General features: G+C 47.8%; 2 protein-coding genes across 3 annotated transcripts; both read right to left on the bottom strand.

Moving 5' to 3' along the window:
• Positions 1–6,106: 6,106 nt before the first annotated feature.
• On the bottom strand, positions 6,107–19,060 carry CX3CL1 (C-X3-C motif chemokine ligand 1). Of its 2 annotated transcripts, none has more exons than XM_055233194.2 (3): positions 18,852–19,060; positions 11,429–11,549; positions 6,107–9,123 (listed from the first exon to the last, which is right to left on the bottom strand). In XM_055233194.2, the coding sequence occupies exons 1-3, from the start codon at positions 18,919–18,921 to the stop codon at positions 8,121–8,123; spliced, it is 1,194 nt and encodes a 397-aa protein (XP_055089169.1). In that variant the 5' UTR covers positions 18,922–19,060; the 3' UTR covers positions 6,107–8,120. The 2 variants fall into 2 exon arrangements, with proteins under 2 accessions (XP_055089169.1, XP_055089170.1); XM_055233195.2 differs by having other exon boundaries at positions 11,429–11,567; positions 18,852–19,035.
• Positions 19,061–25,363: 6,303 nt separating this feature from the next.
• CCL22 (C-C motif chemokine ligand 22) lies at positions 25,364–32,824 on the bottom strand. The gene is made up of 3 exons (XM_055233217.2): positions 32,645–32,824; positions 30,969–31,092; positions 25,364–28,012 (listed from the first exon to the last, which is right to left on the bottom strand). Exons 1-3 carry the CDS (start codon positions 32,715–32,717, stop codon positions 27,928–27,930), a joined length of 282 nt encoding a protein of 93 aa, XP_055089192.1. The 5' UTR covers positions 32,718–32,824; the 3' UTR covers positions 25,364–27,927.
• Positions 32,825–58,936: the final 26,112 nt, after the last annotated feature.

A 58,936-nucleotide genomic window follows, 5' to 3' on the forward strand; every position in this document is an offset into this window, starting at 1 on the left:
AGAAATATTCAGGAAACTGAGTACTCCAGTCACCAAGTTCTTGAAAGCAAACAGACTTTCCTTTCTGTCCCAAGTCAGCCTGCTAGCCAACAATTAATTAGCTGAGATTTGTGCATTTTGACTTTACCAAGTATCTCAGCCTATTTTCTTTTGCTTAACTGAATACCACAGACTGGGCAATTTATGGCGAAAGGAAATTTGTTTCTTACAGTTCTGCACGCTAGAGAGCACAAGGTTGAAGGGCTGCATCTGGTGAGAACCATCCTGCTGATGGGGCCTCTACAGAGTCCCAAGGTGGGGCAGGGTATCACATGGTGAGGGGCCTCACAAGAGAGAGTGAAACCGGTTTTTATAACAGACACAATCTTGTGATAACTAACCCCCTGCCAATAACCCATTAATCCATGAATGGATTAATTCATTCATGAGGGCAGAGTTCTCATGACCCAATCACCTTCAAAAGATCCCACCTCTCAACACTGCCGCCATTGGAGACCAAGTTTCCAACACACAAACTTTTGGGAGTCATATTCAAGCAATAGCACCAAGTTCAAAAGTAATTTAGAAAAGTTACATCAACTTGAACAGCATCTAGGAGCTTAGGGAAAAATTATGCAAATTAAGATGATTATTTTTTAATTAATCAATTTATTTATTTATTTTTAGAAACAGGGTCTCACTGTGCCACCTAGGCTGAAGTGCAGTGGTGCAATCATAGCTCACTGTAACCTCGGACTCCTGGCTCAAGCAATCCTCCTGCCTCAGCATCCTGAATAGTTGGAAATACAGATATGTGTCACCATGCCTGGCTAATTTTTTATTTTTTGTATATATAGGGTATCACTATGCTGCCCAGGCTGATCTCAAACTCCCGACCTCAAGCAATCCTCCTGCCTTGGCCTCCCAAAGTGCTAGGATTACAGGTGTGAGACACTGCACTCGGTCACAAATTATTCTGCTCTCGTTAATGACACTATAATGTTTCTTCACCCTACTTTGCTGAAAACCAAGAAGACTGCATTTATTTATAGATATCTTATAATTCTATAGTCTTGTTTGGGTACCCAATAACAAAAGCAAATATAAATAGGTTACTTCAAACCCTTTGAAAACATCTATTGCATGATCATACGTCTATTTACTGAGAGCTCACTATGGGAATGTCATTTGTCTACGTGTTTAAGGGTTATCTCATGATATCTTCACCCCTGAGATGAGTTGTTATTATTCCCATTTTACAACAGAGAAAACCAAGACCCAGAGAGGTTAAGTAACCTGCCCAAAGTCACGCAGCCAGGGAGTCCCATGTTATGTTTTGCTCCTGCATTGCTAGAAATTGCTCATTGCAAATAATACTATTCTGGCCTCTGGGGATAACAGGATCCCCTGAAGGTAAGAGAGGGGCATCTCTTCAAAACAAGTGCTGCTCTGGAATTCTCCTGGGTTCAGAGGCACACTCCTCACCTCAGTTTGGCACGATTAAAGAGATCCTGCATGGGTTTCAGCCATTGAACTTTGCTGCCAGTTCAGGAAAGCCAGCCTGGCAGTAGATCTTTTCTTAAGTCTTTGCACTAAATCATTATTTATCCAGGAAAGCACATGACTGAGCAGAAGTGAACAGGGCACAGGTGGTCTCCTGAGCGCTTATGTACATCTGGGAGGAGCTGGGCATGTGCGCACACACAAAGACACACATGTGCAGAGCACAGACACATATACACACAGAACACACATATACACACATATGCATAAACAGACGCATATGCAAACTACACACACTCATATAAACATACACTACACATAACGTACAATGCGCACACATGCACAGTATACACATATGCATGCATACACACACATAACACATGCATACATACACTACATGAATACACACATATACACTACACATACACAAAATGCACACATATGCACAGTACACACATACACATGCATACACATAAACACATGCATACACACATGCACACAATGCACACATATTCATAGTACACACATACACACATACATACACTACACACATTTATTCACTACACATATGTACAATGCACACATATGTGCAGCACACACATACACATATACACATATGCATAAACACATGCATACATGCACTACACACATACAGACAATACACATACATACATATATACATGCTACACACATACACACGGTGCACAGACACACTACACACATTCACACAATACACATACACACATATACAAACATACCACACACACACACTACACATACATATACACACATACTACACACATACACACAATGAACACACACATATACACACACATACTACACAATACACTATACACATATACACACATACTACACACATACACACAATACACATACACACATACTACACATGTACACATAATGCTCACACACACACACACTACACACATACACACAATACACACACATACACCATGCCTTCCGGGCGCCTGTTATTCAACCTCAAGCAGGAAATTCCCAGCCATTCATTTCTGTGTTTTTCTGTCTGGCCTCACCCTTTTGAGGAATGTACAGAGGACACAGGGGACTCAACGCCAAAGATCAGAGGGTGAGAAGCTCAGCGCCTGAGAACCTTGGGGGGTGGGGGCCGGTGGTCCGGTGCAGTGAGCTCCAAAACTTTGGCCAGGCATCAAATCCCCTAATTTGGAGGCAGTGCAGGGTGAACTGAGGAAGAGGAGAGAGAAGGAGGCTGAGGCAGGGGTCGGAGAATGGTGCAGCCTGAAGGGGCAACCCCCACGCCTGAAGCCTGAACTCAGCAGGTCAGAAGTGGGGCTCAGGAGCCTGCAGTTTTGAGACTCTGTGTCTCACACTTTTCTCTGTAATGCTCAGGCTGAGTTCTGGAGAAAGACCTTGAGTTCTATCCCTGCTCTGCTGCTTACAAGCTGCGTCACCCTGAGCAAGTCACGTGTCCTTTGAGAGCCTTTCTCTCTCTTTTTTCTTTCTTTCTTTTTCTTTCTTTCTTTTGTCTTTCCTTCTTTCTTTCTTTCTTTTTTCTTTCTTTCTTTCTATCCTTCTTTCTTTCTTTCCTTTCTCTTTCTTTCTTTCCTTTTTTTCTTTCTTTCCTCTTTCTCTCTCTTTCTTCTTTCTTTCTTTCTTTCCTCTTTCTCTTTCTTCTTTCTTTCTTTCTCTTTCTTTCTTCTCTCTTTCTCTCTCCTTCCTTCTTTTCCCTCCCTTCCCTCCCTCCCTCCCTCCCTTCTTTCCTTCCTTCCTCTCTCTTGCTCCCTTTCTCTCTCTCTCTCCCCTGTTTCTTTTTTTCGTTTTTTTGAGGCAGGGTCTTGGTCTTTTGTCCAGGCTGGAATGCACATGCATGATCATGGCTCACTGCAGCCTCTACCTCCCTGGGCTCAGGTGATTCTCCCATCTCGGCCTCCCAAGTAACAGGCACTACAGGCACACGCCACTGGGCCCAGCTAATTTTGTATTTTTATAGAGATGCGGTTTCACCATGTTGCCCAGGCTGGTCTCTAATTGCTGGGCTCAGGTGATCTGCCCGCCTCTGCCTCCCGAAGGGCTGGGACCACAGGCTTGAGCCACCACGCCCAACCTGAGAGCCTTGCTTTCATCATTAGTAAGATGAGGATCATTGTACATAAAGAATTTCACACATTGCCTGGCACATGGTAAACATTACATGAACAATGTCTGCTATTATTTTATAACTAATGTTATATAATAACACCCGTACTCCCCCAGGGTGACAGTGGGCAGGTCCAGGCAGCAGCTGCCATTTGAGATAGAGCAGGCTTGGGTCAGCTCTCCCGTTTCCTACCATCCCCTCTACCTGCTGGATCCCCCAGACCTTGTGCCCACATCAGTTACCATTTATCACTGCCTTTCTCTTGTTTTTCTTATAGTGAGGATATTTATCTCTGAGCCCAAGTCTCCATCAAAAGTAGGTCAAGGGCCAGGAGTGGTGGCTCATGCCTGTAATCCTAGAACTTTGGGAGGCCGAGGGGGGCGGATCACAAGGTCAGGAGATGGAGACCATCCTGGTTAACATGGTGAAACCCCATCTCTACTAAAAATACAAAAAAAAAAAAAAAAATTAGCTGGGCATGGTCGCACGCGCCTGTAGTCCCAGCTACTCAGGAGGCTGAGGCAGGAGAATCCCTTGAACCTGGGAGGTGGAGGCTGCAGTGAGCCAAGATCGCCCACTGCACTCCAGCCTGGGTGGCAGAGTGAGACTCTGTCTCAAAAAAAAAAATGGTCCCATCCAAACTGTGCATTAATTGTGGGAATGGCTTCAGCCAACATTTAGCTCTGAAACTGAAAGAAAATGAAACGACACAAACACTCCAGGATCCCTGGGGAATTGCTCTGGACTGAGCCAGAATACAAGTCTCTCCCACTCCTGCTTCTCATCCTGAGCCTGCTGAGAAGGCTGCAATCTTACCTAAGAATGTGATGAAAAGACAGAGACACATCTTTTCATTTCAAAGCCTCTGTTGGTGTCTTGTGTTGCTGCTGGGTGGTGGGCAGGGAGAGTTTGGGGGCTGGAACGAGGCCTGCGGTGGACTTCCTTCCTGGGGGTGGGAAGGGGCAAAAGCTACACAAGCTTGGGTTTGGGGCAGAGCAGGGGGAGCTCACTGAAGAGGGGAGAGCCGGAATTTACAGCATTGCACAGAGGCAGAGTGATTCCTACAAGCCCGAATCTATGAGGTTTAGCAGGTAGTGAAACAAGGGAAGCCAGCAGGGTATGCGAGAAGCCATGTGCCCATCATGGTCTGGCTTTCCTTGACCTACTTTTTTTTTTTAGACGGAGTCTTGCTGTCACCTGGCCTGCAGTGAGTGCAGTGGTGGGATCTCAGCTCACTGCAGCCTCTGCCTCACAGGTTCAAGCCATTCTCCTGTCTCAGCCTCCCAAGCAGGCGGGATTACTGGGGTGTGCCACGACACCTGGTTAATTTTTGTAGTTTTAGTAGAGACAGGGTTTCACCATGTTGGCCAGGCTGGTCTTGAACTCCTGACTTCAAGTGCTCTGCCCACCTCGGCCTCTCAAAGTGCTGGGATTATAGGTGTGAGGCACTGCGCCAGCCCTTGACCTACTTTTGATGGAGACGTGGCTCAGAGAAAAATATCCTCACTACAAGAAAAACAAGAGAAAAGCAATGATAAATGGTAACTGATGTGGCCACAAGGTCCAGGAGATCCAGGAGGTGGAGGGGATGGTAGGAAACCGGATTCCTGACCCAAGCCTGCTCTATCTCAAATGGCAGCTGCTGCCTGGACCTGCCTACTAAAAAACACCATTCATGTAGACATTGAATCTAAGATATGATTGATGGTAAGATGTTCTGATATTTAACAAATTACTAATAAAGAAAAAAGCCTGCCAATTAAGCTGTGACAAGCCATTGATTACAAAACAAGTCTCAATTCCACACATGTCACAATGTGAAAAGGATGCATCCTAACATTCATGAAATATTGGATACCAGTAGGCTGGACTTGGTCTGTGGCAGCCTTGTGCAGTTTCCAACCTGCACAACGGTACACAGCAGCTCTTATGAAGCCTCCCAGAACACTGAAGAGCTTAGGGGCCACCACAAGGCTCACGCTTGGGGCACATCTATGAACTCCCAGGTCCCTTAAGAAGTAATCCCTCTTTGATCTTCATCTGAACAGGAAGGCTGCAAAGAGGAAACTATGGGCCAGTTTCCTCCCATGGGGCACTAGTTCACTGAGAGTGGTCCCAGGGCCCCTGGGATGGTGGTTCAGCAGGCATGGGGTAGGGCTTCATGAGGGATTCTGAGTCCTGCCAGACTAGGAGAGGCCTCACACTCACATGTATAAGACCCAGAGAGGTGAGGGCCCTGGCCCAACATCACACAGCCGGGCAGAACAGAGCTGGGCTGAGGGCTCAGCACTCCTCACTCCAATCCCTGGTGCTTCTTCTCTTGCTGACTGTAAAAATGTCTGCTCTTCTGCCCCAGGTGAACTGGAGATAGGGGTCTCCAGGGCTGAAAGGGGTCTTGCCGCCACCCCCCGACCCCTCCGCTCCTGCCCCACTCCTTCCCCTCTGAAGCCCTGGTTGCTGGACTTGTCCCCAGAGGAATCACCCATATTGATTCACAAGACTTTTAAATTTTATTAGTAAAATACAAAATGGCACAGACATTGGTGATGAGGGTTGGAAAAGTAAAAGAATCAACCTACTCTTTCCAAAGTCTTCCTAGATCATCCTTGTCCATGTCCTGCTTGGAGAAATGAACAAAGTCCATGGAAGGGGGACCAGCTGGCCCCAGCAGCTTCCTCACAAAGGAGGCAGGGCCCTATCACAGGGTGTCCCACCCCTGGAAGGCTCTCCCAGCCTGGAAGAGCCAGAACAAAGTGCATCGGACCCACTCCCACCCTCTCTGAGCTGTTAGAGTGACCCCACCTGAGCCAGGCCTGAGCTTCCTGAATATACTGCGCCACGCCCAGCACGGGAGTGCAGAGGCTGGGTGGGCAGGGCGGCACAGCGTCTTGCTCTCTGTGGAGCAGAGCTGGGTTTCCTTCCCCCAAGCACCCATCTGTGAAGGAGTGTTCCTAGCACCTGGGTAGAACCCAGCCCATAAGAGGCCCCTCAGGTAGAGGGCAAGGGTCGGGGACAATCCAAGGGAGAGGTGAGCTGCCACCAGGGACCCTGAGGGGCCAGGCCAGCTGGTGCGGCCCCATCCAGGCATGCTCAAGCCTTCAGCAGGCAAAAAAGGGAACCCCTGACTTTATGCCTACAACTTCCCCTTTCCCATGTCCCAGCCCCCTTCCCAGGTAGTGTCCCTTTCAGAAACAAACAAGGGACTCATGGAAAACATCATGGAAATCCCTGGTCTTGTCTGCGGTGGGGACAAAGATGAAGGAGAAGGTCTTGGAGGGCAGAGAACAGTGTTTTCAAGGAGTGAGAGAGGTGGGAGGGGAATCCAGCCTCAGGAAAGAGTCTGGCGTGTGTGGGGTGGGACCACAAGGGTCTTGTGGCCTGGCTGCCTTCAGGAGTCTCTGAAGAAGCGTCAGGAATGTGGCTGCTCCTGGAGCCTTTCCTGGGCTTCTTAGACAGGTGTCTGGAGCCCTCCCTCCTCCCTCTTAGGGGGTGATGGGAGGCAGAGCCCAGGCTGTGTCAGTGGCTAAGCCTGGGCGGGGCCTTCAGGGATGGTCTCTGCTCTGCCCACTTCCATTTGGGGGCCCACAGGGCAGGATCTGTGCTATCAACTCACTCCCTTGCAGGCCCTCTGGGCCTCGGGGTCCAAAGACAAGTTAGTCCATTGGCAGCGACTGTCTAAGGTGCTCTGCTGATAAGGACTGTGAGCTGCATCCAGGGGCTGGAGAGAAGGGCCTCAGGTCAATGAGTGATGCCAGGGGGACAGGTATTCCTTACCTCCCTCTTTCCTTTCACAGATGGGAGTATGTTGGTGGGTTGATGGTGGAACTAGGATCAGAACCCAGCCTTCAGACTTAGCACAGTGTAGACCAAAGAGGAAAGCCACCAGATACCCTTATCTCCCCTTCCCACAATGCCTAACCAAGGGCAGAGCCTCACTGGAAGCAGTGCCAAGAAAGACCACACTAGCCTCATGCAAGAAAAGACATGTCACCAGTGGGGGCGTGGGCTCTGTACAGAAGACGGGGCTGGGGGAGATAGCACCGCAGGTGGCCGGGGTGACTGGCAACTGCAGCAGGACCAAGAGACACAATGAGGTTGTGGGGAGTGGGCAGAGGGCCTGGCCTGATGCTCATGTGTGAGATGGGAGGACTGTAGTACTCACAGGGCAGCGTGGGTCAGAGGGGGCTGGGCATTTAATAAATAATTGTTCATTGGGGCTGGGATGGTGTCAAAGGGAACCTCTAACCAGCCAGCAGCAGAGGAGAGTTTTGGGGCTGGGGTGAGCTGGGAGGCTACCCCCTCTGTCCCTGGCAGGTGGAGAATGGTCAAGGCTGGCCTCCTGCGGTGTGCTTGGGAGCTTGGAGCTTGTGCACCTGGAGGATCCCACCTCCCTGCTCCAATCATCCCAGCTCAGGCCAGGCCCTTGGGTGGGGGTGGGTATGAGGATGAGGGATCCCAGGCAGCTGTCTGAATCAAACAACTAGACACAGGCCGGAGGAGTTCACACGGGCACCAGGACATATGAGTTACTACCACAGCTCCGGGGGATGTAGCGAAGGCCCTCCGCCATCTCTCCCGCCATCTTTCGAGGGCAGCCCTGGAGGCTCTGGTAGGTGAACATGGCCACCCCCAGGCAGAAGAGGAGGCCAAGGAAGGCCAGCAGCCCCACCGCCTGCCTCCGGGTGGCAGCCTGGGCGTCAGGGACAGGAGTGATAAGGACGCCCAGCCTCTGGGGGTCCATGGTGGCATGGATGGGTTCCTCAGCCTTAGGGGTCCAGCTGCCTGAAGCCACTGGCTCCCTGCTGGGGGTCCTTTCTGAGGAGACAGGGACCACAGAGACGTGGGCCATGCTGCCAGGCCCCCAGTCCTGGAAGGCATCCGTGTGCGCTGGCACGGGACCCATCTCCTCCCGCTCCAGAGAGTTCTCTGGCCTGGGGCTCTGTCCCTGACCCCACACACGCTGGCCTTCAGACGGAGCATTCTCCTCTGGGGCTGGGGAGGACGTAGTGGAGGCCTGGGTGGAGGGGTCCTGGGTGGACAGGGCCTCAGAGGTCTTTCCCTCAGCCCAGAGGCCGGGCCCAGGTTGGTGGGGAGCAGAACTCTGCCACGTGGCGGCAGTGGAGGCGGGAGGCACTTGGAAAAGCTCCGTGCCCACAGGCCCTCCATCCTGAGCCTTTGGTGTCAGGGGGAGCCCGGTCCCTGAGGAACCAGTCACGCCTGTCGGCAGCTCTGGGGAGGTCCCCAGGGCCCTCTGTGCCTCCTGGGAAGAAGGAGTCGGCTCCAGGCTACTGCTTTCGCCTGTGGCTTTGGGCTCCAGGACCACAGACTCGTCCATTCCCCTGGTGGCAGGGGTGGTCCTGGGCTTCACCTCGCCGATCTGCTTCTCGAAGGTGCCGCCATTTCGAGTTAGGGCAGCAGCCTGGCGGTCCAGATGCTGCATCGCGTCCTTGACCCATTGCTCCTTCGGGTCGGCACAGAACAGCCTGTGCTGTCTCGTCTCCAAGCTACAAGGGAGAAAGACAGGGATCCAGTGATGCCCAGATACCAGAAACCCAGGCCAGCGTGGTGTGGGGGCACAGCACCAATGCTCTGCAGGTGAACACACCCGGCTGGAAACCCTGCCCTCCCACTTAGCGGCTGTGAGGCAACTGACCAGCTGGGGCAACCTGCCCTTCTGAGCTCCCAGGTCCTCATCTGAGAAATGGAGATAGGAAAGCCTCCCACCTGTAGGGTGACCAGCCATCCCAGAAAAATTGGGATGGAGGGGGTGCTCAGGATGGGGGACTTTCCATTTTAAAACTGGGGAAGTCCCCAGGCAAACAGGGATGAGTTGATCACCCTACTTCTGTGTTACTGTAAAAAAAGGTAAATTATGTGAAGTACCCGGCTCAGAATAGACCAGTAGTAGCTGAAAATAATCACAATGTCGATAACATTGTTACCATTAAGGCTGGGCTTTGAGTCTTCTGCTGGGGGGGACTTCAGGTGAGCTCTGTATGGGGCCTCCTCACTCTGGAACAGGCCTTATGAGACTTCTTGAGTCTTGTTGCTCCTCTCCTTCGGTTTCACAGCTACAGGCTGTGCTCTGGGCCCCTCTCCTCCCCTCCTGATGTATGTTCATGGGCAGAAGGGGCTAGAGCCAAATATGTGGCAGCCTCACCGGGATCCCGAGTGCCCTCCAAATCTTGAACTTCCTCTGAAGCCCTGTGTGGCTGGTTCACCACCAAGCCACACAGCTCAGAGCTGACAGAGGCCCTGGCTCCATGCCACAGCCTGTGCTTGGCATTTTGCCCATGTTTAAACCTTACATCCATTCCACAAGGTGGCTACCAGGCTCATCCCCATTTTACAGATGAGGAAACCAAGGCTCAGAGAGGTGAAGTAAGGGCACCTGGCTCCAGGATGCCGGGAAGCCAGAGAAGTCCAGGAAGCAAGTATGACCCTGCAGGCCCCCTGGGCACAGTGATCCCCTCCGCCACTTCCTTCTTCCCCTTCATCTAGAAAACAAAAAATACTTGGGGGTGTCTTGGGGAAGTAAGCCTTGACCGATCAGCAAAGAGGTCTGGCAGGAGCACGCTCAGTACCTTGCTCACCTTAGAAACTGCATAATTGAGGAGAGGAAGTGCCAGACTTCCTTTAGCTGAGCCTAGAAAGCAAAGGGCCATTGGCCATTTCCTGCTGCCCGGCCCCTAGGTCTGGCTGAGGCTGCTTTAGGTCCCAAAAGTCAGTCCTGGGGAAAGGCCTCAGGGCTGGCTGGTTAGACAAGACCCAAGAGAGCCCCCAGGAGGAGCAAGTGACCAAGATGGCCAGGGTCCTCAACAGCCAGGGGGACAATGGCTCAATCCCTCCCCCAAGTCTCGAAATGGCCCTGTTTCCTGTCTGTCAAATGGAGATAGTGATCTCTGCAACTCCTACTGACAGCACCCTGCCAGGCACTTTATTTATTTCTCTTTGTCTTTTTCTCTTTTTCTTTTTTTCTTTTCTTTTTCTTTCTTTCTTTTTTTTTGAGATGGAGTCTCACAGTGTTGCCCAGGCCAGAGTGCAGTGGTGCCATCTTGGCTCACTGCAACCTCCGCCTCTCCGGTTCAAGCGATTCTCCTGCCTCAACCTCCCGAGTAGCTGGGATTACAGGCGCCCACCACCATGCCCGGCTAGTTTTTGGATTTTTAGTAGAGATGGGGTTTCACCATGTTGGCCAGCCTGGTCTTGAACTCCTGGCCTCAAGTGATCCACCAGCCTCGGCCTTCAAAAGTGCTGGTATTACAGGCATTAGCCACTGCGCCCTTGCCAAGCACTTTAGTTACATCCTGTCCTAGCTACCCATTTTACAGACAAGGAAACCAAGGTGCAAAAAGTAAGCAATGGAAGCAGGGCCACCCGGCCAGTAAGAGGGAAGGCAGGATTTGCAACAGGTCTGTTAGAGTCTAGAAACTGCATTTTAAGTAAGACCGTCATGCTTTACGCCTACCCACACCGCCCCATGAAATATAGTGGGTTCGAGCATGGGGTAACATGTGCTTTAGCCCAAGAGGAATTACCACCCTTCATGGCTGCTACAGGCCACAAGCCAGGGTGGCTGCCACCCAGCCACACTGGGCCATTCAGGAAGCCACTCTCCACCTTAGCCATGTGGCACAGAAATTAAGGTCACTGAGGTGGCCTGCAGGCCAGGGGCAAGAGAATCGTGTGCTGAGGCCTTTGCCTGGGAGCCCAGGTCTGGGAGCAGAGGTGTGGACGTAGATTCTCAGAGGTCTGGGAATATTCCAAGGGCCCGTACGGGATTTCAGAGGCCTTGAGGGCAGTACCTACACGATTGCACGTTTGCCGCACGATGCCTGGTTCTGTTGATAGTGGATGAGCAAAGCTACAGGTATCTTTGACGTCATCTTGCTGCACGTGATTTTGCATTTCGTCACACCGTGGTGCTGTCCTGAGTCCAAAGAGGTTCCTGGTCAGCAGGGATGTCTGTGGGCATCTGGCTTCCCAACCCCGTGCCAGATTGTCCCAGCCACACCACCCAAGCCAAAGCTGATCCCCTGTACGCCCTGGCCTTCAAGGCCTTTGACTCAGCCTCCCTCCCCCACCAAACTTCTGTATGCCTCAGTTTCCCCACCTGTAAAATAGGAACAAAAATAGTATCTACCTCATAGTCTTATTGTAAGAATAAGAAACGTGAATTCTTATTTATAGAGTTCTTTTTGCCTGGCACATATTAGGAGTTTAATTTTTTTTTTTTTTTTGAGGTGGAGTTTTGCTCTTGTTGCCCAGGCTGGAGTGCAAAGGCATGATCTCAGCTCACTGCAACCTCCACCTCCTGGGTTCAAGTGATTCTCCTGCCGCAGCTGCCTGAGTAGCTAGGATTACAGGCATGTGCCATGACCCCTGGTTAATTGTGTATTTTTAGTAGAGACGGGGTTTCTCCATGTTGGTCAGGCTGGTCTCAAACTCCTGACCTCAGGTGATCTGCCCTCCTTGGCCTCCCAAAGTGCTGGGATTACAGGCATGAGCCACCATGCCTGGGTTAATTTTTAAAATTAAGTGGTCCATTGTGCAGCATGGGGGATGAATCTGAGAGTGACAGGGACCTGCTAAGATCACACAGCCAGCAAGTGATGGAACAGGTTATCCTACCAGGCTGGCTCTAGTTCCCACCGGGCCTGTGGCCTTGCCTATCCCCTCACCTCTGCCTTATTTCTTCCCGCTGTCTTTTTTTTTTTTTTTTTTTTTTAAGAGATAGGGTCTTGTTCTGTTGCCCAGGCTGGAGTGCAGTGGTATAATCCTAGCTCACTGCAACCTCAAAATCCTGCACTCAAGAGATCCTCCTGGCCAAGCGTGGTGGCTCACACCTGTAATCCCAGCACTTTGGGAGGCCGAGGCAGATAGATCATCTGAGGTCAGGAGTTTGAGACCAGCCTGATCAATGTGGTGAAACCTTGTCTCTACTAAAAATACAAAAATTAGCCTGTCATGATGGTGTGCACCTTTAGTCCCAGCTACTTGGGAAACTGAGACAGGAGAATTGCTTGAATCCGGGAGGCAGAGGTTGCAGTGAGCCGAGATCATACCACTGCACTAAAGCCTGGGTGACAGAACAAGACTCCGTCTCAAAAAAAAAAAAAGAGATCTCTTGCCTCAGCCTCCCAAGTAGCTGGGACTACAGGTGCATGGTACCATGCCTGGCTAATTGTTTTAAGAGACAGGGTCTTGCTATGTTGCCCAGGCTGGTCTTGAACCCCTGATCTCAAGCGATTCTCCCACTTCAACCTCCGGAATAGCTGGGATTACAGATGCAAGCCACCATGCCCAGCAATAAACTTTTTTAAAAAAATATAAGTACAACTGCTTTCTAAGGAAGGTGGGGTCTGCTGAATAGATGATCCTTTGTTCTGCTGCTAAGAGCCAGAATAAGCCTGAGAGCAGTTGCTGAAAGGTACTGAGTCATCCTGCCTAGGAGGGAAGAGGCATTTGAAATTCCTGGAGCAAGAAGAGTAAGGAGGAGGGTTGGAGATGGACGGTATGAATAGGGTGGGGGCAGAGCGGGGCGGAAGGGGCAGGCAGTAGCTGAGTGTCACGTGGAACCAGAGAGAAACCCCGGGACAGGACAAATAAACCCAACTATTTGATATAAACATTTGAAGTTGTTTACATTGCATTTCCACCTTTTCTCTTCCCCTATAATCTCCAGCAAATTTTTTTCTGCTTAGTATGAGCTCAAGGAGGATAAGTATAAAAAACAAGGAAGAGGCCAGGCGCAGTGGCTCACGCCTGTAATCCCAGCACTTTGGGAGGCCGAGGTGGGTGGATCACGAGGTCAGGAGATCAACACCACGGTGAAACCCCGTCTCTACTAAAAATACAGAAAAAAAAAAAAAAAATTAGCTGGGCGCGGTCGCGGGCGCCTGTAGTCCCAGCTACTCGGGAGGCTGAGGCAGGGGAATGGTGTGAACCCGGGAGGCGGAGCTTGCAGTGAGCCGAGATGGCGCCACTGCACTCCAGCCTGGGCGACAGCGGGACTCTGTCTCAAAAACAAACAAACAAACAAACAAACAAACAAAAAAACAAGGAAGAGCTTGAGTTTCAGATCTGGGTCAAGGTTATGTGCAGCAAAAGCAAGACCCCAGAGGGTTTTGCAAACATCTGGAGGCCAGGGCAGTCAAGAGAGCAAGCTGATCTTATCTAGCCCTTCAGAGCCTGGGAAACCCCCAGCGCATCCCTGGGCTCCACCAGAACATGAACTGCTCATGCATAAATACTTACATATATGTGGCCATGCAAACATACTCCACTTTCCCAAATACAGGCGCATGCACGCGTGCGCACACACAGAGACTTTGTAGAGTCTGCTGCTTCCTCTCTCCATCGCTCCCCCTTAGCTTTGGCCCACCCTGCTTTGTGGGAAGGTGGTTTAGGGCTGACAGGTCTGGGTTGAGTCACCAAGGAGCAGCACTAGTAGCTTCAGGGGGTTGGGGGCTGTGTGCAGGAGGGGCTCCCCAGGTCACAGGGCTGTCCTTTCTCTCTGAGTAACCAGGATATAAAAGTCACTGTGTGGGCTGGCCACCCTCCTTCTGCAATGGGACCTCAGACTGACTCACCTGCAGCCTCCCCAGGCCCTATTGAGTGAAGCCAGGTAGCAGTCCCCTAAAATGGCCTGCAGGTGTCTTCTTTGGGAAGCCCCAGAAAATACGGTGCCCCTGAGTGACCAGAGACAGGAGGAGGCAAGGGAGGCTGCCCAATGGATAGGAAAGAAGGTCCATTCTGTGCGCCCCAAATCCAAGATGGGGAAAGCCATTGCCCACCTCCAGGGCTTTAAAGAGCCACAGAGTCATCCTGTCTCCAAAGTCCCCACCCTCTGCCACGGTCCCTGAGTGGTCCTGGCCCGGCTCAGTTCTTGGTTCTGCCAGGAAGATTGTTTAACTAACCTGGGGAGCCTGTCCCTTCTCAAAGCTGTTTTCCTTTCTGTAAATGGAGACAATGCCTCATCCAGCCAGTCATATATTATCTGTCATAGGAGTGTCAGGAAGGCAGGGACCTCGTCTGTCTTGGTATCACAGTTTCCCAGCGTCAATCACAAGGTGGATACTCAATCAATATTCATTGAATGAAATTAGTCTCAATTTACTTATCTCTCTTTAATGCATCTATCTACCTATCCATCCATCAGTCCACCCACTCTTATCAATCTTCTACCCATTCCTCACCCATCTGCCACCTCCTGCCCATCCCCTATTCATCTCCATTCATCCATCTACCCACTCCCTCTCCCCTGCCTACCACCTGTCAATCTTCCACGCCCTTTTATCTCACCCACTCATCCATCCCTCATCATCCCCTCCCCATCCCTTCTTCCATCCATTCATCCATCCATCCATCCATCCATCCATCCATCCATCCATCCACTTCCTGATTCAGCCAACACTGGCTGGAATTACTTTTGAGTATATACAAAAATCTCAGGCCCTCTTATCCTTAACCTTGAGCTCTTTCTCCCATAGGCACTGATGCTGAGTTTGGAGAGAGTGCTTCCATCCCAATAAATGCCATCAGATCACTCTGTTTATTCAGTCAACCAACAAATGCCTGTTGCTCTTGCCAGGCCCTGTGCTGGGTGCTGTGAGGTACAGTAAGATGAACAAGGAATGCCTCTGGCCTCAGAAGGCTCCCAGCCTGATGGACAGGTAAAACAGGCACACAAAGTATCAGAGCTTTTATTTATTTATTTTTAATTGAGCACCTACTGTGTATCGGACCCTGTGTCCAGCATGTACACATCTGCTCTCTTTAATTCCCAAAATCCCTGCAAAGGGAGTATTATTATCCCCACTTTACAGATGCAGAAGCTGGGAATAAGAGAGGTTAAATGTGCCCAGTGCCACACAGCTGCGTGGTGACAGAGCTAGTTTTCTACCCAGTCCCTAAACACCCCACTGTTCCAGGCTACCCTAGATGCCAGGTAGAAACACGGTGTTCCAGAACATACCACAAACATACTGGGGTTTACATGAGGGAGAGGCCACTTCCAACTTCAAATGATCAGGGGAGGCTTCTTGGAGGAAGTCTCCTTTAGGCTGGACCTCAAGGACTTCTAAGAGTCTTCCAGGGTCTTAGAAGGAGACTCAGGGAATGTCCTGGGTTGCTGGATGAGGTGATAAAGAGAGAGCTTGAGCCATTGCCCAGCTGTGTGTCCTGAGCAAGTCACTCGGACTCTCTGAGCCTCAGTTTCCTTACTTGTAAAATGGACGTGACAATACCTGCTTCACAGTGTGGTTGTGAGAATAAGCATTTTTTAACATCTGGAGCATTTTTCCCTTAGGGCAGGGTTTCTCAACAGTGACACTACTGACATTTTGGACCAGACAATTCTTTGTTTTGGGGGCTGTCTCGTGCACTGTAGGAGGTTTAGCAGCATCTCTGGCCTCTACACACTAGAGGCGAGTAGCTCAACTGAACCAAAAACTTTGGGACATTTGTAACAAGTAAAAAATGTCTCTAGAAATTGCCAAATGGCCCATGGGGGAGCAAAATTACTCACTGAAGACCATTGCTCTAGAGATATCCACATGGCTCCCTCCGTCACCCCCCTCCAAACTGTGCAAAGCCACCTACTCAGTGGGCCACCCTAACCCCCTATTTAAAATGTCAACACCTCTCTTCTCCCCTCTCTATTTTTCTTTTCCTTTTCTTTTCTTTCTTTTTTTTTTTTTTTGAAATGGAGTCTCACTCTGTCACCCAGGCTGGGGTGCACTGGCACGATCTGGGCTCACTCCAACCTCTGCCTCCCAGGTTCAAGCAATTCTCCTGCCTCAGCCTCCCAAGCAGCTGGGACTACAGGCATGCACCACCATACCCAGCTAATTTTGTATTTTTAGTAGAGACAGTGTTTCACGATGTTGGCCAGGTTGGTCTTGAACTCCTGACCTCAGGTGATCTGTCCACCTTGGCCTCCCAATGTGCTGGGATTACAGGCATGAGCCCCTGCGCCCAGCCACCCCTCTCTATTGTTTGATCACAGTGCCTTTTCTCCTTCCAACAGACCACACTGTTTACTGATTTACTTTGTGTATTATCTGTCCTCTGCAGTTGAATTACAGCACCCCGAGGGCTGAGGTCCTTGGCTGTTTTATTTATTGATGCCGCCCCAGTACCTAGAACCAGGCTTGTCACAGAGTAGGTGTCCAATAACTATTTGTTGAATGAATGGACAAAATGCCTAAGGAAGCGCTTTGTGACATAATACCTTAATCAACAGAAAAATGGAGGAATTTTTATTTAAATTCGACAGGGGCCTGGATCTGACACTCTTGAATTTATCCTCCCATGCCCTCCCCATCCACCCCCACTGCTAATGAGGCGGGTAGGCTATGGGAGCTTAAAACAGATTCGTTTTTTTCTCTTTCTTGCCAGGACTTGAGTGGGAGTGAATGCGTCAGCTCTTGGAGTGGGGTGGGGGGGGGGGGGGCAATGCTCTGCACTGACTCGTAGCTGCAGGTTTGTTATATAAAGCACAGAAGCCTCCTGCTTGACACAGCCCCACAAACCCACATTTGGGGACTGACGCAGCTGCCCCACACTAGTCAGGGCAGCAGCTACGAACCCCCAGCCTCCTCTTGGGGTCTCTCTGGCTTCCAAACCACCTCCTCGTCCTGTAGGGGCTCCCGAGGGCCTCTCAGAGCCATACATGTCAGCGCGGGAGAGGACTTCCATGGTGAGCCTGGTCAAATGCCCAGTTTTACAGGAGGAGAAACTGAGGCTGAGAAAGGTTCCAATAATGCCCAGGATCTTCCAGTAAAGCCAATGACCAAGATGAGGGCAGAAGCCTGGTTCTAAAGCCTCAGGCTGCTAGTCTGAGCACCCAGGGTCCCCCAGGGTCCCCTTTCCATCCTAGCCTAGGACCCTTCCCCCTCTCAGCTTAGTAAAAGTAATCCTCCTCCTCCACCCTCTTCAAAACACCCCCATAGGCATTGGAACCTCATCACCCTCCCCCAATCCACCGGAGAGGTAATAGCTATATTTAAAGATGCAGCAACTGGGACCAGAGGAGGCAAGACCCTGCTCAGGGTCACACAGCAAGACTGTGGCAAAGCAGCCACCATCTGACTCCCCACTTTCCAGATCTCACTGTCCCCAGACACCTCAGGCTTCAGGGCCCAAGCCCAGAAAGCAGGAAGCCAGCAGGAATTCACCTCCACCACCCTCACGTGCCCACCCACCCACGCACCTGCTCCCTGCCCCAGGGTGAGTTTGCTCCATGGAAATATCTGGATGCTGGGGACTACTTCTCATTCTCCCAGACTTGCTGTGTTCCCACAGGCAAAGTCTCACCTTCTCTGAATGTCACCCTGCCAGATGGTGGGGTCACTCCCTGAGGAGGGGGCTGGCTAGCGGTTCATACAGATGATGTGGCCCACAGAGGTGGTGAGTGTGCATCTGTGCTCTCTCCTGCATTCAGTCCCATGAGTCTTACCCTCTCCTGCCCTACTTGCTGGCTGTGCATCCTCGGGCCAGTTTCTAAACCTCTCTGGGCCTCCATCTTATCCATATCAGGTAGGATGGTTAATTATGTACCCCTACCAGGTCCTGGGCTTCATTCAGTAAGCAAGTGACTAGAGGCAAAAGCATTTTCTACACTGTGCTTGGAGGAGGAAGACAGCATGATGGGTAGACACAGGCAGAGCAACTGGGGCTATAGACTAGCACAGCAGCGGCAAGCCCCAACCATGAGCTGCAGTGACCTTGACCTTCACTCGTCCTGGGCCCCCTAATCCTGGGGGCTTTGAAAACAGGACAGGAGAAAGTTCCAACTGTGGCCTGGCCCAGGGCCAGGGCTGCGGGTTACATATTAACGCCTGATGGAAAGAGCCAGCCACTGTCAGCCAGGGCCTCCCACCCCGGTGCCCACCAGGAGCCTCTGCAGGCTCCCTCCACCCCCACCCTCCTGGCACACCCACATCTGGCTCCCTTATGCCACCCACACCACCTCTCCGTGCTTCCAGGCACAGCCACTTTGTTCGCTGGGCCAGGCAGGGCAGTCGCTGGCAACTGGAAATCTGTCCAGCGCTGCATCTGGGGGAAGGGAGGCGCCCAGCCCCCTCCCGCACATCCCTGGGGAAGGGGCTGCCACCAGCCTTGAGCTTTACCCAGGCAGGGTCTAGGGCCCCTGATGTCAGGCTTGAGGGATAGACAAGGGGCTGGGGGCTCCCTACCCTGTTCGTGCCCAAGTCCAGGACCCACTTACCGGCCAGCAGGACGGTCAGATGGCAGAGGGTGGCCAAGCGGAGCAGCCACGAGAGAGATATCGGAGCCATGGCTGAGGGTGGGCAAGAGTCCCGGCGGGGGCCAGGCAGGCGGCTAGAGCCAGGCGGCAGAGCTCAGTGCTGTCCCCTCGCCGCCGCCAGAGCTCTGTGGCTTTTTATAATGGGGTTGGCTGCCTCCGCCTCCAGCCCCCGCAGGCAGGAGGGTGGGAGGGGAGAGGAAGGGAGCCAGTGTGCAGCCGCTGGATTCCTCAGGATGTTGCCAAGGAACCAAGCCGGCTTTGTGGCCCTGGGCTTCTCACCATCCTAGGCTCGTCATACTGGGACCTTCCCCGGGAGGCTGGACCAGGCCTGCCTGGGTACAAAGGCCTCCTCTCCTGCCATGAGCTGGGAACACGCCCTAGGATCTGGCCTGGGGCCCTTGCTCCTAAGTGGGCAACACACAAAAGGCCAGCAGGCCACGGAATAGAGAGTGGGGTGCCAAGGGGCTGGGAGGGACTCAGGTCCCCTCCATCCTGGGTCTGACAAACTCTTCTTTGATCCAGGGAATGCCTCGCCCACATCAAGATGGACCCCCAAATTTCCCCTCTTAGAATCCCAAGCTCCTGGGGGACCTTGTTGATCTATGCATCTCCAGAGCCCAGCAGGGAGCCTGAAGTCAGCAGGGGCTCAGTGCAGGGTCTGCTGAAAGAAGGGTTGAGTCCAACTTCATATGGATAGATGGGGAAACTGAGACCCGGAGCCACCCCAGGTTATCCACAGCATCAGAGTGGAGGACCCCCCTCCCACCACCATGATGAGCAGAATGGGGACAGCTCAGGACCCAGGAGAGAGCCCTGGCCTCCCTGCCTCCACCTCCCGGCCTCCTGCTCCCTGCTTTGCACCCACTCCCACCTCTGCTGTGGCCCCTGTTAGCCCAAAGAACAAGGTGGCTGCCAACCCATCCCTGATAACTCTGTGGCTCTTGGCTCCTCAACTCTGCAGCCATGCCCTGGATAAGCCTTGCCTCTCGTGGGGCCTGAGTTCTCTATCTGCCCAAGGAGAGCATTGGGCTAGTGCACTGGGGAGGGGGCTTCTCAGCACCGGCCCTCCCAGGTCATTCTCCATGAGAGGTGGCGACAGGACCACACAGGGCCAGCCAACACGCTCTCACCGAAGGGTGCAGAGGCTTACCAGCCTTGGGAGCACATTAAAACACAGTCTGCCTTCATGGCAGCCTTCCCTAAAGGCAGTGGCAACAATCCCTGAGACTCCAGAAGAGTCTGCAGCTCCGCCTTGGTCTAGGACTGAGCTGCACTGGTATCTCCGGGCTGCCAATCTGAGGGAAACCAGTTGTGGAGCCAACATCCCACGCTATGAGCCAGTTGGGCTGGGCAGAGGGGCCACAGATCCCAAGGCCAGGGACCTCTCTCTCCTCAACCACCGCCCCCCACCCCCCACCCAATGGGCTGCCTGGGGCATGGGGTTAGGGTTTAGCAGGCTAGATACTTCTTGAAGTAGTGGAGCACCCTTGTCAAGAGCCAAGGTCCACTCATGCTCAGAGAATCTGTCCTGGCCTGTGGACATGGGAAGCTAGTAGCCTTCTCATTCCCAATGTCCAATCCCTCTTTTTATAACTGGGGAAACTGAGGCCCAGAGAGGGACAAGGAGGGATAAAAACGAGGTCATGTTTTTTCTGCTCTGTTCATGTAAGAACAGAGGAGGAGGCCGGGTGCGATGGCTCACGCCTGTAATCCCAGCACTTTGGGAGGCCGAGATGGGTGGATCACCTGAGGTCAGGAGTTCGAGATCAACCTGGCCAACACGGTGAAACCTCGTCTCTACTAAAAATACAAAAATTAGCTGGGCGTGGTGCACACCTGTAATCCCAGCTACTTGGGGGGCTGAGGCAGGAGAATCGCTTGAGCCTGGGAGGCAGAGGTTGCAGTGAGCCAAGATCACGCCACCGCACTCTAGCCTGGGTGACAGAGTGAGACTCTGTCTAAAAAAAAAAAAAAAAAAAAAAAAAAAAGACATTTTCTTAGGTTCACCAGCCAGGAAATGAGGGATCCTGGATTCGTCCCAGCCAGCTGGCTCTGAGGTCTGAGCTCAAGACCAGTAGGGTCCACCACCTGCCTCCACCCCCACTGCGAGGACCAATGTGAAGACTAAGTGAGTTTATGTCCATAGGGTGCGGGTCAGAACCTGGCATAAAATAGAATACAGAATGCAAAGCACAGCTCTGCTTTTCCTCATTCGACCCTTTGGGCACCCTCTACCTTTCCCAGGTCCAGCTTCTACCCCCATAAAATGGGAATGATCACCCCCATCTATCTCATTAGGATGTTAAGTACTGAATTTAGATTTAATTTGGACACAATAACCAGGCTTTCAGGCTAGCCAGACCTGAGGCTAAACAGGACTCCAGGCTGGATGCGGTGGCTCACACCTGTAATCCCAGCACTTTGGGAGGCCGAGGCAGGAGGATGACTTGAGCCCAGGAATCTGAGACCAGCCTGGCGAAACCCCCTCTCTACAAACATGGCGAAACCTCCTCCCTACAAAAAATATACGAAAATTAGTGTGGTGGCCTGTGCCTGCAGTCCCAGCTGCTCAGGAGGCTAAAGTGGAAGGATCAAGTGAGCCCGGGGAGGTTGAGGCTGCACTGAGCCGTGATCACGCCACTGCACTCCAGCTTGGGCATGGAGTGGGACCCTGTCTGAAAAAAATAAATAAATACATCAGCAGGACTCCACCCCGGATAAGGGGTGTTCCCTTAGGCAAGTGACTTAACCCCTCTCTGCATTTCAGCTTCCCTATATGTAAAATGGGATGCAAACAGCCACCTCATCAAGCCACCATGACAGTGAATAAAACTAAGGACTTTCACAGTGCCTGGCAAGCAGGAGACATTAGTATCTGTTATTGAGCCCGGTGCGTGCCGGGCAATGTGGTGGGATGGGGTACACAAAGGCAAGTGAGCTGAAGTCCTTGCCCCCAGGAGCTGTAGCTCAGTAGGAGATAGAAGTTGCCAGCCCTACCAGAGGGCTAGAGTCTGTGGGCTCGGGGAGGAAGGGAGAACTGCATGCTTGTTGGGGAAACAAGAAAGGTGGGTGAGAGAGATGATCTTTCCATCTGAAGATGGGCAGAATTTTGCTTTGTCTCTTTAAAATTTCTGTTTTGGAAAATATTCAACAATACAAAAGACAAAATCGTACAGACTTTCAAATCTCCACCAATGGCTGGGCGCAGTGGCTCACGCCTATAATCCCAGCACTTTGGGAGGCCGAGGTGGATGGATCACCTGAGCTCAGGAGTTGGAGACCAGCCTGGCCAACATGGTGAAACCCTGTCTCTACTAGAAATACAAAAAATTAGCCGAGTGTGGCGGCGGGTGCCTGTAATCTCAGCTACTTGGGAGGCTGGGAGAGGAGAATTGCTTGAACTTGGGAGGCAGAGGTTGCAGTGAGCCGAGATTGCACCACTGCACTTCAGCCTGGGCAACAAGAGAGAAACTCTGCCTCAAACAAACAAACAAACAAACAAAACCCCTACCACCAATGATTAGCATTTTTTTTATATTTGTTTTATCTTTTTTATTTTTATTTTTTAGCCAAACCATTACAAAGTAAATTATAGATGCTTGACACTTTGCCCCTAAATATTCCAGCATGCATCTCCTTAGAATAAAGCTATTGTCTTACATAAATATAATATCATCCCATCTAACAAAATTAACAATAATTCCTATATGTCATCTAACACCCAGTTCATATCCAAATTTCTCCAGTTGTCCCAAAAATGTATTTTGTAGTTTCTCCTCTGTTTCCTTCTTCCTGCCTCCTTTCTTCTCTCCCTCACTCCCTTTCTTTTTTATTTATTTTTATTTTATCTTACTTTATTATTTTATTTTATTTTATTTTTTATTTTATTTTTTGAGACGGAGTCTCGCTCTGTCGCCCAGGCTGGAGTGCAGTGGTGCCGTCTCGGCTCACCGCAAGCTCCGTTTCCCAGGTTCACGCCATTCTCCTGCCTCAGCCTCCCAAATAGCTGGGACTACAGGCGCAAGCCGCCACGACCTGCTAATTTTTTTTTTTTTTTGTATTTTTTTTTTAGTAGAGACGGGGTTTCACTGTGTTAGCCAGGATGGTCTCTATCTCCTGACCTTGTGATCCGCCCGCCTTGGCATCCCAAAGTGGTGGGATTACAGGCGTGAGCCACCACACCCGGCCATTTATTTATTTTTTTGAGACAGGGTCCCTCTGTGTCACCCAGGCGGGAGTGCAATGGTGTAATCTCAGCTCACTGCAGCCTTGACTTCCCAGGCACAAGCGATCCTCCCAGCTCAACCTCCCAAGTAGCTGGGACCACAGGCTTATGCCACCATGCCTGGCTAATTACTGTATTTTTTTTTTTTGTAGAGATGGGGTTTTCCCATGTTGCCCAGGCTGGTCTCAAACTCCTGGGCTCCAGCAGTCTGCCCACCTTGGCCTCCCAAAGTGCTGGAATTATAGGCGTGAGGTACCACACCTGGTACCTCCCTCCCTCCCTTCCTTCTTTCTATCCTTTATTCCCTCCTTTCTTTTATTTTTTGAAGGAGGATCCGATCTAGGTTTATGTGCTGCATATGGGTATTTTTGAGTCTACATAGACCACTTGCACATTTTTTAATGACTTCAACTTTCTTAAGAGTCAAGTCGGCCGGGTGTAGTGGCTCATGCCTGTAATCCCAGCACTTTGGGAGGCCAAGGCAGGCAGATTACTTGAGGTCAGGAATTTGAGACCAGCCTGGCCAACATGGTGAAACCCTGTCTCTACTAAAAATACAAAAATTAGGTGGGCATGGTGGCATGTGCCTATAATCCCAGCTACTTGGGAGGCTGAGGCTAGGGAATTGCTTGAACCCCGGAGGTGGAGGTTGCAGTGAGCTGAGATCACGCCACTGCAATCCAGCCTGGGCGGCAGAGTGAGACTCTGTCTCAAAAAAAAAAAAAAAAAAAAAAAAGAGCAAAGTCAAGTCCATTGTCTTATATGGTGTTCTCATTCTTAATTTAGTTATTTAGTTATTTCCTTGTGATGTCACCTAATTTGTTCCTCTATCCTATTTATTTCCTGTAAACTGAGAGTTAGATCTAAAGGCTTGATTAGACCCAGGCTACATACTGTTGGCAAGAATCTATTATGAGTAATACTGTACACTTCACATGGACCAGTTGCTCCACTTTTCCTTGGATGGGTGGGATTGATGGATCGATGGGTGATTGCTAGACATCTTTATTGTAGAAGAATTAGTCCCCTGGTGATTTGCAAGTCAGCTGTGGCATGCTGGGCTGGCACCCTGCCGCATGCACCTAGGCAAGATTTTGACAGACCATTCCAGGCAGAGGTGAAAGCCTCACCAAGGTGGAAGGCACAGTATGTATTCAGGGGTGAGGAATGGCCAGATGCCATTGGCTCCAATGGAGGCTGTGGCTGGGCCCAACTGCAGAGAATTATGAAGCGGGAGTGAAGAATGAGGATGCTGTTCACAGGCCTGAGAGCTGGGAAGGTCTTGGACTGAGGGATAACTAGAGTAATGATGAGAAAAAAAAAATGGGTAGCACTGGACAGCAAAAAGTTTCCTCTGGGGTGGGGTAGGGTTGGTGAGAACGGGGGTGTCCTTGTCCCCACCTTCCACAAGCCCTCAGGTGGCCAGGACCCTGTGCCCCAGAGAGCAGGGAGCCTGTGCTGTTCTTGAGGGACATGAGGGACTCCCCCAGCCCCGGAAGTAGCACAGAAACAGCTCTGGAGAGGAGGATGGGGAGATGGGGGCACTCCTGCAGGACCAGGGTGGGAGAAGGGATGGGCATAACCAGGGGGCCACCCTTGCCGCCACCTCCAGGGCCCCTGGGGCCGAGCCCCACCCAGCTCTCCCAGCTTATCTTTTCTGGCCAGTAAGGAGGATTGCCCACGTGTGCTTAGCATTTCCTCTGCCTGTGACCACGCTGGCTGTACCAGAAGGAAGGGGCCTCGATCTCAGAAGTGACCACGTGGAAGGTTGCCTAAGACTGAGAATGCTTGATTAGACTTCGTGTGAGAAGAAATAGCTTCTGCTGAGTTGAGCCACTGAGATTTGGAGGTGTTTGTTGCAGGAGGTAGCCTTTCCTGACTAATACTCCCTCCCTTTCTCCAGTGTCTGCCCGTGCAGGGGGAAGGTGAAGGCTGAGTGGTTGAGTGATTATGCTGCTGAAAGCTCGAGATGTGGGGACTGCTTTAATGGTTTCATCAAATCCTCCTGACAGCTGGTCCCAAGGTGGGCTGGGAACTCTGGGACAAATGTCTGGGCTTCTCCATCAGCACCTGTGCAGCCACCTCCCAGGCCCTTGTGTTCAGCCCTGACTCCCACCACTCACAGGGTGACCTTGGGCAAGTCACCACCTATTTCAATGGGAAGGCTTCCCCAGTGGGATAGAGGGGATCATGGTGCCCCCTGCCCCATCTCACAGGGAGAGCAAATGCCAGGAAACCAAAGCAGACACTATTTTAAAGGATTTATTTTCCAGAAGTCCTGAGGGGCAAGGACAGGACAGGAGGGAGAAGGAGATCCCAGGACGCTTGAGGGCCCCGTTCATGGGCAGTAGGCAGATTAGTCCTTCTAGTGCCTGTGGCAGGCAGGTTGACCCTGGGTTTGGGAGGGACACAGGGCCTGGATGACACTGAGCTGGATGCCTAGGCAGTGTCACTCCCCACACTTTCAACCTGAGCCCCACAGCAAGCCTATAAGGTGGACATTCTCACTGTGATTTGTCAGGCTGGGTTCAGGGAGTGAAATGGCCTCCTCCAGTTCCACAGCTTCAAATACCCTACAGAGCGGCACCAGGCTCCCTCAGAAAGGATCAGACACTTGTAACATTTATGTCCTTTACCTGGGACACTGCTGTCCCATACCGGCTGTATGAAAAGAATATTTCTCAAGAGGAAGAGGAAGCCAGGTGCGGTGACTCACGCGTGTAATCCCAGCACTTTGGGAGGCTGAGCCAGGAGGATCGCTTGAGCCCAGGAGTTTGAGACCAGCCTGGGTAACATGGCAAAACCCCGTCTCTGCAAAAATCAGCCAGAAAGGCATAGATAGACCCAAATCCCAGTCTTTAGCCTGGCCTGACCACCTGAGAATGGTCTCTACCCAGGATTCCTTCACTCAATTACACCCTACTCTTTGCCTCCTGCCACAGAGAGAGAGAGAGAGAGAGAGCTACGCTACCACAGCCAGCTTCCTCCCAGGGCCAGGAAAGCTCCATCTTGTCCCCCTCTCACAGTTCCTAAAATTCTTCCATTCATCCATTTGGCCTCTTAAGTATTTACTCTGTTTTCAAATACATATATAACTCCAGCTTATAATACCAAGTCAAGGGTAGTCATTCACACCATAGCATGAATTTGATTGTCAGCTATGTAAGGAAGGAGGCAGGGAAAGTGGAATGGGGGAGTACTCTGAAGAGGCCAGGCCTGGGTATTGGAGGTTGGAGGACCACCCAAAAAAAGCCTGAGGGGAGAAGGAAATGTAAGCAGACACGACACATAGGTAAAGCGGGGAAGAAAGGTATGGGAGTCTCCTATTAGGAAAAAAAGGGGGAGGCTGGGTGTGATAGCTCACGCCTGTAATCTCAGCACTTTGGGAGCCCAAGGAAGGTGGATCACTTGAGGTCAGGAGTTCAAGACCAGCCTGGCCAATATGGTGAAACCGGTCTCTACTAAAAATACAAAAATTAGCCAGCCGTAGTGGCACACACCTGCAATCCCAGCTACTTGGGAGGCTGGGGTGGGAGAATCGCTTGAACCCAGGAGGTGGAGGTTGTAGTGAGCCGAGATCATGCCACTGCACTCCAGCCTGGGTGACAGAGTGAGACCCAGGGAAGAGGCCAGGTGCTGTGGCTCACGCCTGTAATCCCAGCACTTTGGGAGACTGAGGTGGGCGGATTACCTGAGGACAGGAGTTCGAGACCAGCCTGGCCAACATGGTGAAGCCTCGTCTCTACTAAAAATACAAAAATTAGCCGGGCGTGGTAGCGGGGACCTGTAATCCCAGCTACTCTGGAGGCTGAGGCAAGAGAATCACTTGAGCCCAGGAGGCAGAGGCTTCAATGAGCCAAGGCCACACCACTGCACTCCAGCATGGGTGACAAGAGCGAAACTCCATCTCAAAAAAAAAAAAAAAAAAAGGCAGTGGGGGAAGAAAGGTGAATCTGGGCAAATTCGGGGCTTCACATTGACCCAGCTGGCCCATTTCTAGTGACCTTAAGTCTCTGTATTGCTATGTAACTGCCTTTTGGCAGGGAGAGGGGAGGGACATTAGTTTTATTGATTTTGTCTGCAGCCACTTTCTGGGCTCTGATTCTGAGCCGGGGCCTGTCTGCAGAGCTCTATGCTAGAGGCTTGGAGACTAGAGTAACTTAGCTAGAAACCTTGGTCCAACTAGTGGAAAGGTCGGGGAGATAACCCCCAAATCCCAAGAATCTGCGGAGACTGTGACTAGGGTTATTAAGAGGGGACAGAGGGCCAGGGGACATCTAATACATGAAATGGAATTACCAGCTGCTTGGGCGAGCAATGCCTTGGAGGGCTGGTGGGGCTACACATGTGCAGGTGGTGGGACTTTCTGGATGTCAGCAACATCCCAGACAAAGACCCAGAAGTGGGATGTGTAGTATGGGTTTGGAGAACAGGGAGCTAGAACCCAACATGCATGAAGGGAAGTGGGCAGGCTGGAGACAGAGATGGAACCCAGATCCAGAGGGCCGCATGGCAGGCTTGGGACCTCAGCTTAGGGCAGTGGGGAGTCATGGAAGGGTTTAAGCAGGGGAATCGATGATGGGAACAGGACCCTCTGGCTGCAGGGAGGGAGGCAGAGGATGGGTTAGAGGGTTCGGGGGGAGATGGGAGTGACAGCATGGAGGTGACCAAGGGTGACAGCCACAGGGATGGAGATCAGGGAATGCAGAGAGTTGGCACAGGCTTCCGTCGGGGAGCAGCTGTAATGGCAGGGAGGTAGGGCTCCTGAGCCTTCCTGGAGGAGCCAAGGCCACGGTCATCAGAGTAGGCTCTTCATTGGCCCAGCTTATCGAGAATCATCTTCACCCAGGGCACTCTGGGATCGGCACAGATCTCCTTATCCCTGAAGGTTAGCAACCTGGAAGGAGGAGACCCCAGAGACAATGCAGCAACATTAGCACGCAGCAAGGATGCCACACCCTTGGGAGCTTAGCATTTATGAGCCACCTACTTTATGCAGGGCTCAGCATTTATGAGTCACCTACTACACATGACATTATCTGCTAAATAGAGTGGTTCAAAATTTACAAGCCACCTGTGGTGTGAAAAGAATATTTCTCAAGAGGAAGAGGAGGCCAGGAGCTCACGCCTGTAATCCCAGCACTTTGGGAGGCCGAGGCAGGAGGATTGTTTGAGGCTAGGGGTTTGAGGCCATCCTGGGCAACATGGCAAAACCCTGTCTCTACAAAAACATACAAGTCAGCCAGGCATGGTGACATCTGCCTGTGATCTCAGCTACTTGGGAGGCTGAGGTGGGAGGATTGCTTGAGCTCAGGAGGTCAAGGCTGCAGTGAGCCCAGATCTCTGCTCCACTGTACTCCAGCCTAGGCAACAGAATGAGACCCTGTGTCAAGAAAAAAAAAAAAAAACAAGGAAGAGGCAGCAAGGACTTCCAGGACCCTCAGCTCTTTAGTCCCAGCCTTGAGTTCCAGATCAGGCCATGAAATAGAATCCCCAAGAGTTGGGTTTTGTTTTTGTTTTCTTTTTATTTTTTGAGATGGAGTCTCTGTCACCCAGGCTGGAGTGTAGTGGTATGATCTCGACTCACTGCAATCTCCACCTCCTGGGTTCAGGCGATCCTCCTGCCTCAGCCTCCGAAGTAGCCAGGATTACAGGTGCCCACCACAACGCCCAGCTAATTTTTGTATTTTTAGTAGAGCTGGGTTTTCACCATGTTGGTCAGGCTGCTCTTGAACTCCTGACCTCAAGTGCCTGTCTCGGCCTCCCAAAGTGCTGGGATTACAGGAATGAGCCACTGCGCCAAGCCAGAATCCCCGAGTCTTGTAATATCACTTAACTACTCTCAGACTCAAGACACATTCTTTCTAGGGTCCCTTCTGGCTCAAAATCCAGTGATCACATATGATTTGATTGATTGATTGATTGATTGATTTTAGAGACAGGGTCTCACTCTATTGCCCAGGCTTGTCTTGAACTCCTGGCCTCAAGTGATCCTCCCAACTCAGCCTCCCAAAGTCCTGAGACTACAGGTGTAAGCCACTGCACTCAGCCTTTTTTATTAAAAAAATAAAATAAAATAAAGACAGAGTCTCACTAAGTTTCCAGGCTGGCCTCAAAATCCAGGGCTCAGGCAATCCTCCTGCCTCAGCCTCCCAAGTAGCTGAGAGGCACTACCGTGCCCAGCAATTGAGCATCTATTATGTGCCAGACATTGAGCTCTTCACCTTCCTCTTACTATTACTGTGCCCTGTAACACTCAAGAGGCCCCCTAACCTTTTGGTGCTCATTTCCTCACCTGTGAAAAGGGGGTCATGATGGCACCTACTGCATAGGATTGTTTCAAGGATTAAATGAGTTCATATTTATAAAGTGCTTACAGCAGTGCCTAGCACTTAGCAAGCACTCTCTGTGTGTTTGATAAATACAAATAAGTCAAATAAGTGTAGGTTATTACTTCATTATACTGTTGGGGAAACTGAGGCTCAGAGTTAAAGAGACAAGAACTCTGGGAGGGCTTCCTGCTTCAGCCTTTTTTATTATTCACCTGCAGATCCCTCTAAGAGATGGTGTCAGCAATAAGGAGGAGGAAGATGAGAAGAAGATAATAGAGGCCCAAAGCGGGTCATGTCCCCAAACCCCAAATCTCCAGGTGTGAGATTTGGTGGGCAGCAGGTTCTGAGCAGTTGGAGAAGCAGCCAGAGAGGCTACTGCAGAGAGGGCAGGACCTGTCACCCGGCCAGGTGCAGGTGCAGGCCCCAGGCCAGGGAAAAGGAGGCAAAGAAGCCAGAGAAACAAGCAAAGGAGAACAAGAAACTCAGGAGAAAGCCCTGAACGAGGAACCAGGAGTGAGTTCTGGCTCCAGCCTGGGCAGCCTTGAGCAGGTCACTGTCCCTTGCTAAGCCTGTTTCTCCATCTCTACTGTGGGAGTCGTTGAACCTCCTCATAGGATTGTTGTGAGAATTAAACCAGTTAACACAGGTAATGATCAGAACAGTGCCTGGCACTTGGGAGGCACCTTGGAAATTTTAGCTCTTAATGTTATTCTTCTGGTCAAAATGGGCTGCCTTGGACTTCTGGGAGCCTGGAGAGGATCCAAGACACTTCTGGTGTGAGCTTTTTTTTTTTTTTTTTTTTTTTTTTTTTTTTTTTTTTTTGAGACAGAGTCTCCCTCTGTTGCCCCAGGCTGGAGTGAGGTGGAGCGATCTCGGCTCACTGCAACCTCCACCTTCCAGGTTCAAATGATTCTCCTGCCTCAGCCTCCCAAGTAGCTGGGACCACAGGCATGCACCATCACACTCAGCTAATTTTGTATTTTTAGTAGAGATGGGGTTTCACCATGTTGACCAGGCTGATCTCAAACTCCTGACCTCAAGCGATCTGCCTGCCTCGGCCTCCTAAAGTGCTGGGATTACAGGCATGAGCCACCACGGCTGGTTCACCATCCATTTTTGCCCAGAACCTGGGAGCATCTTTGCTGACTCAGTGGCACTAGGTATACTTCTATACCTGCTATACCCAAATATCCTAGATGCCACAGCTACTGACTACCTACTGCCATGCCCACACTGTGGTGGCACCCTGTTCACTCAGCTCTGCATCCTCAGAATCTGACATGTTGCCTGACACCTAGTAAGCACCTGATGATATTTGCTAAATGATCACATTATTTTTGTTTGTAGTCCACCCAAGCCTGAACTGAGTCATCTCTTCCAGCCAAGCCATCCTGGCAGGCATCCGGTAGCCCTGCCACATCCCTCTCATCCCTGAGTGTGTCCCACCCACCAGCACCTGGGCCATCCCAGGCTGTACCCGTGAGGCCCACCAAGGCCCTGTGGCCCCAGCTCCCTACTCACACCACGCCAGGCCTCGGGCAGGAGTCTGAGGTCCAGTAGAAGTGTTTCACCACACGCAGGGGCAGACGGTAACGGACATAATCACGGCAGCAGACGCTGTCTTCCATGTTGGCGCCGTAGGGGCCTAGGGGAGGGGCGCCCAGTGAATTCACAAGCTGGAGCCCAGAGAGGTCACCCTCAGCCCCAGCCCCTGATCTCGGTCTCTCCAGGCTCCAGGAAAGAGATGCAGTTTTTCTGTTCTCATGTGGAAGGATGGTGACCAGAGGATTCTGAGCCCTCCAAGACCCTACCCTTGGAGCTTCTGAGAAGCCACTTAGGGTCCAATGTCTACACTCTGGGACAGTCAGCTCTAGGAGCAGGGATTCAGAACAACTAAGCATCAGCTGTAGCCTGAGGCCTAATTTCCTCCTCTGACCAAAGGGGTAATTACAGTACCAGCTTCAGAGGGTCTTTAATGCATGAAAAGCGCTCAGAAAGCCCAGCAGCTGGGAACAATTCTTGTTTATAGCTGCCCGACCCCACTCCAATGCTCACTCCTCCACCCAACACAGCACAAGTATAGAGTAGGGTGGAGAAGAGGAGTCAGGAATCCGTGATGAGGACAGGTTTTGGACAAAAATGAATAGTGAGCCCAGAGCAGTGGCTCATGCCTGTAATCCTAACACTTAGGGAGGCCAAGATGGGAGTTTCACTTGAGGTCAGGAGTTCGAGACAAGCCCGGTCAGCATGGTGAAACCCCATCTTTACTAAAAATACAAAAATTAGCCGGGCATGGTGGCGGGTGCCTATAATCCCAGCTACTCAGGAGGCTGAGGCAGGAGAATCACTTTAACTCCAGAGGTGGCGGTTGCAGTGAGCCGAGACTGCGCCACTGCACTCCAGCCTGGGCAACAGAGACTCCATCTCAAAAAATAAATAAATAAAATGAAATAAAAATTAAATTTAGGCTAGACGCAGTGGCTCATGCCTGTAATCCCAGCACTTTGGGAGGCCGAGGTAGGAGGATCATCTGAGGTCAGGAGTTCGAGACCAGCCTGGCCAACATGGTGAAACCCTGTCTCCACTAAAAATACAAAAATTAGCCAGGCGTGGTGGTGCATGCCTGTAATCCCAGCTACTCGGGAGGCTGAGGCAGGAGAATTGCTTGAACCTGGGAGGTAGAGGTTGCAGTGAGCCAAGATTGCACCACTGCACTCCAGCGTGGGCAGCAAGAGCGAAACTCTGTCTCAAAAAATAAAATAAAATATAACAAAATAAATAAAAATAATAATAACATTTTAAAAAATGGATGGCGGGAGGGCAGCACCAGCTTTCCAAGGGAGAGCCCCTTGCCCCAACCCTGCCTTCCCCGACTCAGACCTGACCCGTAGAAGCTCCTCACCCACACCCCTAGGGCCCTATGCTTGAGTTTTCTGGGGCAGGAGATCCTGAGGCTGTGCCCACCACAATCCCCAACCCAGCTGAGACAGATCCTAGACTCCAAGCCTTCGAGACTGCCCATTCAACAGACTTGTAAACTGAGACCCAGAGAAGCGCTGCGACTAGCCGAAGGCCGCAAGAGCCATCAGCAGACTGAGGTCTTCTGCTCTCGGTCCAGTGCTTGTCCAAGACATGAGGAAGACACCCCACTGTCCTCCCTGGCCTCTGTAGGGGGCCTTCCTGCTCCCCAGACTCACCTGCCTCAGTTGCTTGAAGCACCACGGCAAGGAGGATGAGGACAACCAGGAGCGCGGTCTGTAGGCGAGCCATGCTCTGTCCTGTATGTCTCAGCCCAGGTGTCTGCAAAGGGACATAGGAAGACCTGCTATTTAAGGTGCTGGATCCACCCACAAGCTTCACTTACTTACCTCTTAGTCACCGGGGTGCCCAGAGTCACTTGACATTCACATCTCAAAAGGAGAACTACCTCCCACTTCCTCCAAAGTGGAGAAATTCTCTTTGGCGGGGAACCACTCAGAGGGGACCCCCCCTCAACTCTGTCCTCTCCTCTGGTTTCAGACGGACTTGTAAAATCCCCCTCTTAGAGGCTTGTGCTCCCTAGGGTCTCCTCGCTGTGTGGCCTTGGGCATGTCTGGGTGTCTCTGGGACTTAGTTTCCCCAGCTGGAAATGGGGGAGATGGTTTCACAGCTCTGTTGACTTCACTGATTGTAAATCAAGTGAGAACATGGACCAACCCTCACCTAGAATTGAGGCCTGTCTTGTACCCTTAATGACGGCATTACTGATCTCTCTTCAATGGGAGAGGCCTATGGACCCATTGACCCATCGCCAGCCTCTTCTGGGGCTTCTCGCGAAGTCCACATTTGGGCCAGGTCGTGGATTTCTCAACGGTTTATGGAAAGCATCCACCCACACTTCTATCCTGCCTGATCTTCCTTCCCAGTGGCTGCCGGGCTCTCCCTCTCCCACTCCCGTCTCAGTCCCTCACCATGTCCATGTCCCTTTGATTCTGCTTCCTAAATCTCTCTCAGATCTGCTCCTTCTCTCCAACCCCACTGTCTCTGCCCAGTCCAGGCCACCTCCACCTCAGGCTGGGATGCTGGCCCCCCTCAATGCCATCCCTACTCTGCAGCAGCCAGCGTGAGCAGTCCAGAGCTACACACTCTCTCTCCTGCTTCAAAACCCTGCTGTGGCTCCCCATTCACCTAAGGGCAGGGCCCGGGCTCCTGTCTGTGGCCTTCAAGTCCCTGTTTCCGGACAGGCCTTTCTCTACTGGTCTCCCTCCCCTGAGGGATCACACCACACTCCTCACACTTCCTCAAAGGGGACTGCGGCCTGTCCCTGGCCTTTAATGTCACTTTCCACATCTCTACCGCATAAACTCCTACTTATGCGTCAAAGCTGTTTGAAATGTCACGTCCTTGGTAAGCACACCCTCTCAGGTCTTCAAAGCCTTCTAGGGGACCTGGAATGTGGCCCTGAGCAGACTGGGTCAGGTTTTCTCTTTCTCAAGCCCCTCCCTAGAAGCCAGACTCCAAGCTCTAGGAGGCTGGGGTCTCCCTTCATTTTTCTTGGCATTCCCAGGGCTCTCTGAGGATCAGGCACATGGTGGGTGCTCAGAACACATGGGCTGGGTGCGGTGATTCATGACTGTAATCCCAGCACTTTGGAAGGCCCAGGCAGGTGGATCTCCTGCGGAATTCAAGACCAGCCTGGCCAACATGGAGAAACCCCATTTCTACCAAAAATACAAAAATTGGCTGGGCATGATGGCATGTGCCTGTAATCCCAGCTACTTGGGGGGCTGAGAGGCAGGAGAATCACTTGAATCCAGTGAGAGGCAGAGGTTGCAGTGAGCCAAGATTGCGCCACTGCACTCTAGCCTGGGTGAGAGAATGAGAGTCCATCTCAAAAAAAAAAAAAAAAAAAGAACACATCTAATGAAGGAGGAAACTGAGGTTCAGACAAAGAGAGGACTTGCCCAGTTCACAGAGCCACACAGAGGCTACGCCAGGCCTGGAACTCAGAACTTGGGACTCCATGTATAAAGGGACCCATCCATTCATCCAATTCCTTCATTCAGCAAATATTTATTGAACGCTGTGGTAAACAGAATAATGGCCCCCCTAAATGTCCACATTCTAATCCCCAAAACCTATGAATATGTTACCTTACATGGTAAAAAGGACTTTACAGATGTGACTGTTTACGGTTTAGGATTTTTGTTGTTGTTGTTTTAGCAGCAGGATCTCACTCTGTCACACAGGCTGGAGTGCAGTGGTGCAATCACAGCTCACTGCAGCCTTGACCTCCTGGGCTCAAGCGATCCTACTGCCTCAGCCTCTCAAGTAGCTGGGACTACAGGTGTGTGCCACCACGCCCTGCTCATTTTTATTTCTTGTAGAGATGGGGGTCTCACTATGTTGCCAGCGCTGGTCTTGAACTCCTGGCCTCAAGCAATCCTCCTATCTCGGCCTCTTGAAGTGCTAGGATTATGGGTGTGAGCCACCATACCTGACCTAGGATCTTTAAAGAGGGAGATTTATTGGATTATCTAGACAGGCCCAAGGCAATCACAGAGTTATTTCAAGAGGGAGGCAGTGGGTCAGAGTCAGAAGAGATGATGGATGACAGAGCAGAGGTCCCAGTGATGTGGAACTGTGAACCCAGGGATGCAGGCAGGCTGGAGAAGCTGGAAGAGGCAAGGAAACAGATTCTCCCCTAGAGACTCCAGAAAGAACTTATCCCTCCCCACACCTTGATTTTAGTCTACTGAGACTGATTTAGGACTTCTGACCTCCCAGGCTATTGGATAATAAATTTGTGATGTTTTAAGCCACCAAGTTCATGGTCATTTGTTACAGCAGCCAGAGGAAGCTCATACAAGCACCTACTATGTGCCAAGTTCACTGCCAGAGCCTGGGAAGGCAGCCTGAACAGGAGAGTAGGGGCCCCTGCTCTCATGGAGTTTGTCTTCCACAACAGACAAACGTGGCAAACAAGGTAATGTCAGGCTGGGAGGAACACCGGGAAGCGAATGAAATAAAGAAGCAGCTTTGGGATAGGCAGTCAGGAAAGGCCTCTAGAAGGGGGTGACATTTCAGCTGAAATTCAAAGATAGAAAGGAGGCCAGGCACGGTGGCTCATGCTTGTAATCCCAGCACTTTGGGAGGCTGAGGCAGGCAGATCACTTGAGGTCAGAAGTTCAAGACCAGCCTGACCAACATGGTGAAACCTCGTCTCTACTAAAAATACAAAAATTAGCCATACGTGGTGGCATGCACCTGTAATCCCAGCTACTTGGGAGGCTGAGGCAGGAGAATCCCTTGAACCCGGGAGGCAGGCAGAGATTGCAGTGAACCGAGATCGCACCATTGTACTCCAGCCTGGGTGGCAGAGCGAGACTCCATCTAAAAAAAAAAAAAAAAAGATAGGAAGGAGCCTGCCAGGGAAAGACACAGCAGATGCAAAGGCCCAGACAGAGTGAGAGGGCTGAACAGCTGAGACAGAGTGGGTAGAGACAGAATGGGTAGAGATGCAGAGCACAGCTGAGTGGAGAGGCTGGCAGGCAGGGACCGCAGGGTTCCTCTGAGCTCCTGCTAGGATGCAATCTAAAGTGCATGGCATCACCTCAGAGGACCTCTTTTCAAAAGTCATGACCCAGGACCAGCCACAAAAGAACAAACACTGTATGATTCCACTGCTTTGGGGAACCTGGAATAGTCACATTCACAGAGACAGAAGGCAAAATCGTGGTTGCCAGGGGCTGGAGGTGGGGGAATGGGCGTTAGTGTTTCATGGGGACACAGTCTCCATTTTGCAAGATGAAAGTTCTGGAGGTGGATGGTAGTGATGGTTGCACAACAATGTGAATGCACTTAATTCCACTGAACTGTACACTTAAAAATGGTTACAATGGTAAATGTATGTGATTCATATTTTTACCATTTTTTAAAAGGTGCTCCCCTACAATTAAATCAAGTCCCTAGTATTAATTACCAGTTGACAAGAAATACAGGGGCTAGAGGAAAAAGATAAATGGCCCTGTGAGGAAGCAATCAGACAACCCCAGAAGGTGGAACCTTCCAGATGCTCTTCAGGATAACTGTCCTCAGATCATCAAAAAGTTAATGTTGGTCTGGTGCGGTGGCTAAAGCCTGTGAGCACTTTGGGAGGCCCTGGCAGGTGGATCACTTGAGGTCAGGAGTTTGAGACCAGCCGGGCCTGCATGATGAAACCCTATCTCTACTAAAAATACAAAAATTTAGCTGGGTGTGGTGGTGCATGCCTGTAGTCCCAGCTACTTGGATGACAGAGGCATGAGAATCACTTGAACCTGAGAAGAAGAGGTTGCAGTGAGCCGAGATCACGCCACTGCACTCCAGCCTGGGCAACAAAGTGAGTCTCTGTCTCCAAAATTTAAAAAAAAGTTAATGTTGTTTTTAAAAATAATAAAGTGAATAGAGCATTTAAGATTAAAAGAGGCTTAAGAGACATAACAGCCAAATGCAATACACGGACCTTGATTGAATCCTAGTTTTGAAAAAACAGTCAGGGCACAGTGGCTCATGCCTGTAATCCCAGCACTTTGTGGGTCTGAGGATCGCTTGAGGCCAGAAGTTTAATACCAGTCTGGGCAACATGGTGAAAACCCCTCTCTACAAAAAATACAAAAAAATTAACCGAGTGTAGTGGCATGCGCCTATAGTTCCAGCTACTTGGGAAGCTGAGATGGGAGGATCACTTGATCCCGACAGGCAGAGGTTACAGTGAGCCAAGATCACACCACTGCACTCCAGCCTAGGTGACAGAGTGAGACCCTATCTCAGAAAAGAAAAAGAAAAAACAAGGGGCCAGGCACAGTGGCTCATGCCTGTAATCCCAGCACTTTGGGAGGCCGAGGCAGGTGGATCACCTGAGGTCTGGAGTTCAAGGCCAGCCTGGCCAAAATGGTGAAACCCCATCTCTACTAAAAATACAAATATTAGCTTGGCGTGGCGGTGCGCACCTGTAATCCCAGCTACTCAGGAAGCTGAGGTAGGGTAATTGCTTGAACTCAGGAGGTGGAGGTTGCAGTGAGCCAAGATGGCACCATTGCACTCCAGTCTGAGCAACAGTGTAAGACTCCATCTCAAAAAAAAAAAAAAAAAAAAAAAAGAAAAAAACCGCTCTAAAAGATCTTTTGGGAACCAGTGGGGACATGTGAAAATGTGAATATGGGCTGAATAGTATAGTAGATATTAGTGCTTTATTGTTGATTTTCTTCGGTGTAATGTAGGAAAATGTCCTCATTCCTAGAAGATGGAGTATTTAGGGATAAAGGTCATAAAACACTGAAGTATTTAGGGATAAAGGTCATGATCACCTTACTTTCAAAGAGTTCATGGGAAAAAAAATGTGTGTAGATATATATGATATGTATGCAATATGTGTGTATACATATGTGTATGCATAACTATAGATGTATGTGCCTATCTACATATGTGTATATATATGAATATGTATGTAATATATGTGCATATATGTGTGTATAGCTACAGATGTATGTACATATCTATATATGTGTGTGTATATATATGGATGTGTATGTAGTATGTGTATATATATGTGTATGTATAACTATAGATGTATGTGCATATCTATGTGTATATATATGAATATTTTTGTAATATGTGTCTGTATATGTGTGTATATACGGATGTGTATGTAGTATGTATGTGTTTATATATATGCATATGTGCATGTATAGACATAGATGTCTGTGTATATGTGTGTATAAGTGTGTATATGTGTGTGTGTGTGTGTGTGCATATCTGCCAGAGAGAGAAAGGAGACACTAAGTATATGTGGTAAACTGAGCATCAACAATGTTGCAGCTTGGCAGCGGATAAACTGGTGATCACTGAACTACTCTAAGGACTTTCCTGAATATTTAAAATGTATCATATAAAGGGAGCTGAAGGTATTGTGTTGGGGGGAAGAAAAAACAAAATAAATAAGAATAAAATGTGTCATAATAAAAACTTCAAATGGCGGAGAAGAAATCTTCTTTAAATGTGGAAGTCATCCTGTGGCCTATGGGCGGCTGTTGGAGGACTGAAAGTGCATGACAGAGAATTGGCCTGGTGGCTCTTCATCTGAACCTGGGGTTTTCTTACCGGGGCACTCCAAGGCCGAGGTCCCCCCTGGAGAGCCCCTGAGTCCCCAGGGACTCGGCAGGGCTCCAAGTCCTTGCTGCTGGCTCAGCCTTTGCAGCAGCCACCCTCCCCATCACCCCTATCCCTGGGCTTATAAGGAAGGTAAGTCACACCTGGGGGCCAGCAACCTTTGCACCCCCAGTGCCCTTGACCTCCTGGGAGCTGGAGAAGAGGCAGGCATGGCATTCAATGCCATGGCCAAAAAGGACACGGGGAACCAGCTTTCAAAGAAAGGAAAGGGGAGTTCCTCTTGGGGCTGCAGGTGGGGAATCACCAGAGACACAGAGGGCAGCTGTTGCTGATGGGAGTGTCTTCTCTCCTCCTGTCAGGTGTTTTATGTTGGTGTTATCCTTCTGTCTACGCTGCAATGTGTGGAAAGCTCCCAGATCTAACCCTCTTTTCCTCAACCTTCCTTCTTCTTTTGTTTAAATTAATGTGCTTATTAAAAATACATTAAGGTAGAAACAACCCAAATGTCCATCAGCTGATGAGTGGATACAAAAAATGTGGTATATGTATGATCCAGGAATCCCGCTGCAGGGTATTTATCCAAAAGGAAGGAAATCTGTGTATCAAAAGATGTCATACACCCATGTTTATTGCAGCACTGTTCACAATAGCCAAGATATGGAATCAACCTAAGTGTCCACCAGTGGAGGAATGGATTACAAGAATGTGGTATATATACACAATGGAATGCTATTTAGCCATAAAAAAGAATGAAATCCCATCGTTTGCAGCAACATGGATGGAACTGGAGGTCCTTATGTAAAGTGGAATAAGCCAGGCACAGAAAGACAAATATCATATGTTCCCACATATGTGGGAGCTAAAAAGTTGATCCCATGGAGGTAGAGAGTACAATGATGGGTTACCAGAGGCAAGGGAGAGGTATGGGGGGGATAAACAGTAATTGGTTAAGAAGTAAACAATATAGTTGGTTAGAAGGAGTAAGTTCTAGTATTTGATAGTATAGTGGGGAGATTACAGTTAAAAATAATTTATCGTATATTTCAAAATAGCTGGAAAAGATTTATATATATATATATATATATTCTTTTTCTTTTTGAGGCGGAATCTCACTCTGTCACCCAGGCTGAAGTGCAGTGGCACGATCTTGACTCACTGCAAGCTCCGCCTCCCAGGTTCACGCCATTCTCCTGCCTCAGCCTCCTGAGTAGCTGGGACTACAGGCACCCGCCACCATGCCCAGCTAATTTTTTTTTTTTGTATTATTAGTAGAGATGGGGTTTCATTGTGTTAGCCAGGATGGTCTCGATCTCCTGACCTCATGATCTGCCCGTCTTGGCCTCCCAAAGTGCTGGAATTACAGGTGTGAACCACTGCACCTGGCCTGGAAAAGATTTATAATGGTCCCAACATAAAGAAATGATAAGCTGGGCACTGTGGCTCACGCCTGTAATCCCAGCACTTTGGGAGGCTGAGGTGGGCAGATCATGAGGTCAGGAGATCGAGACCATCTTGGCTAAGACGGTGAAACCTCATCTCTACTAAAAATACAAAAAATGAGCCAGGCGTGGTGGCGGACGCCTGTAGTCCCAGCTACTCGAGAGGCTGAGGCTGGAGAATGGCATGAACCCAGGAGGCGGAGCTTGCAGCGAGCTGAGACCGTGCCACTGCACTCCAGCGTGGGCAACAGAGCAAGACTCTGTCTCAAAAAAATAAAAAATAAAAAAAAAAAAGAAATGATAAATGTTCGAGGTGATGGATATCCTAATTACCTTGAGTTGATCATTACATATTGTATACAGTTATCAAAATATCACATGCACCCCCAAAATATATACAACTATGAAATCTCAATTTAAAACATAAAATATATGCGGTATATACATGCAATAGAAAATTATTCAGCCTTACCCAGCATTTTGGGAGGCCGAGGTGGGCAGATCATTTGAGGTCCAGAGTTCGAGACCAGTCTGGCCAACATGGTGAAACCCTGTCTCTACTAAAACTACAAAAAACTAAGCCGAGCATGTTGGTGCATACCTGTAATCCCAGCCACTCGGGAGGCTGAGGCATGAGAATCGCTTGAACCTAGGAGGTGGAGGCTGCAATGAGCCGAGATGGCGCCACTGCACTCCAGCCTGGGTGAAAGAGTGAAACCCTGTCTCAAAAAAAAAAAAAAAAAAAAAAGAAAAAGAAAAAGAAAAAAAAAGAAAAGAAAATTATTCAGCTTTAAAAAGAAAAGAAATTCTAGAACCAGTCACAAAAAGACAACAGGTCTTATACACCACTAATATAAGGTACCCAGAGCAGTCAACTTCACAGAGACAGAAAGGAGAATGGTGGCTGCCAGGATGGGTCTGGGAGGTGGGGAATGGGGAGTTATTGTTTAATGAGGGTGGAATTTCATTTTGGGAAGATGAAAGCATTCTGGAAATGGAAAGTGGTGATGGTTACACAACCATGTGAATGTACTTAATACCACAGACCTGTACACTTAAAATGGTTTAGATGGTAAATTTTATGTTACGTATATTTTAGCACAACAAAAATACACAACAACATATAAATGTGTATTTGTACAAGTGTATAGTTTATATGTGGAAAGATACACAAACAATCTCTATTAGCTGCCTCCAAGGACTCAGGGTAGTGGGTGGTGCAGGTGCTCAGAGGGGAGGACTTACTTTCTACCAAACGCCCTTACGTATGATTTGAACATTTTTCTATGTGCATGACTGACCTATGCAAAAAGATAAAATTTTAAATTCATGCATTACAAAACGGGTAGAATGAAAAGCAGTTTTCCCACCTCTGAGATGCTCCTCACCCCCATGCCAGGTTTAAGTTCCTTTCCTCAGAGGCAAACAGGCTTAATGATTTCTTGTTTGTCCTTCAGAAATAGGCTATGCATATTGCAAGCTTCTGTGTAAAGGAAGGAAGATGGGAAGTGAGGAGGAAGAAAGGGAGGAAGGGATGGAAGGAACGAAGTATGCAGGGGGTAAAAAGGAAGGAAGAAAGGAAGGGAGGGAGGGAAGGAAGAAAGAGGGAGGGAGGGAGGAGGGAAGGGGGGAAGGATGGTGGGAGGGAAGGATGGAAGAGCGAGAGAAGGAAGGAAGAAAGAAAGGAGGGAAGAAGGAGGCAGGAAGGAAGAGCAGCAGATAAGATATACAAAAACACTGTTTTGCACCTTGCTTTTTTCACGTAAAATGCATCTATCAAAACATCTAGCCAAACCATGTTCTTTCTATTGGCTGGGTGGTTTTCCATGATATGGATATACCATAATGCCTATAGCCAGTCCCCTACTGATGGATATTTTGGGGTTTTCCAGTCTTTTTCATTTATAGAATAATGTCAAAATAACCTTCCTTGAGTGTACTTGCAAGGGGGAATGCTTCTGGTGGGCAAATTCCTGGAAGTAGGGTGGCTGGGCTTTTATATATCCACAGAGATTTAAAAAGAAAGCCCCTGCCCTGAACAGCTGTCTCGGAGCTTCCTCTTTTCAGCAGATGCAGGGGGTGCCCCAGGACAGGCTCTGCATCGGGTTGGGAGGACCACTTCAACCACTGATTTCTTTCTTTCTTTTTTTTTTTTTTTAAGATGGTATCTTACTCTGTCACCCAGGCTGGAGTGCAGTGTCACAGTTACAGCTCACTGCAGCCCCGATCTCCCCAGGCTCAGGTGATTCTCCCACCTCAGTTGTTGTATTTTTAGCAGATATGGGGTTTCACCATGTTGCCCAGGCTGGTCTCCCACTCCTGGGCTCAAGTGATCCACTAGCCTCAGCCTCCCAAAGTTCTGAGATTACAGGCGTGAGCCATCGCTCCCAGCCCGAGACTTTTTTTTAATAGAGATGGGGTTTCACCATGTTGCCCAGGCTGGTCTCGAACTTCTGGGCTCAAGGAATCTTCCTGCCTCCACTTACCAAAGTGCTGGAATTACAGGCATGAGCCACCGCACCCGGTCGACATTTTCATCACCACAAAAAGAAACCCCATATCATTAACAGTCACTCCCCATTTTCCCCTATCCCCAACTTCTGGCAACCGTGAATCTATTTTCTATCTCTAAGGGTTTATCTTTTATGGGTATTTCATACCCATGGAATCATATATATAATACGTGGCATTTTGTGTCTGATTTCTGTCACTTAATGTTTTCAGAGTTCATCTGTATTGTAGCATGTATCAGCACTTCATTCTTTTTCATTGCTGGATAATATTCCACTGTATGGATGGACCACATTTTGTTTATCCATTCATCAGCTAATGGGCATTTGGGCAATTTCCACTTTTTGGCTCTTGTGAATGAGCCAAATGCTCATTCACAAACAATGCTGCTACAAACAATTGTGTGCAAGTTTTTATGTGAACGTGTTTTCCATTCTTTGGGGCATATATGTGGAAATGGAATTGCTGGGTCATATGTTAACTCTAGGTTTAACTTTTGGAGAACCTACCAGGCTGGTTTTGTTACTGGATTGTGCCGTGCAGTTCTGGGCTCTTGGTGTCCTAACAAAGAAATGGAAGAGACACACACGGAAAGCAAAGCAAAGCAGCAACAGGGTAAGAAGCGCAGTGTCCACTCTCAGATGAGGGAGCGGATTGACCTCTGCAGATGAGATCAGCATCAGCTTGGTGTAATTTGGGTCTTTTCATGAGTTTTTTTCTTCTCATCCCAAGGCTGCCTAATCTCTAGCCAGTGTTTGGCTTTTGATTGATAGATGTGTTGCTCAGTTACTTTGGGCCCTTGTGCGCTTCTGTGTCTCCTCTATCCCATAATTTTAAGTACATGCATGATATACAGCCCATATGCATGAACCTTAAGTAGCTGATAATCATGCAGGATTATGTGAAAGCTTTTTCTCTAATGTGCATGCCCATCTCTGAAGAGCTTCCCCTTAGTGGTTTGGTCTGGATCTTGCGGGCCATGGGGTCCTTGCTCACTGCCTTTTTTTTTTTTTTTTTTTTTTTGAGACGAGTCTCCCTCTGTTGCCCAGGCTGGAGTGCAGTGGCACAAAATCGGCTCACTGCAACCTCCACCTCCCAGGTTCAAGTCATTCTCCTGCCTCAGCCTCCCTAGTAGCTGGGATCATAAGTGGGCACCACCATGCCCCAGCTAATTTTTTTGTATCTTTAGTAGAGACAGGGTTTCACCATGTTGGCTAGCCTGGTCTCAAACTCCTGGCCTCAAGTGATCCACCTGCCTCGGCCTCCCAAAGTGCTGGAATTACAGGTGTGAGCCACTGCCCCCTCTCTCCTTGCTCACTATTTTATCTCACTTTTGTTTTGGCTGCGGAACCTCTGCTTTTCATCTCACTTCTTGCTCATCCACCCCTTCACCTTGTTTCTGTTCTCTGCTTTTACTTATTCTGTCCTTCATCCAACTTTCAATTCCCGTTGCTATTCTCCTGCCTCATTTTCAAGGAGGTTCTACCATTTTATATGAGTGTTCTCTCTATTTCCCCACCAACCTTTGCTATTGCCTGTCCTTTTGATTACAGCTATCCGAGTGGGGGTGACATACCGTCTCTCTGGCTTTGATTAGCATTTCCCTAACGACTAATGATGCTGAGTATCTTATCATGTGTGTATTGGACATTTGTCTATTTCCTTTGGAAAAATGTCTGTTCAAGTCTTTTGCCCATTTTCCATTTTTCGGTTATATTGTTTGTCTTTTTTGTTGTTGACTTGTAATGGTTCTTCATGTATTTTGATATTAGATCTCTATCAGATGTATGATTTACACATATTTTATTCTTTGGGTTGCCTTTTCACTTTATTGATAACGCCTTTGGAGCACAAAACCTTTTCACTTGGATAATATCCAATTATCTATTGTTTCTTTGGTTACTTGTGCTTTAGATATTATATCTAAGAAACGGTTGCCTAACCCATGGCCATGAAGATTTGCTCCTATGTTTTCTTCTAAGAGTTTTATATTTTGATTCATTTTGAGTTACATTTGGTAAATGATGTGAGTGAGGGATCCAACTTTAGTCTTTTGCATGTGGATATCCAGTTATGTCAGGTTATTTATTGAAAAGACGATTCTTTCCACCATTGAATTATCTCGGCACTCTTATCAAAAATCAACTGCCCATAAATGTATTCATTTATTTCTGGACTCTCAATTTCTACACAATCTTTTTTTTTTTTTTTTTTTTTTTTTAAGAGACAAGGAGCTTGCTCTGTTGCCCAGGCTTGCAGTGGTGCAATCACATCCTTGAACTTCTGGGCTCAAGCCATCCTCTCTTCTCAGCCTCCTGAGTAGCTGAAACTATAGGCATGCAGCACTGTACCAGGCTAATTTTATTGTTTGTTTGTTTTTGGAAAGACAGGGTGTCACTTTGTTGCCCAGACTGGTCTCAAACTCCTGGGCTAAAGCGATCCTCCCACCTCAGTCTCCCAAAGTGCTGGGATTACAGGTATGAGCCCACACCCAGTCCACAATCTTGATTACAGTCCTTCATAGTAATTCCCTCCTCCTAGGTCTTCTTATTTTTTTAATTTTCAAACAAATCTTTCAAATATGCAGAAAAGTAAAACAAATCTTGGGATCCACAACCTAGATTTAACAGCAGTTAACATTTTACTATCTTTTGGTTCACTAAGAAATAAAATATTTTAGATAGAGCCAGGATGGTAGCTCGTGCCTGTAATCCTAGCACTTTGAGAGGCCAAGGGGGGCAGATTGCTTGACCTCAGGAGTTCAAGATCAGCTTGGGAGACATAGTGAGATCTCGTCTCTACAAAAAATAAAATAAAATAAAATAAAATAAAATAAAGAAATAAAGTATTTTAGATACAACCAGAGCTACCCTACCCCTACCCCCACCCATTTCCCCTCCCTATCTCTTTTTGGGTAACCACAAAACCACCTAGGAAGTCACTGGCGTCCTTGCCAAGGATGTCATTGCACTTTTATAGTCTTATGAATAAGACATAGCACTGTTCTGTGGGCCTTAGTATTTTACGTAGGCAGCATCACATAGGATGTAACCTTTTACAACCTGCATGTTTTGTTCACGCTTATCTTTGTAAGCTTTTTCCCCATGTTGATCCACATGAATCTAGTCCATTCATTTTTACTTTGAAGCAAGTTCTATTTTGGTTTCATCCATTGTTTATTCCTGGATTCCCCTGTCAGTGAATATTTGGTTGTTTCTAGATTTTCACTATTACTTGTAGTTCCATAATGAATGGACATTCCAGTGTGCACCTTCTTGTTCCCTTCATCTTTTTGTTTATTTTTGGCTCTAAACTTGGTTATCCACTGAGGGACTTGCTTCCCCTGCAGGCTTCTAAGAGGTGGCTATTATCTCCTCAATAGCTGTTCTACTGTGGGGCTGGGGATAGAAGAGGCATTGCCCCTTGCTCTTTATAGCTACTTCCAAACCACACATTTTTCCTCCCTAAAATCCCCAGCTTTTTTCCTTAGTTTAATTTTTTTAAAAAAATAGAGACGGGGTCTCACTATCTTGCCCAGGCTGGTCTTGAACTCCTGGCCTCAAGTGATCCTCCTGCCTCAGCTTCCCAAAGTGCTGGGATTACAGGTGTGAGTCACCTCACCCAGCCCCACAGCTTCTTTGACATGCAAGTCACCACTTTACCATCCATTGCTCCCTCCGGTTGCAGCCATCTACACATCCCTGTCATTCCCCCTCCTTCCATGTCTGTTACAGCTCCCAGCTTATAGTCATTCTCTCCAACATGATTCTGACATAATCATGATTTCCTTTTGGGGGTGTGTGTGAACATGTTTTAATTGCAGGATTCTTAGATATAGTGGTTAATCCATTGCTCACAATTCCTTACTAACTAAGAGTGCCTCATGCTGGAAACACACGCCCTCCCCTTACATTACATTAAACTCAGGTGATCACATCTCTTTTTTTAATTAATTAATTTTTTTATTTTTGAGACGGAGTCTTGCTCTGTCACCCAGGCTGGAGTGCAGTGGTGCCATCTTGGCTCACTGCAAGCTCTGCCTCCCGGGTTCACACCGGTTTTCTCCTGCCTCAGCCTCCCAAGTAGCTGGGACTACAGGCGCCCGCCACCACGCCAGGCTAATTTTTTGTATTTTTAGTAGAGACGGGGTTTCACCGTGTTAGCCAGGATGGTCTTGATCTCCTGATCTTGTGATCCGCCCGCCTCGGCCTCCCAAATTGCCGGGATTACAGGTGTGAGCCACCACACCTGGCCGATCACATCTCTTTAACACAGAGTTCTTGTGTTAAAAGATTCTCATCTTTGTTAAGCCAAGACTGTGGTGCAAAAGGAATATTTCATTAGCTGAAGTCACTACTATTTGCTAGAAACATCCATTACTTTAGAATACTTCAACTATAAAATACATTGAATTTTCATGTATCTTAACCATACACATGTGTAACTAACACTAAATGCAGTTCAGTCATTAAAAATTAAGATTCTGGGTTGGGTGCACTGGTTCACGCCTGTAATCCCAGCACTTTGAAAGGCCGAGGCAGGAGGATCGCTTTAGGCCAGGAGTTCGAGACCTTAGCCTGGGCAATATAGCGAGATGCTATCTCTACAAAAGAATTTAAAAATCAGCTGGGCATGGTGATGCATACCTGTAGTCCCAGCTATTTGGGAGGCTGAGGCAGGAGGATTGCTAGAACCCAGGAGGTCAAGGCTGCAGTGAGCTGTGATCGCACCACTGCACTCCAGCCTAGGCAACAGAGCAAAACCCTGTCTCAAAAAAGAAAAAGAAAAAAGACATTCTGGGAGCAGACTACAAATATACAATCTGGCTGAATTCCCCAGGTAAGACCCTCTGCATTATTAATTAATTGCTAATACCAAACTGAGAGCTCGGTGACCCACACAGTGTACAGCTAGGAAAGCAAACAAGGCCTTCATATCTCGGAGCCACGTGGTGATTTCAGTAATCAGCCTTTCTGTCCCATGGTCCCCTTTCCTCCCATGAGCTTGTCCTCCACCTGCCTCAGGCCCTCACTCCCAAGGTCATACCCTGAACACTGTCATTACCAGTAGCTGCCCTTGCATAATCTCAACATAAAACACCCCACTCCAACCACCACCATCTGTCTGTCCAGCTCATTGCCTTGAGCATCCAACTGCAATAGTCCTTTAGGCTCACCCAGGCTGATCCTGCCCTTTTCCTTTGCCTCTCCTTCACGTCCTTAATTGTCACCTTGCTAAGCTCCCAACTTCCGTGGGAGCTTCTTCCCAAATAACTTCAACTCTCATTCCTGCTAACTCCTGGTAAAACCGGAATCCGGAAAATCTAACTCTCCACCAACTCTGCACCTGCCACAGCGCAGCTGACATGGCTGGAGAAAACCACCCAGTGACGCTAATGGCAATCCAAGATCACTCACCTCAGTGCCACCCAAAAGTCCCACTGCGTTTCCCTGACTCATTTGCTCTCCCACTCTCTTTGACTATTTCATACTTTCCTCTCTCCACTCAAACCCTCAAACTCCTCCTCACTGATCTGCACTTGAAACCTGTGACCCTGATTCTCATGTCCCCGAGAAAGGAGAAGTTACCAGAAGACCACACCCACCTGCAACCATCGCATCTGCCCACTGCATTTTCCTTGTTCCTCACTCAAGGATAAGCTTGTCCAACCCAACGCCTGTGGGTTGCATGAGGCCCAGGACAGCTTTGAATGTGGCCCAACACAAATGAGTGAACTTTCTTAAAACAGGAGATTTTTTGGACGATTTTTTTTTTTTTTAGCTCATCAGCTATCATTAGTGTTAGTGTATTTTATGTGTGGCCCAAGACAATGCTTCTTCTTCCAATGTGGCCCAGGGAAGTCAAAAGTTTGGACAGCCCTGAAGGACATCACTCCTCAATTCTCCTGTTTCTTTCCTGCATCATCAATCTCCTCCTTTCTACTGTATCATTCTCTCTCTCTCTTTTTTTTTTTTTTTTTTTTTTTTGAGACAGAGTCTCGCTCTCTTGCCCAGGCTAGAGTGCATTGGTGCAATCTCAGCTCACTGCAACCTCTGCCTCCCGGGATCAAGCGATTCTCCTGCCTCAGCCTCCCGAGTAGTTGGGATTACAGGCACACACCACCACACCTAGCTAATTTTTGTATTTGTTTTTAGAGACGGAGTTTCACTTTGTTGGCCAGGCTGGCCTTGAGCTCCTGACCTCAAGCGATCCACCTGTCTCAGTGTCCCAAAGTGCTGGGATTACAGGTGTGAGCCACCATGCCCCGCCCTACCGTATCATTCTCACTGGCATGCAACAAACCAGTAATTCACCCATCTTAAGAAAACAGTGCATTAGGAAAACAGATCCCACATCCCCTTCCGGGTGCTGGACCTTTACAGTAAAACTCAAAAGAACAGTCAATACTTGCTATCTTCAATTCTCCTTTTCCTTGTCTCTTCATTCCAATTCTGATTGCAAATACTTCTTAGGAATTCCTTGGGATGGCAGAGTCACGAGAGGAAGATCCACTTCAGAGAGGGGAGAGATGAAACCCTGGAGCACACTTTATTCCTGAGGTTCTAATAGGGGATTAAGAAAATACTTATGGTTTATGTGGGAGAAATCGTTGAACACGTGAAGGATATAAATGTCTTCTGTAGTTAAAAAAGGAACCATTGGAATCAGGTAAACTAGCATGTATTAGATAATGTAACGTCAGATGTCATAACAAACAAACCTCAAATTGTATAGTGGCTCAGATACAGTAAGTTTATGTTTCACCACATAAAGTCCAAAACAGACGTTCCTGATTAATGGGCAGCTCTTCTCCAGCTGGTGGTTCAGGCACCCGGACTCCTCCCATTTGTGGTTCTGCTGTTGTTAACAGATCGCCGTGTTCATCTGCATCAAGTCATAAAAGGGAAAATAGAAGCAGGCCTGGAGTGTGGGAAACGCTTTTGGTCCAAGCCTGGAAGTTGGGTGCATCAGCTCTGATCACATTCCATTAGCCAGAATTCAGACACCTGACCTCACCTCTTTGCAAGGAAGTCTGGGAAACAGAAGAGGTGTGCTCAGAAGAGGAAATAGGTTTGGCAAAGAGCCAGCCAGGCTCTGCAAATAATGGACGTCCTCCAAGGAATAATGATTGGGCAAAGAGAAGATGACTTACCCTCCAGGACTTTGTTCTGAATAAGCAGCTTGTCCTGGCCTGGATTTCCAGAGCAAGTCCCATTGTAAAACCACAGTTGCTCTTTCTTCAAGAAGAAAACCCTTAGAGAAGCAAACAATTCTACACATTCCATCTACCTCTTCTGCCATTTGGTATGTTTTGTGGGTTTCCAATTGGCTTTTTGGTGTTCTATAAAAATGAGTCATCTTATAGCCTGTAGGGTGAGGGTGTGAGTAGTATGGCTATATCCTAAGTCTCAGAGATACGGGCTCTGCCACCAACTGGCAGTGAAGCTTGACTACCAGGCCCCGTGCCCTTGGGACTCAGGCCCTGACTCTGTGAAATGGGATTGGTCATGCGTGCCACTGCCAGGCTATTTGAGGATCAACAACTTGCACATTCTCTGCTCCAAATGATCTTTACAACAGCCTTTGGTGGTTGAAAGGTTATAAATGCCCCTTGCACATTTCACAGATGGAACACCCAAGCTGGAGGGTGACATGCTTGACCCAGGGAAACTCCAACTCCCAGTCCCCAGACAAGAGGTAGTGGCTGAAACTGAGAGGAGGTGACATCTTATAGGGAAGGAAGCAGAAAGGGGAAGCAGAAAAGCATGAGGAATGGTGTGAGGGGAAGAAAGAAGAAGAAAATGTATGGACATTTATCCCAGAGCCCAGGGTTCTTTCCATAGTGCCTCCCAACCCTCGGTTCCCTGTTATTTACTCACTCTGAAACCTGGTAATCTGGACACAGATGGAGAATTATAGAGAAGGACGGGGGGAACCAAGAGCGTTTGGAATCTCAGGAGCCTTCAAACTGGACAATGAACAGTGTCATCTCTTTCTGTGGTCAGTGGCCATCTACCTAAGGAATGGGTCCCCCAGGACCAATCATGTGGCAGAAGGCTCCTCCTCTTGCCCTTCTTTTAGTGTGGGATCCTGGAAGTTACTGTCACAGGGATGCTGTATCTACATGGGCTTGCACTCCTTGTATGGAAAGAATTATTATTTTTTCAAGTGGTAAAATGTTAACACTTGGTGGATCAGGATGATGGAAATAGAGGATTTCTTTACTCAATTTTTGCAAATTTGCTGTAAGTTTGAAATTGCTTGAAAATAAAATGTTAAAAAATAAAAAAGAAGACGAAGAAGAAGAAGAAGAGCTGGGCGTGGTGGCTCACACCTGTAATCCCAGCAGTTTGGGAGGCAGAGGCAGGCGGATCACAAAGTCAGGAGTTTGGGACCAGCCTGACCAATATGGTGAAGCCCGATCTCTACTAAAAATACAAAAATTAGCCAGGCGTGGTGGTGGGTGCTTGCAGTCCCAGCTACTTGGGAGGCTGAGGCAGGAGAATTGCTTGAATCCGGGAGGCAGAGGTTGCAGTGAGCCGAGATTGCGCCACTGCACTCCAGCCTGGGTGACGGAGCAAGACTCCATCTCAAAAAAAAAAAAAAAAAAAAAGAAGAAGAAGAAGAACCTAGAAACCCCCTCATGACCTCTTCTATCATAACTCCCCTGCCGCTGCCACCAAGGAAAGCCCATTCTGGCTCCTAATACCTAAACTAGTTATTTCTATTTGAATCATAGAGTAAGTGACTGGGTGCACTGGGTGCTCATGCCTCTAATCCCAGCACTTTGGGAAGCTGAGGTAGGAGGATTACCCGAGCCCAAGAGTTCGAGACCAGCCCAGGCAATGTAGTGAGGCCCCATCTCTACAAAAAAAAAATATATATACAAAAATTAGCCAGGCATGGTCGTGCAAGCCTGTGGCCCTAGCTACTAGAGAGGCTGAGGTGGGAGGATCACTTGAGCCTGCGAGGCCAAGGCTGCAGTGAGCCGAGGTGTGACAGAGAGAAACCCTATCTCAAAAAAACAAACAAAGAACAACAACAAAAAAAACTGAATCATACAGAAAGCGTTCCTTTATGCCTGACTTCTTCTCTTTTTATGAGACAGCGTCTAGCTCTGTCACCCAGACTGGAGTGTGGTGGCACGATCACAGCTCGCTTCAGCCTCAACCTCAGCTATCCTCCCACCTCAGCTCCCCTAGCAGCTAGGACTACAGGCATGAGCCACTGCACCTGGCCTGTGCCTGACTTCTTTCATTCAACATTATGTTTAGGAGATTCAGCCATGTCTTTGCTTGTCCTTTTACTTCATTCTCATTCTTCCACAGTATTCCATTGTAAGAATGTATCATATATGGATGGGACTTCCAGAATGACTGAGTGAGGAAGCTCTGAAACACCCACCCACCCACACAAAGCCCTCATTCTTTTCTCATTAAAGTTTAAGACTTTTCAAAGTAAACACTTCTCAATTTGTTACATACTGTGTTAGTTTTTTCTTTTTTCTTTTTTTGAGACAGAATCTCACTCTGTCACCCATTATTCTACCTACTACTTATAATTTTGATCTATCTCCAGTTTTCAAATGGTTATTTTTTCTAACAGTTTTGCACAGTTTTGTTATAAATTTTTGTATTTTGTTATAAGTTTTGCTAAGTTTTGTATTTTTAGTAGAAATGGGGTTTCGCCATGTTGGCCAGGCTAGTCTCGAACACCTGACCTCAGGTGATCCACCCGCCTCAGCCTCCCACAGTGCTGGAATTAGAGGCATGAGCCACCGTGCCCTGCCAAGAGAAATTATTTTTAAAAGAACCAATAGAAATTCTGGATTTGAAAAGTGTAGTAACTAAAATGAAAATTTCCCTGGAGGGGCTTAAAAGCAAATTTGAGCTGACAAAATAAAGAATCGGCAATCTTGAGAATAGATCAGCAGAGGTTATACAAGCTGAATAATGGAGAGAAAAAAGACTGAAGAAAATGAACAGAGACTCAGAAGCCTGTGGCCCATCATCAAATGAACCAACATCCAGGTAACAGGACTCTGAGAAAGAGGGAAAAAATAGAGAAATGGGCAGAAAAAATATTCAAAGAAAAAAACGGCTGAAAAATTCCAAAATTTGATGAAAACATTAATCTACACATCCTAGAATCTGAATGAGCCAGAAGTAGGATAGAATCAAAGAGATCCACACATGAGCGCATTATAAATAAACTGTTGAAAAGAAAAAAAATAAAAACTTGAAAGCAGAAAAGAAAATCCATCATATACACAGAAATGACAATAAGATTAACACATGACTTTTGTCAAAAACAACGGAGAAAAACACAACAAACTAGGAATAGAAGGAAACTACCTAAGCATAGTTATGTACAGATTAAAACAAACCTGATAGTGAAAGACTGAAAGCTTGTTCTCTAAGACCGGGAACAAGTAAGGATGCCTGCTTTCACCACTTCTAATAACATAGTATTGGAATCCTAGCCAGAGCAATTAGGCAAGAAAGAGAAATAAAAGGCATCCATACTGACAATGAAGAAGTATAGCTAGAGTAGCTATACTAATATCAGACAAATAGATTTTAAGGCAAAATCTTTTACTTGAATTAAAAGAAGATGTAACAATTATAAACATATATGCATCTAGCAGCAGTACCCCCAAAATATATGAATCAGAAATTGACAGAATTGAATGGACAAATAGAATTGAAACAATAGGCCGGGCGCAGTGGCTCGTGTCTGTAATCCCAGCACTTTGGGATGCCGAGGCAGGTGGAACACCTGAGGTCAGGAGTTTGAGACCAGCCTGGCCAACACGGCTGCCTATAATTCCATCTACTGAAGAGGCTGAGGCAGGAGAATTGCTTGAACCTGGGAGGCAGAGGTTACAGTGAGCCGAGATCATGCCACTGCACTCCAGCCTGGGTGACAGAGCGAGACTTCATCTCAAAAAAAAAAGAAACAATAATTGTTGGAGACCTCAATACCCAATAATGAACAGAACTAGCTAGAAGATCAATAGTAGAAGACTTGAACAACATTGACAACTAGATCTGCTGGGCTCAGTGGCTCACACCTATAAGCCCAATACTTTGGGAGGTCGAGGCCAGAGGATGGCTTGAGCCCAAGAGTTTGAGACCAATCTGGACAACATAGTGAGACCCTATCTCTGCAAAAAGTTTAAAAATTAGCCAGACGTGGTGGTGTGTGCCTGTAGTCACAGCTACTCAGGGTGCTCAGGTGGGAGGATTGCTTGAGCCCAAGAGGTTGAAGCTGCAGTGAGCTATGATCTTGCCACTGCACTCCACACTCCAGCCTGGGCAGCAGAGAAAGATCCTGTCTTCAAAAAAAAAAAAAAAGTATATCTTACAGACATCTATAGAACACTCCACCCAACAATAGCAGAATCCACATTCTACTGAAAGGTGCATGAACAATTCTTTAGGATATACCATATGTTAAGCCATAAAACAAGCCTCAATAAATCTTAAAGGATTGAAATCATCCAAAGCATGTTTTCCAACCACAGATGAAAGAAATAACAGAAGGAAATTTCAGAAATCCACAAATACGTGAAAAATAAACTTCAAAATCCTAAATAGCCAGTGGGTAAAAAGAAATCACAGGGAAAATTAGAGACTTGAGATAAATGAAACAAAACACAACCCACCACAACTTATAGGATACAGCTACAGCTTCCTCATAAATGTCTATATTAAGAGAAAGACTTCAAATCAGTAACCCAAAATTCTGCCTTAAGAAATTAACTTTTTAAAAGAGCAAAATAAACCTAAAGCAAGCTGAAGGAATGAAATCATTTAGATTAAAGTTGAAATAAATGAAATAGAGAGTAGAAAAACAACAGGGAAAATTGATGAAGCCAAAGGTTGGTTCTCCGAAAATATCAACAAAACTGGCAAACCTTTAGCTAGATTTACCACAGATAAAAGAGAGAAGATACAAATTAACAAAATCAGGGCCAGGCGTGGTGGCTCACACCTGTAATCCCAGCACTTTGGGAGGCTGAAGTAGGCAGATCACCTGAGGTCGGATGTTCAAGACCAGCCTGACCAACATGGAGAAACCCTGTCTCTACTAAAAATACAAAATTAGCTGGGTGTGGTGGCGCATGCCTGTAATCTCAGCTACTCAGGAGGCTGAGGCAGGAGAATCACTTGAACCCAGGAGGCAGAGGTTGTGGTGAGCTGAGATCCCGCCATCGCACTCCAGCCTGGGAAACGAGTGAAACTTAGTCTCAAAAAAAAAAAAAAAAAAAAAAATCAGGAATGAGAGAGGAGGCATTAGTACCCACATTACAGAAAGATAAAGGACTATAATGGAATACTATGAACAATTCCATGACAACAAATTAAATAATGTAGATAAAATGTTTACACTCCTAGAAAGACACAAACTCACTAAAGAAGACATAGAAAATCTGAATAGATCTATTTACAAGTAAAGAGATTGGATTAATAATCAAAAAGTTTCCAGCCAGATGTGGTGGCTCATGCCTGTAATCCCAGCACTTTGTGGGGATGAGGCAAGTGGATCTCTTGAGCCCAGGGTTTCAAGACCAGCCTGGGCAACATGGCAAAATTTCATCTCTACAAATAATACAAAAATTAGCCTGGCATGGTGGCATGCACCTGCAGTCCCAGCTACTGGGAGGCTTAGGGGAGTGATCACCTGAGCCCAGGAGGTCAAGGCTACAGTGAGCCATGACCACACCACTGCACAGACAGAGTGAGACCTTGTCTCAAACAAAACAAAACAAAAAATTTCCCACAAAGAAGAGCCCAGGCGCAGATTTAACACCAGTCTTTCTCAAAACCTTCCAAAAATAGAAGAGGAAGGAATATTTCCTGACTCATTCTGTAAGGCCAATATTACGCTGATATCAAAACTACAAAAACACATCACACATACACATGAAAAGAAAACTAAAACCAGTATCTCTTATAAATATAAATGCTAAATTTCTCCAAAAAAAAAAAAATCCTCCAAGACCAAGTGGAATTTATCTCAAGAATATATGGTTGGTTTGACATATAAAAATCAATCAATACAATATACCATATCTGTAAAATAAAGGACAAAAACCACATGATCCTCAATAAACACAGAAAAAAAATTGACGGGTCAGGTGCAGTGGCTCACACCTGTAATCCCAGCACTTTGGGATGCCAAGTTGGGTGGGGATCGCTTGAGGTCCGCAGTTTGAGACCAGTCTGGCCAACATGGAGAAACCCCATCTCCACTAAAAATACAAAAATTAGCTGAGTGTAGTGGCATGCACCTGTAGTCCCAGCTAGTCGGGAGGCTGAGGCAGGAGAATCGATTGAACCTGGGAGGCAGAGGTTTCAGTGAGCCAAGATCGTGCCACTGCACTCCAGCCTGGGTGGCAGAGCAAGATTCTGCCTCAAAAAAAAAAAAAAAAAAAAAAAGAGAGAGAGAAATGAAAAAGAAAAAAAATGACAAAGTCCAACACCTTTCATGATTAAAAAAAAAAACTCAAAAACTAGGAATAGAAGGGATCTCAAGCTGATAAAAGGCATCTATGAAAAACTACTAACATCAGTCTTAGGGGTAAAAGACTGAATGATTTTCCCCTAATATCAGGAATAAAACGAGAATGTCTGCTTTGGCCATTTCTATTCAACATGTTGTTGGAGGTACTAACCAGGCAATTAGGCAACAAAAAAGGCAATCAGGTCAGAAAGGAAGAACTATTCTTATTTACAGATGATACCATCTTATACAAAGAAAATCCTAAAAGAACTACAATCAAAGCCTACTAAACAATGAAGGCAGTCCAGGTGCGGTGGCTCATGCCTGTAATCCCAGCACGTTGGGAGGCCAAGGTGGGCAAATCACTTGAGGTCAGGAGTTTGAGACCAGCCCGGCCAACATGGTGAAGCCCTGTCTCTACTAAAAATACGAAAATTAACTGGGCATGGTGGCAGGCACCTGTAATCCCAGCTACTTGGGAGGCTGAGGCAGGAGAATCACTTTAACTAACCCTGGATGCAGAGGTTGCAGTGAGCCGAGATTGCGCCACTGCACTCCAGCCTGGGTGACAAAGTTCTCAAAAAAAAAAAAACAGAAAAAAGGAAGCAAACAAACAAAAAACAACGAAGGAGTAGAACGAGGTTGCAGGCTAGAAGAACAATATTAAAAAATCAATGTGGCTGGGCTCGGTGGCTCACGCTTGTAATCCCAGCACTTTGGGAGGCTGAAGTGGGCAGATCACAAGGTCAGGAGTTCAAGACCATCCTGGCCAATATGGGGAAACCTCATCTCTACTAAAAATACAAAAATTAGCCAGGCATGGTGGCAGGCACCTGTAATCCCAGCTACTCGGGAAGCTGAGGCAGGAGAATTACTTGAACCCGAGAGGTGGAGGTTGCAGTGCACCGAGATCATGCCATCACTCTCCAGCCTGGGCAACAGAGCAAGACTCCATCTCAAAAAAAAAAATCAATTGTATTTATATATAATACTCATGAACAATAAAAAATACAATTAGGAAAATAATTCTATTCATAATAATATCGAAAAGTATAAAATACTTTGGGGCCGGGTGCAGTGGCTCACGCCAGCAATCCCAGCACTTTGGGAAGCCAAGGTGGGAGGATCACTTGAGGTCAGGAGTTCAAGACCAGCCTGGCCAACATGGTGAAACCCCACCTCTACTAAAAATACAAAAATTAGCCACATGTGGTAGCACGTACCTGTAATTCCAGCTACTCAGGAGGCTGAGGCATGAGAATTGCTTGAACCCACGAGGCAGAGGTTGAAGTGAGCTGAGATTGCACCATTGCACTCCAGCCTGGGTGACAGAGTGAGACTCTGTCTCAAAAAATAATAATAATAACTTCGGAATAAATTTAACAGACATGCAATATTGTTACACTGAAAATTACAAATCTTTGCTGAGAGAAATTAAAGAAGGTTTAAATAAATAGACATTCTCTACAAATCAGAAGACTCATTATTAATAAGGAATTTCTCTTCTATTTCATCTATACATCCAATTCAATTCTTCTCAAAATCCAAGCAGGCTTTTTCTTTTTTTTTTTTTTTTGCAAAAATTGACTAGCTGTTTCTAAAATTTATTTTAAAAGGCAAAGGGCCTAGAACAGCAAAAACAATTTTGAAAAAGAGTAACAAAGCTAGAAGACATAATTTCCCAATTTCAAAACTTACTATAAACCTACAGTAGTCAAGAGAGTGTGGCACTGAATAAGGATAGACATATAGATCAATGGAACAGAAGTGAAAGCCCAGAAATACACCCTTAACAACGATGCCAATTGATTTTCAACAGAGGAGCCAAGGCAATGCCACAGGAAAAAAATAGTCTTTTCAACAAATGATGATGGAACAATGGAATATCCATGTGCCAAAGAATAAAGTTAGATCCCTATATCACACTATAGGCAAAACTAAACTAAAAATGGATCAGAGAACTAAATATAGAGTTAAAATTATAAAATGCTTAGAAGAAAATTGTTGTGACTTTGGGTTAGGCAAAGATTTCATAGATATGACAGCAAAAGCACAATCCATAAAATTTTAAAAATTGATAAATTGGATTTCATCAAAATTAAAAGCTTTACAAGATACCATTAAGGAAATCTAAACATTGGAAGAATGTATTTGCAAATTATATGTCTGCTTAAAGACACGTATCCAAAATATATAGAATACTTACAACTCAATATCAATAAGTTAAATAATCCAATTTTAAAAGTAGATATAATAATTGAATATATATTTTGCCAAGGAAGATATATGAATGGTAATAAGCACATGATAAGATGTTCAATATTTTTATTCATTAGGGAACTACAAACCACAAGAGATACCATTTTATACCACAAGAACAGCTATAATTTTTTTTTAAAAGGACATAGTAACAAGAGTTTGTGAGGATGTGGAGAAACTAAAACCCTTATCAATTGATGATGGGAATGTAAAATGGTGCACCCAGTTTGGAAAACAGTTTGTCAGTCTCCTTAAAATTTAAACATAAATTTTCCATGTGACCTGTCAATTGCACACCCAGGAACATTTGTCCATGAGAAACGAAAATACATGTTCACACAAAGGCTTGTTATAGGAATGTTCATAGCAGCATTACTCTTAGTAGCCAAAAAATGGAAACCAAAATGTTCATCAGTTGAAATGTGGGATGTCCGTACAATGGAATACTATTCAGCCATTAAAAAGAATGAAGTGCTGGTACATGCTAAAACATAGATGAACATCAAAAACACTATACTAAGTGAAAGTAGCCACTCATAAAAAGCCACATATTGGATAATTCAATTTATTTGAAATGTCCGGAAAGGGCAAATCTGCAGAGATAACAATTAGATTAACAATAGTTGACTGGGGCTGGTTAGA

The sequence above is a fragment of the Symphalangus syndactylus genome, chromosome 11 (assembly GCF_028878055.3).
Source record: "Symphalangus syndactylus isolate Jambi chromosome 11, NHGRI_mSymSyn1-v2.1_pri, whole genome shotgun sequence".
Taxonomy (NCBI): domain Eukaryota; kingdom Metazoa; phylum Chordata; class Mammalia; order Primates; family Hylobatidae; genus Symphalangus; species Symphalangus syndactylus.

What these genes read in the sequence shown, in the direction of transcription:
- CX3CL1 (XM_055233195.2), bottom strand. Translation starts at nt 18,921, where the DNA reads ATGGCTCCGATATCTCTCTCGTGGCTGCTCCGCTTGGCCACCCTCTGC. An exon ending in TCTGACCGTCCTGCTGGCCG is followed by an intron (nt 11,568 to 18,851) that starts GTAAGTGGGTCC and finishes CCTGCTGACCAG; the next exon opens with GAACCTCTTTGGACTCAGGA. An exon ending in TGCGGCAAACGTGCAATCGT is followed by an intron (nt 9,124 to 11,428) that starts GTAGGTACTGCC and finishes TCTCCCTTGTAG; the next exon opens with CTTGGAGACGAGACAGCACA.
- CCL22 (XM_055233217.2), bottom strand. Translation starts at nt 32,717, where the DNA reads ATGGCTCGCCTACAGACCGCGCTCCTGGTTGTCCTCATCCTCCTTGCC. An exon ending in GCTTCAAGCAACTGAGGCAG is followed by an intron (nt 31,093 to 32,644) that starts GTGAGTCTGGGG and finishes CCCCTCCCCTAG; the next exon opens with GCCCCTACGGCGCCAACATG. An exon ending in TGCCCGAGGCCTGGCGTGGT is followed by an intron (nt 28,013 to 30,968) that starts GTGAGTAGGGAG and finishes TCCTCCTTCCAG; the next exon opens with GTTGCTAACCTTCAGGGATA.